General features: G+C 48.7%; 1 protein-coding gene across 1 annotated transcript; it reads left to right on the forward strand.

Moving 5' to 3' along the window:
* The first annotated feature begins 8,980 nt into the window (after positions 1–8,980).
* On the forward strand, positions 8,981–60,159 carry ANKS6 (ankyrin repeat and sterile alpha motif domain containing 6). The gene is made up of 15 exons (XM_066367577.1): positions 8,981–9,525; positions 17,548–18,050; positions 22,651–22,695; positions 23,371–23,575; positions 24,591–24,697; positions 27,885–28,033; positions 29,320–29,518; positions 30,638–30,687; positions 34,359–34,562; positions 35,673–35,766; positions 37,625–37,794; positions 44,478–44,661; positions 50,319–50,386; positions 52,680–52,796; positions 59,769–60,159. Exons 1-15 carry the CDS (start codon positions 9,173–9,175, stop codon positions 59,871–59,873), a joined length of 2,553 nt encoding a protein of 850 aa, XP_066223674.1. The 5' UTR covers positions 8,981–9,172; the 3' UTR covers positions 59,874–60,159.
* Positions 60,160–71,019: the final 10,860 nt, after the last annotated feature.

Below are 71,019 nucleotides of genomic sequence, written 5' to 3' on the forward strand. Positions count from 1 at the left end.
TAGAGGTTGGTCAAGGGGAGACTCTTTGTCACAAGACAGGTATTTTTGACATCATGGTGCCTAGAGTATAATGAAATAGGCGGACGTTAAAAAGATAACTTACTAGAGTTGTGGTGTTTTGAAGAATTACAAGGTGCTAAAAGTGCTTATTATAATAGAACTTGGTCTAGTTAGGGGTATACGAAGGCTTCTCTGGGGAAGTAATGTTTACACAGATACCTGAAAATTACAGTGGTATCAGAGATTTGCAATCATAGTTTAGGAGGTTAATCTGGAACTTCCTCTGCTGGTGCCCAGTGCAGGGTGGGGGTGGGGGGAGATGTTTTTATATCTCCTGTAGGATAGAGTATATAAGTTCTGTATGTGTGTTTTAATGCTTTTTGTCAAATATTCTCTAATCTCAAGGGGACCAGAGCCAAAAAACGTTAAGAAGCACAAATTCGGTCTGATTCTCTCATTGTACAGATGGGGAGCCTGAGTCCCAGAGCAGGCAGAGGGTCTCACACAAGTCAGTGGCTCAGGTAGAGTCAGGATCTAACCTGCCATGCTCGTGAACTCACAGCCTCTGGTTACTGAGCCCCCTGGAGGAAAGGAGCCTCCCGTGAGCATCTCCCCCAGGCTCTCAGAGGGAGATATGGTTTGGGGTGAACCATGCAAAGCAGCTTCCACGTAAGACAACCTGCTACCAGACGGGTAAGAGATGACTCCGCCCATAAAACACAGTCCGCTAATTGGTGCCAGACAGCAGGAATGATAGGAAAGACCTGGAGCCGTGCGTTTTGGCCTCTGTCCAGACACCCAATACATTTAAGATCTGTGGTCAGATTAGAAAACAGACAAAGATTACAACTCATAGTGTCTTAGATCAGCTTACCAAACTGGAATACTTCCTGATAGAGGCTTAGTTGCAGAGAAAAGAGTGATGGCATTAGGCTTTATAAGACCTAAATTCAAGTCCCAGGTAATGGATAAATGTTGTCAGTTTTTTGAGTACCTGTATGTGGCATAAACTGCTAGACTTTTTCACATACCATTTTATTTCATCCTCATAGCAACCTTGCAAGGTAAACAGGTAAGAAAACTGGCTCCTCGAGAGTGAAGTGACTTACCCAAGGTCACTCAACATGCAAGGGGCAGAGCAAGGATTTGAGTCCAGGTCTCCTGACGTGTGGTTCAGGATGCCTCACCACACAAGTCTCTAACAGGCTGCTGTGACACCAAAAGACAGCTTAGCTTAGGGGGTGAGAGCACAGCCTTAGAACCCACTTGCCTGAGCTCAAAGCCCAGTCCCATCACTGATTGCTGTGTGGTCTTAGGAAAGTTACTTAACCTCTCTCAACTCAATTTGCTCATCTTTAAAATGGTGGTGACAATAATAGTACCTCTCAAGCAGGGGTTTTTGGGAGGTTTAAGTGATGTTGTCCAGACTGACAGCTTCCTTGGGCATTAAGCGAGGTGGAAAGAGTTTCTGGAAGGGCAAATGGAAGATGTCCAACACCTTGCTGCTCGAAGTGTGGATCTTGGACCAAGCAGCATTGGTACCACCTGTGAGCAATTAGACATAAACAACTTATTAATAGAGGTAGAACACTAAGAGTGGTTCCTGCCCATGTTGCGCACTATACAAATGTTAATGATGCCAGCTGTCATCCATAGAGGACAAAGCTAGCTGGAACTTAAATTCTTTTCATACCTTTCCCCAAATTGCATACCTTGTCCCTCCTTTGAGTTTGTTATTAGTTTGGTGGGGTGGCTTATTTGTTCTTTGACCACATGATCTCATCTGATTTCATCAGCAGCTTGATGAACAAATAGATTTCTCTAGAAAACACTTATAATTTGTTGTATTAGCTCCCTTCATTGGCACCATTACATTCCTTTTAGAGGTTAAGATGATAAATGGTAGATGCTGTATTTCAAACATGAATGGGGAAAATGTGATTGGGGCAACCTGATAACCATTTGGAAAAAATAAAGTTAAATCCCAACCTCTCACAAAATAAATTCCAAATGTCAAAAATCCAATGATGGCCTGGCCGGTTGGCTCAGTGGTAGAGCATCGGGCTGGCATGCAGGAGTCCCGGGTTCGGTTCCCGGCCAGGGCACACAGGAGAAGCGCCCATCTGCTTCTCCACCCCTCCCCCTCTCCTTCCTCTCTGTCTCTCTCTTCCCCTCTTGCAGCCAAGGCTCCATTGGAGCAAAGATGGCCCGGGTGCTGAGGATGGCTCTATGGCCTCTGCCGCAGGCGCTAGAATGGCTCTGGTTGCAACAGAGTAACGATGGGCAGAGCATCGCCCCCTGGTGGATCCCGGTCGGGCGCATGCGGGAGTCTGTCTGCCTCCCAGTTTCCAACTTCAGAAAAATACAAAAAATAAAATAAAAATCCAATGATGAAAGCACTAGATGAAAAAACCTAATGACCATTATGGAAAAGATATATAAGTTTGACTACTAAATTTATAAATTAAAATTTTTTTTTTTAATTTTCTAAGGCCCAAAATAATATAAATTCAAAAGACAAGAGAAATCAGAGAGAGAGACATTGCAGATGACATTTACCAGTATGTGAATTAACAGGGAAATACAAAGAACAAACAGAAATAAAAATGGCCAGAGGATTTGAATAGACAGTCCCCCCCAAAAAAAGAGATAATAAAAATCTCTATTTAAAATGCATGCAAATTATACTTACTCCAAAATATTGTTTTACCTATCAGATTGACAAAGATTAAAAAGGTCATTAATTCCAGTGTTGGCAAAGATGTGAATAAACAGCCTCTTTCTTGTACACTGTTGGTAGGAATGCAAACTGGTATAACCTTTTGGAAAGCAATTAGGCAACATTTATTAGAAATATTAATATTCATATCCTTTTGATCCTGTAATCCCACAGCTAGGAATTTATCCAACAGAAAAAGGTTCACAAGTGTTCATGAGATGATTATACAGGAAACTTACTGCAGTATTGTTTTGAAAAGCAAAAAGTTGGAAGCAACCCAATTGTCTATTAACAGAATATAAAATAAAGTATTGCACATCCATACACTAATACACCACAGTGTTATTTAACAAGAATTACAGTAATTGTAGGAGTTTAACATACAAATCTGCTTGAGATGCAGTGTTAAGAAAAGCAAGGTGAGGAGTTGTATGGATGATATGATCCTATTTTGGTGAAATATGTTAACATACACACAAGAAAAAACTATAGGAATATTCACCAAATCATTAACTGTATTATACTTACCTCTGAAAAGTGAGATTCAGTGACCCTTTCATTTTCATTCAATTTATTCATTTTTTTCAACCAATATTTATTGGTCACTTACCACTTGTCAGGGAGTATGTTAGATTCTAGGGATATGGTCATAAACACCCAAAGACATTAATCTTAAGGAGTTGATATTCTGTATTTTCACAATACTGGAGTTCTTTTTTATTTCTTTTTATTTTTTTAAATTTTATATATTCATTTTTATTGGTGAGAGAAAGAGAGAGCAGGGGGAGAGCAGGAAGCATCAACTCCTGTATGTGCCTTGACCAGGCAAGCCCAGGGTTTCGAACTGGTAACCTCAGAGTTCCAGGTCAACGCTTTATCCACTACGCCACCACAGGTCAGGCAATACTGGAGTTCTTTATACAAAACACTATTATATTATTAGGAAAGAAGTTAGACATTTAAAAGTAAATAAAAGATTACTCCTAGCAAACCCTCCTTACCTTCTTTCTAATGCACTGTACCAGTCTCTAGTATCTCTATCTGCCAGTTCTCTCTTTCCAGTCTGTTTCCTCTCCTTTTCTACAACTATCTGGACTCCACTCAATCTTTGGGCCCAAAGCGTGGCCAAGTTCTCCCATGAAGCCATCAGCAATAGCCCACCAAACTGTGGTATCTTCCTTTGAATTGACAACGAAAGTGCACAGATCACCCTGTTCTGCAACCATGTGTGATCCCTAGGAGCCAAGGGCTGTGACCCTATCATCCAACATACATAATGCCTAGCATAAAGAAGACACTCAATGAACGTTGGTTGAATGGGGACTGTGCTGGCAATGGAGACGCACGGCTTAGATCGCCCTTCAAGAGTACCTGCTGGGGAGCACAGTTGACTGAGCGCCTCCAGTGACTCTGCCTTCAGATCCCCTCTGGAATTCTTGCTGAGCCTCTACTTCCCCTGGTTTCTCCTGGTCAGTGACTGAGCATGGTGGGGATACCAGAACCCACCATTTCTGTCTGAGGCAGTATGCATTAGCAGTCCACCTTCTCTCGGTGTCACCCCACCAACATGGCTGCACAGCGGAACTGCATGACAGTCTAAAACTCTTCCTACCCAAGCCTCCTCCCTTACAACTTTCCTTTCCCGGTTGTCAGACCTGCATCATGTCCTGAAGGCTCTCCATCTCTTTTCCTCCTCCTTCCCCTTTTACCCTACTCAACCATTTCTCCCAGAAAAAAATGTCATCTTGGCATTTCTCAGAGGACCCAAACCAACATAGGAATCAATGAAAAACAAATACTGGAAGATAGGCCCTGGACAGTTGGCTCAGCAGTAGAGCATTGGCCTGGCATGTGGAAGTCCTAGGTTTGATTCCCGGTCAGGGCACACAGAAGAAGTGACCATCTGCTTCTCCACCCCTCTCCTTTTTCTTTCTTTCTTTCTTTCTTTCTTTCTTTCTTTCTTTCCTTCTCTTTCTCTCTCCCCACCTCCAGCAGCCAGGGCTCTAATGGGTCAAGCAAGCTGGCCCCAGGTGCTGCAGATGGCTCCATGGCCTTGCCTCAGGCACTAAAATAGCTTGATTGCCGAGCAATGGAGCAGTGACCCCAGATGGGCAGAACATCACTAGGTAGGGGATTTGTCAGGTGGATCCTGGTTGGGGCATATACGAGTCTGTCTGTCTGCCTCCCTGCCTCTCACTTAAGTTTAAAAAAATACTGGAAGATAGTTCATAAATAATTTATGTAGAAAATTTTTGCTGCATTTGTGCTTCAGAAACTACATGAACGTGAATCACCTGGGGATTGGGTTGAAATGCGGATTCTGGTTCAGTAGGTCTGGAGTAGACCCAAGATGTAATGTTCTAAGAAACTCCGAGGTGGTACCAATGCAGCTGGTCTAAGAACCCCACTTTGAACAGGAAATGCTGGAATCTATATTTCCCTACGAAGTCTCTCTCCTCCCTGCTCTGCATTTCTTTTTTTTTTTTTTTTAATTTATTCATTTTAGAGAGGAGAGGGAGAGAGAGAGAGAGAGAGAGAGAGAGAGAGAGGAGAGAGAAGAGCTGGAAGCATCAGCTCCCATATGTGCCTTGACCAGGCAAGCCCAGGGTTTTGAACCGGCGACCTCAGCATTTCCAGGTCGACGCTTTATCCACTGCACCATCACAGGTCAGGCTCCTCCCTGCTCTGAACCCTGGGAGGCCCACTGTGAGGACTCTGTCAGCAGGCTTTGAACTTCTGGTTAAAAGTTGGGTTTGGGTAAAGAAGAGCATGGGCTAGGAGAAGGGTGAAGTCAGAGGTTTTTATTCCTCTGGGGATCACTCCCTACTGGGCTGCTGTGGGCTGGCTGTGGCCCTCTACCAAAAGCCATGGCTCCTATCAGATAGATCTCTCCAGTTTTCTCTCTTGCAGAATTCCAGTAACTGCTCTCTCCCTTTCCCCTTTTGGCCTGGGGTGGCAATATCTCCCTACTGTTGCTAGCCTTGTAGTACCGAACCAACCCTCTGGCTCTTAGTAAACCTGGCCCACACTTCTGGAATTAGTCCTTCAGTAAATGTTCCTCATTTCCTCAGCCAAGTGTGCCATCTGTCTCCTGCTGGGACCTTAACTGCTACAAGCATTGTTCAATGCAGGATTATATATATCTGCATTGATTTATTATTTTTATATATATAATAGCAAAAACTGGAAACAAGCTAATTGTGCATCATTAAAAATAATTAAAATATGGTACATTTGCTTAATGGTGTTATATGCAACCATTAAAAATGATGTTGTAGATCTATATTTACCTACATGGAAAGATGCTCAAACTATTTGTTAAACGAAGACAAAAACAAAATACCCCTAAGATTCAGGACAGCATGCATAGTATGAACACATTCAGTTAAAGAGTAAAATATACCTGGCCAGGTGGGTCTGTTGGTTGGAATATTGTCCCTAGGTGCTAGGGATGCTGGTTAGATCCTGGTCAGGCACATGCAAGAATTAACCAGTGAGTGCATAGGTGGGTGGAGCAACAAGTCCATGTTTCTTTCTCCCTCTCTGCTCTTCTCTCTCTAAAATCAATAGTAATAAAAAGTAAAATATACATTTGTTAAGGCTTGGGTTGCAAGTGACTGATGATGACCCTGCTCAAAACAAAGCTACCAAAAAAAAAAAAAAAGAGGGGAGGTGGAATTTCTGACTTCGTCATCTCTTCTTATCTTGCCTCTCTGGTTTATCGTGTGGTGGCCTCACTCTAGGGCAGGCTGTCTTCAAGTGGTGGCAGAGCGAGCACGAGCTTGGCTTACAACCTCCCAACATTCTGACATCCTGACAGCAGACAACCTCAGCAGAGAGGGCCTCATATCCAGTTGCTTTAACAAAAAATCCTGGGCTGAAGCAATCAGCATGGGCTTGGACATATGCTAACCACTGAACCACATGGACTGAGAGTGTGGACGGAAGCTCCCCCAAAAAAGAGGGGACAAAGAGAGGCAAGGCAGGTATAAGCAACAGATGTCCGCTCTAGAAGGGGTGTTTGTAGTGGACATTTGTTATTCTTTTTGACTGCTCAGCATCTGAACCCCTGTCCCATACTGGAGAGTCTCCTACCTTCTGGGGCAATTATACTGGAGCCTACCTCCCCCTACAGATGCTGAAAATGGCACACACTTTCCCAGCCTCCTTTTCTGCCAGGAAAAACATATGACCCAAGACATCAGACACTTTGATCTCAGGTCTGACTCTAAAGCTGGTGAGACCAAAAAAAAAAAAGAAGCGCCTGTGCAGATGCCATCCTAGTATAGGTTACAGCTGTGGCATGATTTGGGACATTATTTCTGGTTGCAAAACCTCTGAGACTGGTTCTCTGGCACTCATGGGATCTGTGAGGTACAAAGAAACCTTATATTAAATCCCCTTTTCAGTGCAATATATAGATGTTGCATTGTAGAACTGTGTACCTGAAACCTGTGTAATCTTATTAACCAATGTTACCCTAATAAATTCAATAATAAAAAATTTTAAAATCCCCTTTCTGCTTAAACTCTTCAGAGGGTTAATTTCTGCTACTTGCAATCAGGAAGCTTGATTAATGCCTACATGAATGTGTGCATTTTTGGAAAGATAAATTAAATGTAAATATTGGGCTACTTATGCAGAGTAGAACTGAGAGGATGGGAGAGGAGGAAAAGGGGCTTTTGTTTTTGTTTTATGCCCTTTGTACTGGCTAAAAATTTTTTTACCACATACATGACTTTTATAATGGGACAACTAATTAGCAAAAATATAAGAAAAGACAGTGAATAAATAGAATAAGACAAGGATGCAATTGCTTATGATTTTCATGGAAACAAAAGTCTTTATTAGACCTTCAAAGGGAAATCTTCCTTGCCTTTATTATGGTGAATGGATCCAAATCTGGAAATGAGCGACAGTGTATCTCCTTGGACTCAGGGCCTGATTTGCTCTATCCTTGTAACTCACCCGCTCACACACTTTCCAAGGCTCCCCATTACATACGGAATAAATCTGCTCTTTATCCTGACACTGACATGTTTTGCAGCATGAGTCCTGTGTACTTTTGAGACTTTTCCTTGTCTTTATGCTTTGCCTAGACCTTTTCTTCCAGCCCTAGGGGCCCAGAGCCTAAGGGCATTACCATCTTCTTTGATCTGCTAACGCCATAATTCTTATTCCTTCTTCACACCCTCATCAAATTTTGTTCTGTATTATAACTCTACACATATGAGACTCAGTCATTTAACAGTCATGTACTGAGCACCTACTGTATGCCTGGCTTTTTGCTAGGCTTTGGGGACACAGCTCACAATCTATGCAAACCACTTACCCCCTATCAGAATATTAACGTTATCACCACGAACAGATGGCATCAGCAATTTGCAGGCAGGTCTGCTCTTATTAGAATCTTTCTCTCTCCCTCTGCCTGGATTGCACTCTCCCCAAATGTCAACATGGCTCGAGTTCTCAGTTCCTTCAGATCTCTGTGCAAATATCACAGGCTCAGTGACACCTTCTCTACTCACCCTATTATAAACGCACATCCCATCCTCTGTCCTTTTGACTTGGGTGTATGTTCTATTTGTTGTTTGAATAGCAGTCTTCACTCATACCTGTTCCTTATTTATAGCCTCTCTTTCCATCCTCAGGCCCGGGAAGGCAGGGAGTTAATTTTGTTCTCTTCAGCTTTTCCAGTACCTAGAACAGTATCTCCCTTGTACGTAGTAGGTATTGGGTTGAGAATAAAAGGAGAACTTGACTTGGTGTCAGAAGACCCGGGTTCTAGTCACAGTTCTCCGACGAGAGAGGATCTTAAATTTTAGCGTGCATCAGAATCACCTCAAGGGCTCGATAAAACACTGGTGGGGTGGGCTCCACACACAGTTTTTAGTTCAGTAGGTCTGGGGTAAAATGTCCCCGATGGTTGCTGATTCTAGAACCACTAAAGAGAAAGGGACAGGAGGCACATGTCGCCCTAACGGCCCGGCCCCGCTAAGGACTGGCACTAAGGACCCTGCAGGATTTTCTGTGGAGAGGGAGGACCCATCCGTTCTCTAATTCAGTCAACAACTCTAGGCAGCGCCTCCGCCCGACCGACGCGGTAGTGGACTCAGACCCGGGCCAGCGGGCGGGCGCTCGCAGGGTCAGGAAGGCGAGGCAGCCGCCGCGACCTCCGCGCCGGGCAGGAAGTCCCCGGAGCCGCGGGGAGGGCCGCGAGCGGCGCGGAGAAGGCACAGGGGCACCGGAGAGCCAGGGCCGCCGTCGCCGCCCGGAGCTTCCCGGAACCCGCGGTCCGCCGGCCGGCCGCGGACATGGAGACTCGCCCTCGCCCCCGCGCGCGCCCGGCACACAGTAGGCGCGCAGGCGGGCGGAAGGGGGCGCCAGCGCGCGGTATCCGGGGGCGGAGCCGGCGCGGCCGGCGGGGCAGACGGGCGCGGGCCGCGGGCCGCGATGGGCGAAGGCGGGCTGCCCCCAGCCTTCCAGCTGCTATTGCGCGCCTGTGACCAAGGCGACACGGAGACGGCGCGGCGGCTGCTGGAGCCGGGGGCGGCGGAACCCGCGGAACGCGGCGCAGAGCCCGAGGCAGGCGCGGAGCCGGCGGGGGCCGAGGCGGCCGGGCCCGGGGCGGCGGCAGTGGCCGGAGCGCCGGTGCCCGTGGACTGCTCGGACGAGGCTGGCAATACGGCGCTGCAGTTCGCCGCGGCCGGGGGCCACGAGCCGCTAGTGCGCTTCCTGCTGCGCCGCGGCGCCTCGGTCAACAGCCGCAACCACTACGGCTGGAGCGCGCTCATGCAGGCGGCCAGGTGAGGGGCCGGGGCGCCGGGGGTGGGGTCCAGCCGTCCCCCCTTGTCGGGCGGCCAGACCTTCCCGAGGATCCCCGCGGACGCCACGGGAGGTAAAGAGTCAAGGACTCGTTCGAGAGAGTTGGAATGGTAAACTTTGAGCAGCTTTGAGATGCGACAAGAAGTGGAAGCGCTTTTTAATTACATAAAATCAGAGTCTTAGAAACGTTGGCCTTTCAAAACAGAGTCTGGACACTGCAAGTGGAATCCTACAGACTCAATCTGAGAGGTGTTCATTCATTCCTTCTGGCAAGAAGGGTTTTAAGAACCTCCCTGCCGACTCTAGCTTGGTGATGGGGATGCTGCGGCTACCCAGGTAAAGTCCCCACTGGGAGCAGCTCATGTGCCATTGGGTAGGCCAGACAAGGATGTATATATTCAAATGGAGACCCGAGGATGCTAAGAATTAACCACGACAGAAGTGGGAGGTGGGAAATGGGTGATCGGAGACTCATGCAAAGGTCTGGAAGTATAAGTGAAGGTGGAGCGTTGGTAGGAGTGTTAGAAAGATATGGCTGGGAGGGGGCTAAGAGTAATAAGAGTTGAGCTCTCCCTGGAGAGACCAAAATGGATGCCAAGTGGCAGGGCTGAGAAAGGTTAGCTATCCTCAGTGCATTGGGGAGTACTGGGAGTGAGTGACAGAATCAGATTGTTTTGGCAAATCACTTACACAGCAGTGTGAGGACCGATTGGAAGGGTGGGCTGGAATCAGAAAGGCTGGTTGGAAGGGTGTTGCAGTGGCTAAGGAGATGATGGTGGCTTGGACCAAGCAGAGACAGCAGTGGGGGAGCAGAGCGATGAGTTTGAGATGTACTCAGGAAAGCAGGATGAACAGGACTTGAAACTGATGTAAAGAAACTCTGGTATATAGTCTCTTACCCTTGTCCGCTATCGACTTAGGTGCCACCCACCCCTCAGTTTCTGGCAGAAATTCCCCGAGGAGGGAGTGCAGGTCCTTGGTAATTTTGGTGGATATTGCCAGATTGCTTCCCCTACAGGTGTATTAGTTTCCTGTGGCTGCTGTAACAAGTTTCCACAAAGTCAGCAGTTTCTGTCCTCTGTCCTCACATCTGACTGACTCGTTTGCCACCCCTCTTCCACATTTAAAGAATCCTTGTGATTCCACTGGTCCCAGCTAGGTAATCGCAGATACTCCCCCATCTGAAGATGAGCTGATTTGCAGCCTCAGTGATGAATAAATCTTCCTGTTACCTTAATTTCCCTTTTGCCGTGAAACCTAACACAGGTTCTGAGGCTTAGGCTGTGAGCGTCTTTGGAAGCCTATTCTGGCGGCCTCAGCAGTTGCACCAGTTTACCTTCCCGGCAGCAGTGTGAGCACTTGTTTTTCTGCAGCCAACTGTATGTTAGCAAACTTTTGGATTTTTCTGTCTGATGGATGAAACATCTTATCTCAGTGTTACTGTGGTTTGTTTACATTTGTTAAATTATGAGTAAAGTAAGGCATCGTTCCATATGCATGAGCCATTTGTCTTTCTAAAAGGCATTGAAAACACATTGTTCTTAGTAATAATGGTGATGATATATTTTTTCTCTTGAGTTCTTATCCAAGTGTTATCCAGTTATAATTAATTTGTATTGCTGGAAAATTTTTATTCTGCATTATTTTCAAATACATCGTTTTCAACCTGCAGTGTGATATTCCATCTGTGGGACAGTCCTGTGCTTTGTTTACCCATTCCCCAGCCCTTGGGCATTTCAGTGACTCTATAATCACACTTTGGAGACACATCCCAGTTAGGGAATGCATGCCTGTCTGCATGGACAGTGTAGTGTTTTATGCTCGTACCTGTGTGTTGGAACCCTTTATCTTAAGACACCTAATCTCTTACCCAGAGCCGTCTGGGGTGACCATAAAGCCTTTGGGACTATCCACCTTTCTTCTGGGTTCCCTGTCTCTCTTAGGGCCATCCACTCTTCCAGGCTTTAGAGCACCAGGTATATCGTGGGCCCTGGTACCTGTCTGTGCTGTGGCCATGTCTGCTTATCTGTCTCTGCCGTACCCGCTCTCCTTCCCCTCTGCCTTAGTCCAGGCCACACCTTTGTAGTGGTCTTCCGCTGCTCTCCCTCCAGGTGTGCCCTCTCTAAGCCATCCTAGAGCTTCCAGATCTTTCTGAAATGGTTATGTTGTGCCTCTCCTGTGCTTGTTCCCCTCATGTGAGACCTCCGCATGGCATTTGACACCCTCCCCTTTAGACCCCTTCCCAAATTCTCTCTTCTGCTTTTCCCGTGGCTTCCTGAACTAAGCTTGGTTTAGGACCGGAACTAAACTTCCTAAACTAAACCTAAGCACAGACCAAGATACAGACCAAGATGATTTCTTGTCTGTGTGTGTGTTTGGGGGGGTGTTGTTAACATTTATCAAGCATTTACTATGTGCCAAGAATATTATCTCCACTTGACAGATGAGAATCTGAGATTATAAAATTTGCTCATGAACATATAACTAGTCAGCAGATTTAGGAAATCTGACTACAGAGCCCTTACCATAACCGCATACAGGAAGCCCCTTCCGACCTCTGAGATGCCCCCCTCTTCCTCCCTGCTTAGCTTTCACTGGGAAGCCTGCCATGGTTTCCCCCATTATCTGGTCTGTCAGCACTGGGCCCTACGTTGGTACTCACCATCCCATGTTATAGTTGGTCCCCTTCCCCAGTGGTACCCAAACTTGCCACACACTAGAATCACTGGGATGCTTTTCCAAGTCAGATTCCTGAGTTCCCTTTCTGGGGATTGTGATTCAGAAGACTCTGTGTGAGAAGTGGTTCCCCAGGGATTCTGTCACACGGTAGGTTTGGGATCCACTGATGTATGCCTCATCTCAGAACTCCCGCCCAGCACAGAGGGGGCCCTTAGTGAGCCCCTGGATACCTTGCTGAGAGAGGTTTGTGACCGCAGCCCCTGGTGTGCTGCAGGGTGTCTCAGAGGCCTCTGATCGCCAGTTTTTGCTATTAACCAAGTTCTGCACGATGGTCAGAGTCATCTGGCTTATTTCATCTAATTAATTTCTGTTAATCTTGGTAAAGCAGGAGACTCAGCCGAATTAACCTAAACTTTGTTAATTAACAATTTACCATTTTTAGAGAACTTTTCTTCTTCTTTACAGTGTGGCACTGTTTGCTGGAATTTGCGGTCCAAGTGTCCTGATTTTATCAATTGCAAATCAAAAGGCTCTGGATTAATTACATTCTTCTTTATTCCTTCATTTTATCTAACTGGTGCTGCTTTGAGAGTGATAGCTGTGACATACTCTCTTATTTACACCTATTAGAATATGGTAAAATATGACAATCCTACGAAAGGGTTTGGCTTGACCTAGACAGGGCTGGGTTCTTTAAAATGTGTTGCTCCTCAGTTGACAATACTGACCTGTACTCAGGTATCACCTCTGTCTAGGTTGAGTTGTGCTCTCGCTTTCTGCTGCCTACTCCGTACATTGAGGAATAATACAGTGTGTCTGTAAAGTCATGGTGCACTTTTGACCGGTCACAGGAAAGCAACAAAAGACGATAGAAATGTGAAATCTGCACCAAATAAAAGGAAAACTCTCCCAGTTTCATACCTAGTCAGTGCAGTTCAATGTGGGCTCACGCACAGATTTTTTAGGGCTCTTTAGGTAGCTATCCCGTATAGCAGGGGTCCCCAAACTACGGCCCGTGGGCCACGTGCGGCCCCCTGAGGCCATTTATCCGGCCCCCGCCGTACTTCCAGAAGGGGCACCTCTTTCATTGGTGGTCAGTGAGAGGAGCATAGTTCCCATTGAAATACTGGTCAGTTTGTTGATTTAAATTTACTTGTTCTCTATTTTAAATATTGTATTTGTTCCCGTTTTGTTTTTTTACTTTAAAATAAGATATGTGCAGTGTGCATAGGGATTTGTTCATAGTTTTTTTTTTATAGTCCGGCCCTCCAACGGTCTGAGGGACAGTGAACTGGCCCCGTGTGTAAAAAGTTTGGGGACCCCTGCCGTATAGCCTGTATAGCAGGGGTCCCCAAACTATGGCCCGCGGGCCGCATATGGCCCCCTGAGGCCATTTATCTGGCCCCCGCCGTACTTCCAGAAGGGGCACCTCTTTCATTGGTGGTCAGTGAGAGGGGCATAGTTCCCATTGAAATACTGGTCAGTCTATTGATTTAAATTTACTTGTTCTTTATTTTAAATATTGTATTTGTTCCCGTTTTGTTTTTTTACTTTAAGTTATATGCAGTGTGCATAGGGATTTGTTCATTGTTTTTTTTTATAGTCCGGCCTTCCAACAGTCTGAGGGACAGTGAACTGGCCCTCTGTGTAAAAAGTTTGGGGACCCCTGCTCTATAGACTCGTCACTGACTGATGGCCTACCACGGGGTTTCTCCACCAAACTGCCGGTTTCCTTCAACTGCTTATCCCACCGAGTAATGTTATTCCTATGTGGTGGCTCTTCATTATAAACGCGCCGATATTCACGTTGCACTTTGGTCACGGATTCGAATTTAGCGAGCCACAGAACACACTGAACTTTCCTCTGTACTGTCCACATCCCGACTGGCATGGCCGTGGGCTGCTCTACTGTATACACGGTGTTACGTCATCATCTGCGCATGTGCACATGCTGCCACATCATCCTACAGAAACTGGGAGGGTTTTCCTTTTATTTGGTGCAGATTTCACATTTCTATCGTCTTTTGTTGCTTTCCTGTGACTGGTCAAAAGTGCACCATGACTTTACGGACACAATGAATATGGGAGACCTTCTGAAGGATATATGGTCTCCCTGTCCCTCAGATCAGGATGGGCAAATACATAGCTGTATACCAGCATGTTCCGGTCTGTGGTCTTCCTCCCTGAATCTAGATACATCTCGGAGAGCCTTGAGACAGTGTTCCCCGCAGCCACCACTTCCGGTGGAAGAGAGAATCTGTTTATCGTCCTCACTCTTTATGTTCCAAAGCTCATCACTGGATCAGGCCAGGCAATCAGAGGCGCTGTGCTTGGACTGCGGTTTGGTCTCTCAGGGATGCTTTGATATCAGAAACAGTGCCATTCAGACCTGACTGGATAGCTCGGTTGGTTAGAGCATCATCCCAAAGTGCGGAGGCTACCGGTCCGATCCCTGATCAGAGCACATATAGGAACAGATGTTCCTGTCTCTTTCCCTTCCCTTCTCTAAAATCAATAAAATAAACATTAAAATAAATGGTGACATTCATGTTTTTTTCTTCCTATTCTTAGAATAACTTTTATTAAGCACTTACATTTTGTCGAGAACTGTGCTACGTGCTTTAAATGAATTGAATTAATTCATTCAATCCACACAAAACTGCAGGAACCAGACAGATGCTGTCATCATCCCCAGTTTACACATGAGGAGTTGAGGCTCATAGAAGTTGAGTAACTTGCCCAAGACAACACAGCTAGTAAGTGGCAGAGTCTGATCATACCCAGGCAAGTGCTGTAGCCTTCACTCTCAGCCATGAATCCTATACCTGATTGTTTTCTTGCTGTTGGCCACAGGAAGCTACTCACCAAATTTGCCTGGTGCTAAAGGGGCAGGTTGGCCTCTTCCCTCTCCTTTTCCTGCCCTTCATATTTCTCCTGCCAGTGTGGCAGAGCTGGACTCTCCACCCAGTGCTTTAAGCAGTGGGAGCATGTGCCAGGTCTTTAAACACAGGTGTTAATTGCAGAAATTAATTGGTAATTGTAGCAGCTGTTGAGAAAGCCCCAGCTTCCCTATCTTCGGTAATTGCCTATTAGAAATTTAGCATCCACAAAATTATCTCAGCCTTTGTTGAATACTTTTATATTCTCAGCCTAATGACCTCTTGGGCTACACTATGAGTTCAGAAAGCATTCCAAATGTCAGCATTGCTGCTGAAATTCAGCCTTCTTCTTCCTCTGTGATAATTTATTATACCAGAAGAGCAAGTTTCGCAATTTTAAGGTCTAAGGTCAAGTTTTGACTGTATCACTTTTAAATTTATGGATTATTGCTTTCTATTCTAATCTTGATTTCCTCATCTGGGAAATGGGCAGTTTATCTCAGGGTTTATAAAGATCAAATGAGTTAGAAAATGTGACAGTACCTTGTAATCTGCTGTTAGGAATTATATGAACTTTTATCTCATTCTTGATAACTAAACAGTGTAATCTTTTAAACTCTCTACTCCAATGGAGGATATACCAGTTCTTTAGTTATTTCCCTTGCCTGTCTCTGGCCCGTCCTCTATGTGGTTATGCCAATCATTCGGTCATTCGCTCATTTATTTGACAAAACTGACTGAGTTCCCCTGAGTCAGCCACCCAGGCCTGTCTTTGGAGAGCCTAGAATACAGATGGGCACGGCCAGAGGGTACCCTGTGGGAGTTGGGCCGAGATGAGGTTGACAAAGTCGGCTGGCCTTTGGGCAGTGGGAGGCGGCTATCAGATTTAGGACTTGGGGATATTTTAGGCTTTGGGTGTATCATGGAGGATGGACAGGAAGGAAGAACACTGGAAGCAGGGAGAAAGGTTGGGATCGCAGCTTTCTGCCTTTGAGTTTATTCCTGCCTGACTTGCCCTCTCTCTGCGCTGGGAGAAAAGGTGGCCAGGCCCAGTCCCCCGGTAGCTGGAGGAGCCAGTTCGCCAAGCTGTCCCCTGGGCAGTGCTCTGTAGGCTGAGGTGGCCTGGTGCTGTTAAGGTTCACGTCCCAGGAGGTATTTGCAAGTTCAAAGCAGAGTTCAGCCTTGGCTCTGACTCTACAGGGAGGAGGGAGGCCCTGGGTTTAGTTGAGCTACCAAACTGCTTCCAGAAGGAAGAGTGCTCAAGAAGAGATTCGGAGAGCTGTCTTGCGGATACAGACGTTGCCTAGACATCACGGCTGTATGGCAAAGCCGGCCCCTCTCTTTCTGTCATTCTCTCCCTCTGTCATTCTCTCCCTGTTAGTCCCGGCTTCTCCCAGCTCTGACACACACACGGCTCTGAGCCCAGAAACAATGTGCCCAGCACAATCTCTGTAAAACAGACTTTTCTGCCCTCTGGCGGCAAAAGAAGGAAGAGATTTTGCTAGAAAGAGGCATCTATTTTCCTCTTCCTGGTGCTAGAGAGTTGGTGGGTGCTTGTTCCTTCTCTCCAGTATCCCAGCAGGGCCTCAGCTCCAGCTTCACCACGGTGGGTCTGGCCCTGGCCCAAGGCCCAAATCACATCCTCTGGCAGTGGACATTCCTACCAGCAGGTGGCAGCAGGCCTCTGGAGAGACGTTGGAGCCTGTTTGTGCTGACCAAGAACCTTGCCACACCTCTTGGCATGGGGTCCAGTGCCTCTGGTCTAGAAGGACCTTCTCTCTGTGTGTTCATTTGGGGAGGAAAAGGGTAGATATGAGTCAGATGTGGGCCCTGCCCATGAGGAGATCAACATAGGCAGGGAGACATTACCAGCCTGCAAAACAGAATAAAATGACCTTTCCAAGATGTGGGAGGCAGCGTGGTGTAGGGGAAAGACGGAGGGCCCAGGATTCAGACAGGCCTGGGTTCGGACCCTGACGTCGCTCCTTACCAGCTGGGTGACCGTGGCATGTTGCCTAATGTGAGATGCTGCCAGTGATAATAGGTAACATTTCTGTGGTGCTTCCTTTGGCCAAGCCCTGTTCTAGGTGCTTTAATAATTACAAATTTAGTATATATTTAGGTATATTCACTCAATCCTCAACACCCCTTTGAATTCGGTACAGTTGCATCCCTTTTCACAGATGAGGACATGAAGGCACGGAGAAGTTAGAGTTCTTTCTCCAGGTCATGCGGCTGGTGGGCGGCAGAGCCGGACTGACACTCGGCAGGGCCCTTGCTCGCCTTCGTGGTGTTGCAGATACGGGGGCAGCACCGGAAGCGCCTGGCAGGAGAAGGCCTTTTATTATGAGCAGCTCTGATGACTGAGTGACAGATGAGCACTAAGGAGGTGTTTCTTTACAGTGCTCCATGCTTAGTGTCATCTCTCCTCCTTCTTCCTGGCAGATCTGGGCACGTGAGCGTGGCACACCTCCTTTTGGACCACGGGGCTGATGTCAATGCCCAGAACCGGCTGGGGGCCAGCGTGCTCACGGTGGCCTCTCGGGGGGGCCACCTGGGTGTGGTGAAACTGCTCCTGGAGGCTGGCGCCTTCGTGGACCATCATAACCCCCCAGGCGAGCAGCCGGGGTCAGGGGACAGCACGGATGAGCTGCTGGACGTCACGGCCCTGATGGCTGCCGTCCAGCACGGGCACGAGGCCATGGTGCGTCTGCTGCTGGAGTGGGGTGCAGACCCCAACCACGCGGCCCAGACTGTGGGCTGGAGTCCGCTGATGCTGGCAGCGCTCATCGGAAGGCTTGGCGTGGCCCAGCAGCTGATGGAGAAAGGGGCCAACCCTGACCACCTCAGCGTGCTGGAGAAGACTGCTTTCGAGGTCGCCCTTGACCGCAAGCACAGGGACCTTGCAGATTTCCTGGACCCGCTGACCACCGTCAGGCCCAAGACAGGTCAGACTGCTTCTCCTCACCCCTACCCCCTACCACGGCTTCACAGAGGACCCCGAATTGTGTTTAAATGGCGCAAGCCAAGGATTGCCTAACCAAAGGGAATGCAGAAATCAGAGTCCAGCCTGCAGAGCAGTGGGGTTTAGATGTACTGTGTGTAAAATTCAGTTGGGAGTGCCTGTTACATGCACCATTCCTGGCCCATCACCGAGAGAGAGAGATTTGTTACCGCTGGGAAGAGCCCAAAATCTACATAGCAACTAGGTGACTGCTGTAGGTGGTTCTGGGGTCCTTTAAAACAGGACCAGCAAACATTTTCTCTAAAGGACCAGATAATAAACATTTTAGACCTTGTGGGCCAAATGGTCTCTGTTGTAACCACTCAATTCTGCTAGCATGGAAGCAGCCGTAGTGATATGTAAGGGTGGGTGTGGCTATGCTCCAATGAAACGGTAATTACAAGGACAGGCAGCAGGTCAGATTTGGCCCATGGACTATAGTTTGTCAATCCTGCTCTAGAACAGTGTGTTTGGCCTCATCTGTAATCAATCCCCAAAGACTAATTCACATAAAATTCAGCCCACTTTTGAGGTTTTTCAACACCCAGGAATGTGTCCTGTTTCTATCTTTTTTTTTTTTTTGCCACCTTTCTGGCATTTATAGGGCTGTTTGAGCCATCCCTAGCAAATCTGCCACAAAGCACATTGCATTTCAAAACTTCTAGTTCGTTATGTGCAGTAGGACCATAAGATGCAATGTCACACGCAGCCTCAGGACCCTCTTTTCTGTGGTGGGTCTGATTCCGGTGACAGGCAGCCCAGGCTGTAATGATGGTCTGTGTGTGTAAGCTCTAGGACTGAAGGTGAAAATCTGAAGGAAAGGCCAGCCAAGGGATCTTGGACAGGTTGCCTGAATTCACCAAGCTTCTGTTTTGTTGTCCGTAAATGAGGAACAAGAAACTGCTTCACAGGACTGCTGTGAGGATGAGGTGAGGTCACCTGGCCCAGAGGGAGTTCTTGAGCGGTTTTGGCCGCTGCCCTTATCCCTGTTACTGTTACTCTTCTTTTTTTTTTTTTTTTTTTTTTTTCATTTTTCTGAAGCTGGAAACAGGGAGAGACAGTCAGACAGACTCCCGAATGCGCCCAACTGGGATCCACCCGGCACGCCCACCATGGGGCGACGCTCTGCCCACCAGGGGGCGATGCTCTGCCCATCCTGGGCGTCGCCATGTTGCGACCAGAGCCACTCTAGCGCCTGAGGCAGAGGCCACAGAGCCATCCCCAGCGCCCGGGCCATCTTTGCTCCAATGGAGCCTTAGCTGCGGGAGGGGAAGAGAGAGATAGAGAGGAAAGTGCGGCGGAGGGGTGGAGAAGCAGATGGGCGCCTCTCCTATGTGCCCTGGCCGGGAATCGAACCCGGGTCCTCCGCACGCTAGGCCGACGCTCCACCGCTGAGCCAACCGGCCAGGGCTACTTTTACTCTTCTGTTTGACACGAATGGGTCATGGCTATGCGGACAGACTTCCCCGTCGAGCAGACCTGGGTTTGAGACTCGTTCTTCACCTTGTGGCTGGGTGGCCTTGGGTGTGTTTATTGTCCCATCAAGACTTCAGGGTCCTCTTTCACAAAACAGTCATAATAAATGCACTTAACCTTGTAAGGTCCGGTGAGCAATAGTAAGATTGTGCCAGTATAATGTGTATCCGGCGTCTGGCACATAGCTAGCACTCAGTAAATGGAAGCTATTATAAGAAGAGGTCTTTATTGACCATTCGTTCATTTAGTTATTCCACAGATGTGGATCGAGTGCCTGCAACGCCTCGTGCACTGCCCTCAGTGCGAGGGATATGTCAGTGAGCAAATCCGATCCAGCCCCTGCCCTGGAGAACCTTGGCAGTAAACAGGAAATAGACTCTTAAATAAAATGAGTTACTTAGCACAGTAGGTGGGAAGTGCCCTGGGGGGCTGCGTGGAGGGTTTGGAGTGGCAGAGGGGCTGAGGCAGGCTGGAGGTCAAGCAGCTTCCTTGAAGAGGTCAGATCTAAGCTGCCTCTCAGGAGCTGAGGGAGTGTGCCATGTGGGCTCCCAGGAAAGTGTTCAGGTAGGACAGCAGCGAGGACCAAGCTGTGTTATTAATAATGACAGGCTATTAAGTAAATAATAATAGTTACTACCTCTTTTTTTTTTTTTTTGCATTTTTCCGAAGCTGGAAACGGGGAGGCAGTCAGACAGACTCCCTCATGCACCCGACCAGGATCCACCCGGCATGCCCACCAGGGGGCGATGCTCTGCCCCTCTGGGGCATCACTCTGTTGCATCCAGAGCCATTCTAGCGCCTGAGGCAGAGGCCACAGAGCCATCCTCAGCGCCCGGGCCATCTCTGCTCCAGTGGAGCCCTGGCTGCGGGAGGGAAAGAGAGAGACAGAGAGAAAGGAGAGAGGGAGGGGTGTCGAAGCAGATGTGTGCTTCTCCTGTGTGCCCTGGCCGGGAATCGAACCCGGGACTCCTGCACGCCAGGCTGACACTCTACTACTGAGCCAACTGGCCAGGGCCAAGCCACTACCTCTTTTTTTTGTGAGATGCCAGGAAATTCACTCCACCTAGGTCTCTCCCTCTAATTAGCTGTAACAGGCTACGCAGAAAGTTGGAACTGTCATTGTGGCACCCTCTCCACCCCCACTGTGGTTGCTTCTTGGGCTTGGGAAGGGCCCCCAGACTGCTCTGATATCAGTGCAAAAACTGGAGCCCAGATCGAGGAAGAGACCAGCTCAGAGTCACTTGACATCAGGGGCACAGCTGCCCCAGCCTCCTGGGGTCGGGCTAGACTGCCAGTGGGTCATTTGTACCAGATGGTTGCTTAGCAACCCACACTAAGCCTAGGTGACATGCTTTTTTCTGTCAAAGGGTCTTGGCATGAGAGGGCTCCAGCCCACAGCAAATTATATTCTGAAACACTTAAAGGAACATGACATATTTATTAAAATTAAGATGCAGCCTGACCAGGTGGTGGCGCAGTGGATAGAGCGTCGGACTGGGATACAGAGGACCCAGGTTCAAGACCCCGAGGTCGCCAGCTTGAGCGCAGGCTCATCTGGCTTGAGCAAAAAGCTCACCAGCTTAGACTCAAGGTCGCTGGCTCGAGTGGTTACTTGGTCTGCTGAAGGCCCACGGTCAAGACACATATGAGAAAGCAATCAATGGACAACTAAGGTGTCACAATGTGCAACAAAAAACTAATGATTGATGCTTCTCATCTCTCTCCGTTCCTGTCTGTCTGTCCCTATCTATCCCTCTCTCTGACTCTCTCTGTCCCTGTAAAAAAATAAAAAAAGATGCGGATTGATTTCATAATAGTATTTTATAGACAGAATCAGACACTTGGTTCTGTGTCTGTACTTCCTTTAATAATCCCAGACTTAAGTAGTTACCCTTCTGGAATGGGTGCTGGTGACTAGTAAAGATGACAAAAATTACTCTTTGAATAGGACCTAAGCATTTTTGAAGCATTTTCCATCTGTTTTATTGATCCCTGTAACTACCACGTAGCCCCCACATTAACATGTTATCCCCACTTTAGCAATGAGGAGAGACATTACTCTAGAAACATATACTTATTCTGGCATTCTGACTCTAGACTCAGCTCTCCCTGTGTGGTGTTGCCATTTCCTCCCCGCTGCCCTGGGGGCTGATCTGGACCAGAGATGTGGCCCAGAGATGCAGATTTCCTCCTGCAGCTGCTCCATACCGGAAGCTAGGCAGAGGCAGCAGGAAGTCCCGCCTCTTACCACCAACGATGGGACTGGTCATGACAGTGTCTGCTCTCTGACAGGAGCAGGGTCCCCACTAGTCACGCTTAGAGGAAGGTGACAGATAAGCAGATGAGGGAGGGGCTGGCATTGGGTGGGTACAGCGAGGCCCAGCTTTGGGGGTCGGCAGCGGGATCAGGGAGGGGCCCTGCATCAGCCAAGCAGCCGGGCTTCGGGGACCAGCATGAACACGTCAGGCGGACAGTCGCCCGCGGGGGGCTGTGTCTGCAGGTCTGGGGGCAGGGATGACCTTCACAATCATATGGAGATTGCCTCTTATTTGGGAAGTAAGCAAAAGTTAACATTGTCTCTTCTGGTGGTCATGTCCGTGACCTTCCCCTGGGCTTAGCTGCTTAGCGTCTCGGGGCCTCTGCTCTGGAATGATCTCACCGTTGTCCATTTTGGTTTAGGACAAAAGAATCATTGTTTCTTTTTAAAATTTTCATAGGAATTGAGATTTTTTCCCAAGACTCTGTTTTTCTGTCAGATCTGAGACAGCCATCCCAAAATTTGGAATGCCTAAAAACTTTATGGGTGCGGGATCAGGAAATAGTCTGCTGCTCATTCATGCCATTTTGGCCGAACAATCTCTCAAGATCTGTCTCTGAAGCATTTTCAGACAATCTTTGATAATAACCCTTCCAGAGGGCTGCTCGATTCGTCCATTACTTAGATCTCCGACTAGATTGCTTTTGAAAAGTACATCAGTTTAAAAGCTAGGCTGTGTCATTACACCCTTGTGAATTTTCATTATATTAAACCTTTTGGTGCTTAACTTTCAAAATCTTTGTTTACCTAGATGAGGAGAAAAGGCGACCTGATATTTTCCATGCGTTGAAAATGGGTAAGCACTTTATATACTTAAATATTCAGTGCCACCTCTCGCAGCCTCACGTTTGTAGTCCTCTTCAAGGCCACCCAGAGTATTTGAGAAACAAATAGGCATTTTGTTGTTCCCCGACTTCTGCAGTTTCACACAGGAAGGTTCAGAGGCTGGTCGTTACTATGGGGCTTTACGAGCAGATTCCAGCCTGCCCTCCCAGGCTCCTCCCCTCTCCAGACACATGCTGTGGTTAGGTCCTGGCTTTTCCCTACCTCCGAAACGCCTGGCTGCTCACCACCCACTTCAGTCTCTTTATAATGAAGGACTGTTTAGCCTAAAATTTCCTCTTCTGATTCAGACCCCCATCTTTAGAAAGCTCCCTCTGATCCTTAATCCCTAGCCAGACATGAATTCTCCTTCTGCATGGGCCTTGCCCTCCCTCTCTCCTTCCTCTGTCCTCTTAAAACACCGGCACTTCTCTCATTTAGTAGAGTCTTTTGTGTGTTGCCTTTGGCTTTCATAGACCGAGGGATTTGAGAGTGGGATTATCTCCCGACTCACCTTTGGAGCCCCTGTGGCGCCCAGGAACCCAGTGCAGAGGCAGACTCAGCAAATATTTGTTAAATGAACCCACTGGATACATAAGCCTGTGGTGTCAGGCCCGTGGATCATTAAGACCCCTGCTTCTGTTTGTAGGAAACTTCCAGCTGGTCAAAGAGATTGCTGACGAAGACCCCAACCACGTGAACCTGGTCAACGGGGACGGGGCCACGCCCCTGATGCTGGCAGCCGTCACGGGGCAGCTGCCTCTGGTGCAGCTCCTGGTGGAGAGGCATGCCGAAGTGGACAAGCAGGACAGCGTGCATGGCTGGACAGCCCTCATGCAGGCCACTTACCACGGGTCGGTGCCAGCCCCGCTCCCTCAGCAGCAAGGCCGATAGGGTGCTCAGGCTGAGCTAGGCTTCCTGATGAGGCTTCCTGGTCCCGAGACCCACAGATAAACCCCAGGGCCGTGAAGACATTGAGGTGTGCAAAGAAGACTAAAGAAGTGCAGGCTCGTCTTTTTCCTGTGTCCCTGCCCTTCTATGTCCAGATTTTCTGTGACTTTGTCCCAGAACTTCACCAGTGGCTCTGAAAAACCAGGCGGCAGAAACATTTTATGAAGAAAGAGAAGTTTCTGTTGGTTGATTTCCGTTGAGCAGGGTGATTGGTTCAGTTGGGGCTTTCGCATCTATGTAGAGTGGCCTCCTTACATTGTCCCTACTGCAAATGGACGTGGGTGGTTCACACCATTGGCTTCTCAGAGACATCCGATGGTGACCCTGGTTCTAACCTGAATGAATGAGTGTCAGCATGGACCCGTTCTTTGGAATTTCTTTTCCTCCATCCTGTGGCGCCCCCGGGAGGCCTGTCCCTAAGGGAAGCTAACAGAGGCAGGGGTCTGCACACAGTCATGCAGATGCTAGTGGTCTGATTGTAGACCAGGGGCCCCTTCCTGGCCCTGGTTCAGGTGATCATAGCATTCCCCTGCATCTCCTCCATGTGTTGTCTTATTTGCTGAGCCTCAGACTTCCACCTCACACGCGGGGGCCTGTGGGAGGCTTCCACCGCGCAGGGGCCTGGTCTCCGTGGGGGGAGTAGGGCCTACGTGTCCTCTCGGTGGCCAGGTGGTTTTGGGGCGGAGCCGCTGCGGGTCATTTTGTTCACTGAAGGATCACTTAGGCTCTGATTTACATCATGTTCGTGTCTGACCTGCCCAAGGGGCTGGGAGGGAGGCCCGTGGGCCGGCGTGCAGTCTCCGTGCCCATCTGTCAAAGTCGGGGCGCCGTAGTGAGGACCGTGTGTTGTTGCTCAGGAGCCAGAGCCATGCATTTGTTTTCAGTGGGACTAACTCTGGCTTTTTCTGTCCTCCCCAGGAATAAGGAAATTGTCAAATATCTGCTAAACCAAGGAGCTGATGTCACTCTTCGAGCCAAAAATGGGTACACGGCCTTTGACCTGGTGATGCTGCTGAGCGATCCTGGTGGGTTGTTTCAGGAGAAGGGCTGTAAACGTGCCTCGCCTTTCTCGGCTGGCAGTCCAGATAAGCCCCTGTGAAGTTTTTTTTTTTTTTTAATTTAGAAAATTAAATTTAACAGGGTGACATTGATCTACTAGGGTACATAGATTTCAGATGAACATCTCCACATTATTTGAACAGTCGATTATGTTGTATACCCATCACCCAAAGTCAGATCATTTTCTATCACCTTATATTTGTCCCTCTTTACTCCCTCTCCAAACCCCCAACCTTCCCCCCCGTAACCACTGCATTCTTTCTTATCTATGTCCATGAGTCTCAGTTTTGTATCCCACCTATGTGTGAAATCATACAGTTTTTAGCTTTTTCTGATTTACTTATTTTACTCAGTATAATGTTCTCAAGGTCCATCCATGTTGTTGTAAATGTCACTGTCATAATTTCTTATGTCTGAGTAGTATTCCATAGTGTGTATGTCCCACACCTTCTTTATCCAATCCTCTATCGAGGAGCACTTTGGTTGTTTCCATGTCTTGGACACTGTGAACAATGCTGCAATGAACATGGGGGTGTATGTGTCTTTATGTACCAATGTTTTCGAGTTTTGGGGGTATATACCCAGTAGAGGGATTGCTGGGTCATATGGTAGTTCTATTTTCAGTTTTTTGAGGAACCACCATACTTTCTTCCATAATGGTTGTACTACTTTACATTCCCACCAACAGTGAATGAGGGTTCCTTTTTCTCCACAGCCTCTCCAACACTTGTTATTACCTGTCTTGTTGATAACAGCCAATCTAACAGGTGTGAGGTGGTATCTCGTAGCCAGTGATTTGAGCATTTCTCGAATAGCTAGTGAAGATGAGCATTTTTTCATATATCTGTTGGCCATTTGTATTTCTTCTTGGAAGAAGTGTCTGTTTTTGATTGGATTGCTTGTTTTTTGCTGAGCTTTGTGAGTTCTTTATATAGTTTGGATATTAACCCCTTATTGAAGCTATTGTTTGAAATATCATCTCCCATTTAGTTGGCTATTTGTTTTGTTGTCAGTTTCTTTTGCTGTGTAGAAGCTTTTTAGTTTGATATAGTCCTATTTATTTATTTTTGCCTTCACTTCCCTTGCCTTTGGGGTCAAATTTGTAAATTTTTCTCTACAGCCAAGGTCATGAGTTTAGTACCTATGTTTCCTTCTATGTAATTTATTGTTTAAAATCTTTTACTATATTTAGGTATTTGATTCATTTTGAATTAATTTTTGTGCAGAGGGACAAAGTATAGTCGTTTCATTTTTTTGCATGTGGTTTTCCAATTTTCCAAGCACCATTTATTGAAGAGGCACCAGGTTTGTATGGAACTATAAAAAACTCCAAATAGTCAAAGCAATCCTGAGAAAAAGGAATGAAGTCAGAGTTATTACAATACCTGACTTCAAATTATACTATAGAGCCACGATAATCAAAATAGCATGGTATTGGCAGAAAAATAGACACTCAGACCAATGGAGCAGAATTGAGAGCTCAGAAATAAAACCACATATATATGGACAAATCATCTTCAACAAAGGAGCCAAAACCCCCCTGTGTTTTAAGCCCTTGCTCATTCAAGGGGGAAGCCACTGTCAAGCCCCAAGAGCTCACCACATGGCTTTAGGCAGGTTACTCCCTTCCCAGCAAGGGCTGGCTGGAACCAGCTGGTCCCTGAGGCCTCTCCCCGCACCAGCCTCTGAGAGTCTCAAGGAGGGAAGGCCAGTGAGGGGTGTGTCTACCTTAGCAGTCCACACAAGTCCTAGAATGGTATGTGTGCCTCGCAGCCAGAAATCCTGAGTGACGCAGGAGGAAGCAGAAAGGCCCTCTGACAAGCAGAATCGGACGGAGCAAGGGCTGCTCAGTGACTCTGTGTAGGTGGAGGCTGTCTGGTCAAGGGCACTGTGCTGGAGGTCACCCTCACCAGCCCCACCTTTCCTGGTTTACAGCTGGCACCGCTGTTCCCCGTGGCCCCTCCCCAAGTGTGACAGGCCTTCCTTTGTGACCTGGGCCTTCCAGTTAGCCAGCTCCAAGGGCAGGGTGTCTCAGTTTATAATCCACCTGAGTTTCTGCCCAGAGAGCGGGAGGCAGAGAGGCTCCCCTGACCCACAGGCTTTGAGTCCTGGGCCAGACCCCAAGCTGCTGGCCGTGGGGAGAGGACAGTCCCAAGTGGGCTTGCTCCTGCTGCTGCTCTTGGCTACAGGGGCGGCAAGCGGAACATCCTTCCTCATCACCAGCACTGCCACCACCATCCCCATTCTTCCCCACGCATCATACACGTGCTCGGTCCCATTTCGTCCTCCTGGAGTGGGAGGGAGGACACCACCTTGTGGAGGGCAAGTGACTGAGACCGGCGAAGTGACCCCTGGAAAGGCGGGGCCCTCTGCCCAAGTCCACTCATCTCGCTCACCGGAACCGGAACCGGTCACTCGGAACCAGTCTCTGCATCCCGAGGCCGCGTGGTGCAGGCTTCTACGTCACCTCTCTCACTCCCACCCACTTCCCCCTCCCTTTCCGGATAAAGCAGTCTTTCCCTAGCGAATTTTATTTTTCCGCGGTGGGATTTTTAAATGAAGTTTTTGCCTGAAATTTTCAAAGAAACGCATGTTTATTATTGAGTACTTGGAGAGAGAGAAAAAAAGAAACAGTCGAGAGAAGTACTATTAGTAGTTTGTAGTAGTTTCTTCTTGTTCGTTAATTTTTTAAAGAAAATATTGAGTTGATAATAACTAATAATACTTAACATTTCTTGCGTATATACTTATTGTATGTCAAGAATTTCCTCAAATCCTTCTGACTTTTTTATGTGGGGGAGCACTGCAGTCACCCCTTTGACACAGGCACAGAGAGGTTTCTTAATTTACCTGTGCTTACACAGCCAGAGAGGGCCAGAGGCAGGATTTGGACCTCTGCCATCTGGCTGCAGAGCCTGTGTTTTAAACACAGGACACCTCGCCTTCCTCTGGGAAGGGAGCTTCTGTTTTTCCTTTCTGGTTAAGTGGGCTCTGGGCTGCTGGCCTTTTTGTCATCTTGGCACCTCGATCCTGGAATAACACAAACTCTGGAGCTACGGCGCCGAGTTCTGCGGCTGACGGGTTGTCATGGGCCCAGTCTCCATAGCCCGCCAGACTTATTTGCAGGTAAAACACTACCTTTTGTGCCCGTAGACACGGAACTTGTTCGACTGCTGGCATCTGTCTGCATGCAGGTGAATAAAGACAAAGGCCGGCCCAGCCACCCGCCACCCCCGCCCTGCTCGAAGGTCCGACAGCCCTGGAGTGTCCCGGTACTGCCCGATGACAAAGGCGGGCTGAAGGTTTGCCTCTTCCTGTTTTAAAGGGCTTCAGAGAGCCAGGTCCGTGGGGTGGGGAATGCCTGCTACTTCCTGTTAGCCCCAGGCTGGGATAGGCTGGGGGGGGGGGGGCTGGCAGGGGTGGAGAGTGCGATGGGGATGACAGTGGGGCTGGGGGCTGGGGTGATCCTAACCACTTAGTGGCATCAGTGGCTGCTTTGCAAGAACGTGGGTCCACGTTGCCAGATCCCCCCCTTTTTTTTCCGGAAGAAACTAGAAATCCAGACTTTAATGAGGAAACTCAATTTATAAGTGTAGAGAATTTTTGAAATTTCTACAGGATGTAGTACTGAGCTGGTCAAACTGCGTACACTGCTCCCACCCAGGCCATCTGCCCGCGGCCTCTGTTTAGTGTGGAGAACGTTTGCTGACTGCGCCGTTTGGGGATCTCACTGTGGTCCACGGGCCCCATCAGCTGTTTCCTGGAATCTGACACTGTGCTCCAGTTGTTTATTTCTAACTGCAAGCCTCGTCTTTTTCTTTGAATTTCTCATCCTCCCCATCTGCTCTACTTGTTTGCAATCAAACTTGTTTCCCCCCATCCTGTCTGAAGTTCTAGCACTTGCTCAGATCCGCAGACTCAGCATTCCTTTCGTGCTGGCGGCTCACGCAGGGCCGTGGATCCTTCCTCACGGTGCTGCTTGCATAGGTCTCTTTGCCCTGTCCTCACTGCCGTCTCCACGAGTCCAGTCCTCACAGCCTTCCTTTGGGCTGTGCCGCTAACCTCTGAGCTGTCACAGGGTTATGAGGACACCCTGAGAGGTGGCACCTGTCTTCTTTCTAGGTGGGGAGGCATCAGCTTCAGTAGCAGATGGCCAGGCCTTGGTATGGACACCCTGACACCTCTCCCGTTGTAATTGGGGATGGTGGGGGTGGGGAGAGGTTACGCAGTGATAGATGTTGAGGTGCGTGGTGTTGCTTCTGTGTCCTGCTCTCTGTTCTTTACTCGCCGTCAGACTCTGAGCAAGGAGCACCCCTGTCTGGGCCTCTGGTTCTCCGTCTGTGCAGTGAGGTGACTGATTAGATGGCAGTGAGGGTTCACTGCCACCTCCAGCCTCTTGGAAGTCGCTCCTGAGGTCAGGGTCGGGGAGGATTTAGAGAAGCAGGGTTTACTGGGAAAGGACGCGGTCTGTGGTCAGTTGGTAGTCCTGCTATAGGCTGGGGGGGTGGGGAGCAGGTGTGAAGTGCGGTCACTGTGCCTGGGCTGGGTGTTCTGGGTTCCTGACCTCTGCTCTGCAATCCCTTGGCAGTCCTGGTGGAGCCGAATGTCCAACCGGTTTCGGAAGCTCAAACTGATGCAGACTCTGCCCCGCGGGCTCTCCAGCAACCAGCCGCTGCCTTTCTGTGACGAGCCGGAGCCCGCACTGGACTCCACGATGCGGGCGGCACCCCAGGACAAGACGGGCCGCTCCGCGCTCCCTGATGCAGCCCCCACAGGGAAAGACAATGGTAAGAAGAAGCTTCAGGTGTGGAAGAATTTTCTAGAATGGTCAGACCCAAATCCTCTGCCCTGTGTCCTACCGCCTAGGCTGATGTCAAAGGTGAGGTGATGCTGGAATGGGACAGTGGAGCAGAGTGACTGGTCTGGCAAAGAAGAGACTTAGGCAGGGACACATGTGCCAACGTGCTTGAGTGGGGAGCTAGTGGCAAGAGTCCTGGGTTCCTGTCCCACACACCCTGCCGAGGGACCTGAGACCTATCTGATGCGATGGATCTCTACACTGAAAGTGGTTTGTTTGTTTTTTTTTTGTATTTTTCTGAAGCTAGAAACGGGGAGAGACAGTCAGACAGACTCCCGCATGCGCCCAACCGGGATCCACCCGGCACGCCCACCAGGGGGCGACGCTCTGCCCCTCCGGGGCGTCACTCTGTTGTGACCAGAGCCACTCTAGCGCTTGGGGCAGAGGCCAAGGAGCCATCCCCAGCGCCCGGGCCATCTTTGCTCCAATGGAGCCTCGCTGCGGGAGGGGAAGAGAGAGACAGAGAGGAAGGAGAGGGGGAGGGGTGGAGAAGCAGATGGGCGCTTCTCCTGTGTGCCCTGGCCGGGAATCGAACCCGGGACTTCTGCACGCCGGGCCGACGCTCTACCACTGAGCCAACCGGCCAGGGCCACTGAAAGTGTTTTGAAATAGAACCAGTTACCTGGGGAGGAGGAAGGGTAGTGAGCTCCCCCATACTGGAGGTATTCAACAGATTGAACGACTTTGCTAGGTGCTGAAGGAGACGCTCATCCTGATGGGGAACTTGGTTAGATCACATCCCTCTAACCAGACCCCCCCACCCAGACTAGCTCCCGTGGCACCACTGTCTGAGACGGACTATTGAGTTGGGTACACCGCCGTCTGGCCCAGCACGGCAGTGGTTTATGAGAAAGCTGAGAACACGCTCTGAGATTCATTTCTAATGCTTTCCTTCTATTCAGATATTGAATACCAATTATTATTAAATATTTAATCTCCCAGGAGAGTTGGTTTACCGGGATGAAGGCCAATGTGGTCACTCATCCTCATGCCACGAACTCGTTGATATGTGGGGGGTCATTTCAGGAAACTTCCATTTGTCTCTCAGGTCCCGGGAGCACGCGAGGAGAAAAGGAAGATGTGTTGTTGACAACCATGGTGAGTGTGGGGCTTTTCTAAAGGCATTTCAGGTCTCTACCAATCATTAGAGATTGATTTACAAGGGGGATGTGGGCGTTTTTTGTGGTGGTCACAGATGGGCTTGCTTTCAGGATGTGTAACAATGGGTACAGGTCTGGCACCGAGGAGCCGGGACAGGTGCCAGCCTGAAGCTGTGGGTAAGGCTGTGCTGGTGCTTAGTGGCCAGATGTCAGCCCTGAGCGTGTTCTCGGGGGCAGTCCTGAGGACAGGACACTGCTGGGGTCAGAGTGGACATTGGGTTATGGAGGGCTGGGCAGAGAGGACTCCCAGGAGATTTTCCAGTCTGAGAGAGGCCTCCATTCCTACTTCTAGGAATATTTCAGGATTAGGTTCAGCTGTAAGTACTAGAAAGTCTCCAAATAACAGTGGTCAAAATAAGATAACAGCTTATTGCTCTCGAGGAGGTGCAGTTCAGGACTGGTACACTGTTCCACGGTGTGGGATATAGGTTCCTTCTATCTGTGGATCTTCTCGGCGTGGCTTCTGTTACCAAGGTCACTTCTTAATCCAAGGCGGCTTCCAGAGCTCTGCGCAGTACTATCTTATTCCAGCCGGCAGGAAGGAAGAGGCAGACATGGGTACATGCCAGGGGTCTTTCAGGAATTTTCCTGGAAACTCACACATCACTTCTGTTTACATCTGATTGGCCAGAATTTAGTCACATGACCACCTCACACTGCACAGGAGGTTGGAAAGTGAGGTCTTTTGTTCCAGGTGCTTGTGTGCCCAGCTAAGTCTCAGGGGTGTCTGCTAAGGAGGATGTAGAAGATGGATGCCGGGGCCGGCTCGCAGTCTCTGACTTAAGGATGCTGTCTCTCGTGGCTGAGGTTTTTAAGTGAGAGCATCCACCAGAAGATCTTAGCACAGCCCCTGGCCGCAGTGAACTGTTACCTCCTGTGTGGCCTTGGACACGTTACGTCGCCTCTCTGGGTTTCCTGTTCCTCTGCTCTGAAATGAGCGCCTCCTGGTTGCAGTGGGGCTCTTGTCCATATAGCTCTGAGGCCCTGATCCGGAGGCCGGCCAGGAGGGGGCACTGTTGGAGAGGAGACGGGATTGGAGGCGCTTCCCGAGAGGGCGTGAGCTGCCTCCAGACCTGCCCAGCAGGGACAGGCTCTGACCTCGATCTGCCTGCTCCCGCCCACCACGCAATAAGTGTAAACTGGTGTCTCTGCACACTGACAGTGGGCACTTCTACTACCTGACATTCGGTAATATTAAATAGCAATAATAACTTTCAATGTGATGACAGAAAGGTTGTTACTAGAATTTTGGAAGAGGCAGTAAAATATAAAGAAGAAAAATGAAATCTCCCTTGGTCACGTGTATAATCATGATTGACATTTTGTGGTTCATATTGTTTGAGCATTTCCCAGTCATTTGTAGCCTCTGTGAATGTGATGCAGTGCTGTATGTGTATGATGATAGCAGATACTTAACACAGCACTTACTCAGTACCCGCCGCTGCTCACCGCACTTTCCATACATTCACTCATCTCCATACATTCACTCATGTCACCTCTGCGACAACCGTGCAGAGGACACACTGTTAACTTTCCCAGGTTGTGCTGAGTCTGATGTATCAACAGTTTTTTATGACCATCTATTTTATGTCACTGAACACTGTCTGTCTACATAGCATCTAGTGTCTGTGTGACACAACATTCCGTCATGGGCATGTGCCTGAGTCTGACCTTCGGACTGTGGGGTTTTTCTAGTTTGTTTTTTTTTTTCATTTTTCCGAAGTTGGAAACGGGGAGGCAGTCAGACAGACTCCCGCATGCGCCCAACCAGGATCCACCCGGCATGCCCACCAGGGGGCGATGCTCTGCCCCTCTGGGGCGTCGCTCTGTTGCATCCAGAGCCATTTTAGCGCCTGAGGCAGAGGCCACAGAGCCATCCTCAGCGCCTGGGCCATCTTTGCTCCAGTGGAGCCTTGGCTGCGGGAGGGGAAGAGAGACAGAGGAAGGAGAGGGGGAGGGGTGGAGAAGCAGATGGGCGCTTCTCCTGTGTGCCCTGGCCTGTGCCCTGGCCAAGAATCAAACCCGGGACTCCTGCACACTAGGCCGACGCTCTACCACTAAGCCAACCGGCCAGGGCCTGGTTTCTAGTTTTTTTGTTGTTTTAACAGCTCTGATGAATATCCTTATGCCTCAGTTTCCCCCACTAGCCTGATTAGCTCCTCAGGGTAACTGTCTACAAATGGAATTCCTGGGTCAAAGGGTATGAATGTCATTGTCTTCCAGAAAGTGTGCAACAGTTTAGACTCACCGGAAGGAGTGAAAATGTCCATCTGTAGTGCATTTGCAGCTGTGCATGTCCTTAGTCATCTTCCAGTACAATTCCTCACTTTCTGGATGACATTGCTGAGGTCCAGAGGGGGCAGCACGTGTTCACAGACTCAGAAAAGCTCAGAGCAGCCAGGGTGGGGACCCAGGATGCCCATCCCTCTGCCTTGGAGCTCTGCTGTCCCGCCTCCTCATGTCCTGTAGAGGGCAGCAGTGTGCCCGCCTGCCCCTTGGCAGATGGAAGCTGGCCACGGAGCCCTGCTGAGGGGGCGTTTGCAGCCATCCTTGCAGAGATGCCCGGCTCGGAGGCAGGTTTAGCTGTGGGATGCCCTTCCCTGCAAAGCACCATCTGGCACGAAGTTCACTGCCTTTTCTTAATTAAAGTTAGTGTGGACTGTGTGAATGCTTTTCTTTGACAGTCCACCAGTCCTCATCGTTTGGATTTCATACTGACCCCAAATCACATGTTCAAAATTTAGAATTCAGTTACAGTTAAAAATGCCAGCAGTGGGAGGTGTGGCTGGAGAGTGGGATGGCTGAGGTAGGGTGGGGGAGGGAGTGTCTGCTGGGCTCCCGGGAGCAGGCCGGTGCCTCCCAGTGCCCTCCACCCGCCCCTTCCTCCTGAGATCCCAGCTGTGCGCACGCCAGTCTCCTCGCAGTTCTGCACATGCGTCCTGCTTCTCTCCAGGCCCTCCCACAGCCTGATGCTCCATCTGCAGTGTCCTTTCCCCGTCCTCCCTGGGCCAGCTTGCATTGGCCTGTGGGCTCAGCTCAGGTGCCCTCCCCCCAAGTTGCCCTCTCTGCCAGCAGCCAGGAGGGCCTTCTGTGTGCTTTTCCAGCTCCCTGGGCCCTCACAGCACACACGCCCAGCATCACTGGACTTTTCCAGCTCCCTGGGCCCCTCACAGCACACACGCCCAGCATCACTGGACTTTTCCAGCTCCCTGAGCCCTCACAGCACACACGCCCAGCATCACTGGACTTTTCCAGCTCCCTGGGCCCCTCACAGCCCACACGCCCAGCATCACTGGACTTTTCCAGCTCCCTGGGCCCTCACAGCACACACGTCCAGCATCACTGACTTCTCCTCGGCGTCCATCCCTCGGCCCCTGTTCTAATCTTGCTGCTGAGGATGGATCCAGGAGAAGCCAGGAGCTGGAGCAGAGCAGGCGTGGGTATTGCTCAGTTGCGGGGAGGAGAGCTGAGGACACCATGTGGGTTTCTGGCTGGGGTGGAGGGGTAGATGGTGCCGTCCTCTGAGGAGCAGAAAAAAATCTGGAGTCTTCCTCTCAGAGCTGGGAGCCCTCCGGGGCCTTTGTCTAACTCACAGCCTGTCTTTTCCAGCTTCGAAATGGAGCCCCCTTCACCAGACTCCCGAGTGACAAGCTGAAGGCAGTCATCCCCCCTTTCTTACCCCCTTCCAGCTTTGAGCTGTGGAGCTCGGACCGGTCCCGGACATGTCACAACGGGAAGGCAGACCCCACGAAGACTGTGCGGGCCCAGAGAGCCAGCAGGGGCCACCCCGTGGGAATCGGGAGCACAGATACCGTAAGTGCCTAGCCAGCACGCTTTGGTGCGTCGCTCACTGCTCACTGGAACCGTGGTGTGTTGTAGGCAGAAGGTCCTCAGACCCACCAGTCCAGAAGGTTAAAGCTGTTTATTTTATTTGTTTAACTCAATGATACCTTTGTCTAATGAAATCCTGTAAGGAACTTACTATGTACAGGGAATACGGTGTCAGAGTGAAGGGAAGGGAAGCAGGGCCCCCTCTTCTCTGTCCTCTCTCTGGAACCCAGGAGCTCCAAGGAACACAGATTGGAGATCTGAGCTAGTTCAGTCTTCCCTTTAGTGCATGAGGACTGGGGCACCCAGAGAGGGGAAGTAATTTGGTGAAGATCACCCAGGTGGAGTAAGCCTGCAACCATCAGATTCTTGGCTTTTAATCAAGCTCCACACTACATTATTGCTCAGGTCCATGACCAAGAGCAAACACTAGGAGGCTGGTGTTTTCTTGCATTGGGAAGAAGTGTCTCTTCTGTCCCCTGGACCACAGTGGTTTCCGTCCTTGTGGCTCTTGGTGTCTCTGTAACGTACTGTCACTTGAGGTGGGAGGTGGTCTCTGTATAGGAAGACGGTCTACACCATGGATACAGTAAAGGCACAGACCCAGACCAGGGATTTCAGGCCTGACTTGCCGCTCAGGGATCAAGAAGCTCAGGGCCCCCATCTCTGATGTAAAATGGGGTTGACTCCTGTGCATGCTGCTGCCTGCCTGCCTCCCTGGGCCACTGTAATATCAAATCTCTCCAGGGAGACCAAATGCCGGTCCCTGGAGATGCTCAGAATGGGAAGGGTGGGTTTGCATTTGGTCCATGATATGGGAGGAGTTGAGTGATTCTGAAAGCAGAGTAGCGAGTGGGAATTGATGTCACAGGGGCTCAGCCTGAGCTAGTGGTCAGGTTGTCAGCAGCTAGAAGTAAACCCCCATCCCTTAGGGGACTCCTAGCAGGCTGAGCACCGGTCAGCAGAGATGCGCAGGGCGGATGCAGGCATCAGCTGCGGTGGACCAGCCTCGGTCCGGGCCCCGCTGCTATGATTCTGGGTGTGCAGAGGAGGGAACAGCAAACCCTGACCATAACACCTGCCTTGTTCCCGCAGACTCCTGTCAGGCCCGTGAAATTCCCATCTCTCTCCAGAAGCCCAGCCTCTCCTGCTAATTCTGGAAACTTCAACCACTCGCCTCATTCCTCAGGTGGCTCCAGTGGGGTAGGGGGCGTGAGCAGGCATGTGGGAGGGGGCTGCATAACCGTTCAGACTGGTGCCCAGTCCGGGGGAGGTGGGAACCCCCCTTGGGGCTGTGGGTGTGAACCTCCCCCTGGGCTTAACTCTGCAGACTGTCCTAGAATCAGCTGCCCACACCTTGTCTTCTTGATGTGGCCAAGGAATTTTTTTTTTTTTTTTTTTAGTGAATTCACAATTCTGAGTTTCTTCTCTGCATTTTCTTGGGGTCAGGAGTGGAGACAGTAGATATAAAGTCTATAATGCTTTATTTTCTTGGAAAACTTTACAAGAAATTAGGAGAAATACATAGTGTTTTCAGAATGTTTAAAATCCTTGAAGGTAAAATCTTAGCTTCTCATCTTGCCTTTTCATAGAACAGATGAGGAAACTGAAGCTCAGAGTGGGCAAGAGATTTACCCAGGGACGTACAGCAAGTCAGTGGTAGTTAGGACTCTGGCCGGAGTTCCCCACGGTTGTTCTGCCTTGCAGCATACTTTCTTGTCCTCTCCCAGGACATTCAGGATTAACCAAAGCCGGTTTTGCAGGAAGGGCACCCTGCTTTATGCCATTACATAAGGAATGCATGTGTCTTGTAGAAAAGATTTAAGACCAGATGAACCAAAGGATAACAATAATAGGTGTAATCTCATCCACTAGAGAGCTTCATTAATGCTTTGGTATATGTCTTTGCAAAGTTCTTTTATGCATATTGCATTTCTGAAAGCAGAACAATTTATAGAGCACTTAGTATGTGTCAGGCATAGTATCAAACCCTTTAAATGGTTAACCTCCTTCAGTCCCTCGACAACCTGTAAGGGTATATGCATTTTACAGATGAGGGAATCAGGGCTCAGGAAAGTTAAATAACTCAGCCAAGGTCACACAGTTGTGAAGAGGCAGAGCCCTGGCCTGAGCCCAGCAGGCTGACTTGAGTATAGACTGCTCTGCAACCTTTTCCCTCTTTGCACACATTGCACACCTTTTTATGTCCATACACCTGTATCTACGGCATCTTTTTAACAACCAGAGAGCAGTCCAGTCATATGGGCATTAGCTTTTATATAACCAGTTCCCTCCTGTTGAACACTGAGGCCGTTCTAGATTTTTGCTCTTGTAGATAATAATCACACTAAGTTATGCCTTTATACTTCCATATCTGCGTACTCGGTCAGTGGTTTGCTTAATATAAGTTCCCTGGAACCGGGTTGGTGGGGTCTGTGGGTTTGCCTACTTTCAAGGCTTTTGATACATTTTTGCCTTCCAGAATGGCTGTGTTCATACACATAAAACGCTGACCGCAGTGCTCGGCACCTAGTAAATGCCCTGTAAATGTTAGCCATCAGTGTTCTCCCTCTGGCACCCTCCCTAGCCCTGGGTACTATAGCTCTTCTTTTTTCTTTCATAATAACTCAAGGTTGCTAGTAGATTTGGGGAAGCTGGGAGAGGGAATGTGGCACTCGGGGCTCAATTGGAGAAGCTGACCTCTCCGACTCAGGGATTCAGGGCGGGCGGGCGGGTAGGCGCCTGCCTGCTGGAGGCCGGCCGAGCGGGCTGTGCTGCTGGGCAAAGCGAGGACAAGCCGACCTTGCCAGCACGGCGTCTTTCCCCACCTCTTACCGGGATGCCTTCCTCCTATGATGGCCGCTGCCGCCCAGCCACCCTCGGTTCTCAGGCAGAGTCCTCTCGGGGTCAGCGCTGGCCCAGCATCACCTGGGGAGGGGTCCTGGGGACTGTGGTGCTGGCTCATCCGAGCCAGCATGGGAAGCCCATCACACCTGTGCTGCAGTCCTCTGGCCCCGGGGCAGTCATTCTCGTTCCTCTCTCCGCAGGTGGCAGTGTAGACAGTGTCCTGTCCCAGATCGCTGCCCAGAGGAAAAAGAGAGCTGGCCTATCTGAGCAGAAGCCCCACCATCGGTCAAGTCCCGTTGGACCAGCACTCGGGTCCAGCCCATCTGAGCACCTGGCCTCCCCTGTTGCTGGTGGTGGTCCTGGTGGCAAGGTGCTTGTTCTGTTTCTGTCTCTTTCTGCTACACTCATAGATTCTGTCCTAACACGGCCCACATGCCGGGGAACGTGGGCGGGGCCACAGTCCTGGGAAAGGGCTATAGACAGACCCTTCCCAGCAGCCGCTCCTGGGTTTTCTGAGAAGGGCTGGATCGTGCGGGCGGTCGCCAAGATCACACCCTGTGCCCTTGGTCCTCTGCACACACGGTCACCTCCTGCCCGATCTCCAGGGCACCGGCAGGTGCCGCATGCAGCCTCACATTGCACACATTTGTTCACTGTTGAGAACAAGATGTCCAGAGTGTGGGTTCAGGAACAGACTGCCAGGGTTCACGTCTCAGCCCCACACCTGAGCACTTAGGATGGGGCCTGGCCCCTGGTAAGCCTGCGTGAGCGTCAGCTGTGTGGACATGGTTAGCGCTGCCGTATTCATTCATTGTACTCGTCTTTGGAGCTTGTGTTCTGTTCCTGGGCCTGCCAGCAGTGAGGATCTGGCAGAGAACTGGGGTTTCGTGACCACTCTCGGGGTACCACTACACAGAAAAGCAATCTCACCTCGGTGTGGCAGGGGCTGTTGTGGAGAAAGGAGGATGCCCTCCCAGGGTTCATAGGGTCAGTGACATCTAAATGGGGCCTGAAGGTTGAGGAGCCAGATGGAAGGAGCAGCGAGTAAGAGTGTTTGGGGCGAGGGATAGCATTTGCCGCACTCCAGAGGCCAGAGCGTGGCAGAGGGGAGGAGCTGAAGGACGGTGGGTGGGCAGGACAGAGCCACGGCCTCACCTCCCTGGTTTGAGAGTGTTCCTTTAGTCATGCAGCCCGAGGGCCGTCACCCCACTGTTTGTATCTGTGGAGTTGGCTGTGGACGAGAAACCCTAAGTGCCTCTCTGGAATGGAAAGTCTTTTAGTGTCTTCATAGTGCCCTCTCCACCTCCCGCGCCCCTCCTCCTGGGCTGATAATAGAGGGAGCCCCCAGAGTGTGAGTTCTTGATTGTGAGTGTGAACTGGCTCCTCCCCCAGGTGACCCTCTCTGTGTGTCCCTCCCCTCAGCGATGCAGTGAAGTCCATGTCCTCCTAGGAGGAACCCAGATCCAGGCACAACCCCAGTCTTCATCATGTTTTCTAGATCTTAAGCTCTTTCCCCGAGAAAAGTTAGATCACCTGGGACCCTCGCCCTTGGACCTTCGCCCAGAAGCGCCTCCAGAGATTGATGTTTGAATGGGTGAATGAGAAGTGGTCTTTTCTTTATTTTCTGTCCAGCCGCGGTTACACAACTTTTTGTTATTCAAAGTCCCTTTTGCAATTAGACCTACATAATTAGGTTCTCTTTACAATGTAGCTCCAGTAAAAGTTTCTCTCTCCCTGCGCATTAGCATATTTTTCATTATGTTGAAAATTACTTGTGTAATAGAATCTATGTAATTACGTTCCTCTTAGAATTTGGCTCTAGGAAAGAAATGTCTTGACTGATAGTTGGATACATTTTCTTTCCTCAAATAGTAAGAATTATGGAATTATTTCTCTTTTTGCCTTTGCTGCTGGGAAACTCAGAGCTACTCATCAAAGTAAGTTTCCTAGTCTGGGCTTTGATATAGTTGTCCTCTGTCGCCTAAAATTTTCTGTTTCCATTTTGATGATCTTACTACATGTGTTAGATATTATTAGCTTCCTTTAATTAGTGTTGGAAATAGGTAGACATCTAAGTTATAGATTATATTAACTATTATCTCACTTGAATGCATCTGTTATATATAATGTATATGTAAGTATATTCTGATGAAAGAAAATTTTGTCAAAAGATGCATTCAGGAAGCAGTAAACGGGAATGATTCAGTTCAGTGATGGCCTGATATTCTTAACCTAATAATATGCTGTAACCTTCAGGTTTCTGGGCTCCACCCAGCATGACTGAATGAAACTCCCGAGATGGTCTGGGACTATTTTTCTCCCGGAGAGTGTTACAGCCAGCCCAGCTCAGGGCTCTTAGAAACCACTACCCTAAATCAAAGGACAACAGGAATGGGCTTTCTGTCAATGGCTCCAGCAGCAAAATGGAGACATGAAGTGCTTTTCAAAGACTCCCTGAGGAAGAATTAGAAATTAGTATTCAAAATATGAGCCTCCTGAATCTGGTTTTTGTACTTTGCTTAAAACAAGTTTGGCTATTCTAGTGGAACATTCACAGGGCAGGGCTTCTAGCATGTTTGTGAATCAGCATGAAGTGAGCCTTAGGAGGCACAGAATGGAGGGGGCAGAGCATTTTTCCACACTTCCAAGATATCTGAAAGCCTACAGGCCTCCTGGGTATGTCAGCCCTCTGTTCCCACCCTAAAGCTTGGTGGTTTAAAATGAAAAGCATTTCTTTAGCTCATGAATCTGTGGGTCAACAATGTAGTCTGGACTATCTAGGCAGTTCTTCTGGTCTGAGGGGATCACTTGCGTGCCTGGACTGAGGGGATGACCAGGATCATTGGACCATGAGTGTCCACAAGCTTGGGCATGTCCTCATGGCAGTGGGTGAAGCCACGAGTTGAAAACCTATCTAGTTGTTTAAGCCAAGCAGCACACCCAGTGCAGGAGAGCACGCAGAGTTACGTAGCAGAGGCTATGAACCCAGGGGGCGTGGAAATGAGGCCATTGGCACAGTCTTCCACATTGAGGACAGCACACCCAGTGCAGGAGAGCACGCAGAGTTACGTAGCAGAGGCTATGAACCCAGGGGGCGTGGAAATGAGGCCATTGGCACAGTCTTCCACATTGAGGACATAGAAGATAGTTCAGATATTTCAGAGAACCCCAAATCTTTTTAAGATTTTTATTTATTCATTTTAGAGAGAGGAGAGAGAGAGAAAGGAAGGGGGAGGAGCAAGAAGCATCAGCTCACTGTAGTTGCTTCTCATACGTGCCTTGACCGAGCAAGCGTAGGGTCTCAAACCAGCAACCTCAACATTCCAGATTGATGCTTTATCCACTGCACCCCCACAGGTCAGGCCAGAGCACCCCAAGTCTTATTATGTACCTTCCCTCTTCCCAATAATGCTGCCACAGGTCCAGAGTATTTTGTGTGTTTGCTTTGGTTGTGGTAGATCTGTTTTATAGGAATAGACTAATTATCTCCTGCTTAATACAAACCTTTATTTTTGAATGTCTTGATAGAAAAAGATGAGAGAAGACTTTATTAGTAATATAGGCAGCTAATTAACACAGTCCTTTACAACCTAAGAAAGGGACTTCTTTTTCCATTCTGGGATGTAGTTAGTTAGAAAGGATTTAGCAGAAGTGCGCCCATTTCCAGGCATAAAATCCTAGTTTCTACTGTCACACCTTTAAGATGTTCAATTTTTGGCAAAAATGACAAGATGTAGCCCTGTCTAGGTAGTTCAGTGGATGGGAGTGTTGCCCCGCTACACCAAGGTTACTGTTATATACCTGGTCTGGGCACACGAAAAAGTCAACCAATGAATGCATGAGTGGGTGGAGCAACAAATCAATGTCGTGCTCCTCCTCTAAAACTCAATAAATAATAATAAATTTTTAAAAATTACTAGATAAATGAAAAGGCAAAAGAGCTACACACTCCCAAGAAACAAAGTAATCATCAGCAGACTTTTATTTATATATGATTCAGGTGTTGGAATTATCTGACAGGGAATCGAACCCTCAGCCTTGGCATATTGGGAGAAACTGTAACCACCTGAGCTACCCGACCAGAATTCTGACAGGGAATTGTTGAAAACTACCATTAATATATAAAAGGCTGTAATGGGAAATTTGAACAACATGCCAAATCATATGAGTATTTCAGCAGAGAGATGGAAACTGTAAGAAAGTCAGGTGAAAATGCTAGCATCAAAGATATTAAAAAGAGATGAGGAATGCCTTTGATGGGCTCCTCAGTCGACTTGATATACAGGCAAAGAGAGATCCAGTGAACTCAAATGCCAGTGGTGCAGCCACCTTGGAAAAGTTTGGCTGTTTCTTATAAAACTAAATATATACTTCACATATGAGGTGGCTCTCTCACTCCTAGGTATTTACTCAAGTGATTTTTTTAAAGGACTGTTTGTATAAAAATCTGTTGGTGAATGTTTATAGTAGTTTTTTTCATAATCACCCCAAAATGGAAATGTTATCAATATGTGAATGAATAAACTAATGGTGGGACATCCATGTGTGAAATACTCCTCAGCAGTGGAAAGGAACACAGTATTGATAACAGGCAATAACATGAATGGATTTTAAAAGGCATTTTGTTGAACCAGCTGCAAAAGTCTACATATTGTGCCATTTTAGTTACCATATATGACATTCTGGAAAAGATAAAACTATAGGGATGTAAACAGGTTATTTCCATGGGCTGGGATGTGGGAGGGATTGACTAGACAGGGACAGCACAGGAAATTTGGGGGATGATGAAAACCTGTTCTGTATGGTTCTTTGTTGGTGGGTACACAACTCTGTGCATTTGAGAAAACTCAACTGTATACAACAGAGATCTGTTTTATAGGAATATACTAATTATCTCCTGCTTAATCCAAAAAGAAGTGAATGTGGCCATGTATGTATATATGGGCTAGTATAATTCATGTAGTTTCATGTTCTGTCTACTGAGAGGACCTAGAAGCAGTGATGTTCCAGTAGCAGTGAACAATCTAGTACCCAGATTTTGGTCTCTAAATACCATTTTTTAATAAAAAGGACCAGGGCCCTGGATAAGTGGTTTATTCCATTAGCAGGTTAGTGAAAATACAGGATGAGCCTGAAGCATTTTGTGGTGTCAGAAAGTAAAGAAAATGTTTTTAGAATGAGAGAAAAAAAAGGTGGCCTTGTCAAAAGGACATAGGAGCCAACTTGAAAATCTCAGTGGCCAAAGCTTGAACATTTGAGTAACTGTAACTATAAATAATGACAGTATTGGATTACAGCCCAGAGAATAAATAAATAAATATACTTGAGCCCATACTGATATGAGTAAAGAACTGAATACATGGGTGAGAAGAAACAACTGTTCCGTACAGAAAAATTCCAAATAATAAATGTGGAAAGAATAAGGGAAACAGCACATCACCGTTAGAACATCACATTAGTAATTGCTCCATATAAGATCCACCAAGAGCCTGACCAGGCGGTGGCGCAGTGAATAGAGAGTTGCACTGGGATGTGGAGGACCCAGGTTCAAAACCCTGAGGTCACTAGCTTGAGCACAGGCTCATCTGGTTTGAGCAAAGCTCAACAACTTGAGCCCCAGGTCGCTGGCTTGAGCAAGGGGTCACTCAGTCTGCTGTAGCCCCCCGGTGAAGGCACATATGAGAAAGCAATCAATGAATAACTAAGGTGCCGCAACAAAGAATTGATGCTTCTCGTCTCTCTCCTTTCCTGTCTATCCCTATCTGTCTGTCTCTCTGTCTCTGTCACAAAGAAAAAAAAATCCACCAAGAAAATGCTAAAATTAGTGGGTTAAATTTTAAGGAAAAACAAGATATTTAGCTCAAAACATCTTTCCCCAAATATTTTCTTATCATAAAGGGTGCCATAGTAACGTCACAACGGAGAAACCCAACCTTAACTAGGTGTTGGAGGTTAAGATCATGAGTGACAGAAGCTGATGCTTTGGGCCTCCTGGTCTGATGTGCTAGGAATGGCACATCACCTCTAATTAAGAGAAAACATAAGAAAAGCCCAAGGTGGGGGACAGTCTACAAATATTGGGCCAGGACTCTTCAAAAGTGTCGAGGTCATGAAAGACAAGGCAAAATTGAGGAGCTGTCTGTCACAGACAGAAGGAGACAAAGATGTGACAAGTCAGTGCCAAGTGGGGACTTGGACCGGACCCTGGGTCAGAGTAAGGGTGTCAGTGGAACAACCTGTGAAATCTGAGTTAAGTCTGTAGTCGAGCTGACAGTGAGTCCCAATGTTAATTTCTTGGTTTTGACCATTGTACTGGGGTTATGTGAGGTGTTAATATCAGGGGAAGCTGGCAGAGGGATACACAGGCACTCTCTGTTCTTTGTAAGTGTAAAAGTATTTCCAAATAAGTCTTTTTAAAACCGAATGAAGCCCTAGCCAGGTGGTACAGTGGATAGAGCGTCGTCCTAGTGCGCTGAGATGGGTTCGATCCCTGGTCAGGGCACATATGAGAAGCAACCAGTGAGTGCACAACTAAGTGAAACAATGAGCTAATGCTTCTTTCTCTCTGTCCCTTCCCCCTGTTCTCAAATCAATGGCAAAAAAACAAAAACAAAAAAACCCCTAAATCTCACACACACACACAAACAGAGGGAGACAATATGCCCTTGGTGAAAGGGTGGAAGCAACTGGTTTGGGTGAAGGAACACCAGGAGCAGAAAGGGACTTTCTCTATATACCAGCCACACTTCCATCTGAGAGCTGGGTTAACTGAGAGGAAGGGGACTTTGCCAAGGACACAACGCTGGGTGGGGGGCAGGACTAGTCCCGGCATTTTCTGGCTTCATGGGTCCCCTTTTCCACCCCAACCCCTGCTCAGCTCCGGGGGAGGACTCTCCTGTAACTCTTCTGATAATGCTGTTTCTTCTTTGCATGTGTTTTGGTTTCGTTTTTTTAAATAAATTTCCTAGTCCTGGTTAGATGCCCTGTTGTGGGTATCTGTTTTAATCATCTCTCCAGTCCAGGTGATGGCCATGTGTTTGTTCTTTCGTTTAGAAACTGGAGACGAGCAAAAGGCCTCCATCTGGAACTTCCACTACCTCCAAAAGCACCTCGCCCACCCTCACACCCTCCCCTTCTCCTAAGGGCCACGCGGCCGAGTCCACGGTGTCTTCCTCCTCGTCCCACCCGCAGTCCAAGAGCAGCGGGGGCTCCAGCAGCGGCACCATCACCGATGAGGGTGAGTCCCCTGAGGTTCTGAAACCCGCCCTTTCTCAGCCCTGGTGGCCTGACAGGTGCCTCTAATTGCTGTGATTGCTGTGGCCATCCTAGGTCAGGTGTACTCATCACAAACAAACAGCAGTATCTGCCCTCCCCCTCCCCCTCCCCTGAGTCTGCCTTGTACATTTGTCTTCACTGTGCTTAGGGCATGGTAAGCTCCCTCAAGTCGGTTTTGAATGTAGGTGAGTTTTGTTTATATACCCAAACACACACCTGGGGAAATGTTTCTCCAACAGCAGCTAGGAACAATTCCCTGAACCTTGTACAATTCTGAATTCTTTCCATTGCAAGTGATGGAATCTCCACTCAAACTGGTTTAGGCAAAAGCAAGAACAAAACCACCTGATAATTTGTGTGTTCCTATAATGGGCGTGTCTAGGGTGTGCTTCAGGCCTGTCTGCATCCGGGTGCTTTGGGAGGACATCTCAGGCAGGCTCTCTCTGAGTGGCAGCAAGGATGGCCCCTAGCAGCTTTAGACTTGCTTCTTCTTCCTACTAACTCAGCAACCCCAGCAGAAAGAGTGCTGATTTCTCTCAATAGGCCCAGCAAAATCACAGGGGTAAAAAGGTCACTGGCCTGTCTTGGCTACATTTCTAACAGGCTGGGTCACTTGGCCATCCTCGGCTATCTCTGTGCCCATGAGGGTGGAATGTGCTGATTGGCCGGACCCAGGTCATGTGTCTGCCTTTGGAGCCAGGGTTGGGCTCTGTCCTGCCGGCACAGTGTGGGTTGGAAGGGAGAGAGAAGTGGCTCCTCACAGGGAAATGGAAGTGCTGTGTCGAGGAGGAGGAGGAGGAGGAGGAGGAGGGGCAGGGATGCTAGGCGAGCAAAAGCCGTAGGTGTCCACCACAGCCAGAGAGCGTGGGAACCTGCGAGTGTGAATCCAGGCCTTTCCTGTGGGGATGACGAGGAAAGGAAGGTGGAGTGGCTGGCAGGGCAGGAGAGGGGACCCTGCAGGGAGGCCTCGGGGAGGTAAAGGGAGGTAAAGAGAAGGTCATCTTTTAAAACTGCCCTCTGGTGGCTCCTAGGCACGTGGATGGGGGACAGGGAGCGGAGCTTCCGTGAGAGATGGGCCCAGACAGGTGCAAGTCAAGGAGCGTAAAACAAAGAAAGGGGGAGACTCTCCTTGTGCATCTGGGCCTCGCCAGCGCGCTTGCAGGGGCCTCACGGCGCTGCGCCGGGTCGGCCCAGCGAGGAGAAGATGAACCAACTGCACGGGCTCTGGTCCGTCCTGAGTTGAAAGATGCGTGCTGCCCTTGGCACCCTCTTTAGATAGAAAAGCTCCAGAGATTCTCTAGCAACCCCTTTCCTCTCAGTGTTTTCTGTGTAGACTTTTAAGTTCTCCACTCATGAATTCTCCCAACTCAGGGCCTTTCAGGAGTGAAACCCATAGGGCTCGGTTAGGTATCTGTACCCCCACGTCTTTCCAAAAGAGAATTGAGGCCGTGGACATCTGTCTGCATTGTCTGTGTCCACTCTTTCCTTCTCATCCATTTAAAAGGTTTGCAGAGCCCTGGTTGGGATGTAAAAAGAGGAGTCTGGCAGCGAATTCTTTTTAGATTAATCTCTCTTGCTTAGAAAACTCAGTTTCTCCTTCCAGTGTTTATAGGTCCTGAGGCAGTGAGACCCTTGTCCTGCAGGCATTAGATTATTGTGGAACAGAGGCTGTAATCCATCCCAAACAGATAGTTATTATATTTTTGTGGGAAATCTGTGGCCCCAGTCAAGAGCGTTCTTGCCAGTCTTTGCCCTGCCCATTTCATCCACCTGCATCCTCCCCCTCTCCCCCTTCCCCTCTCCTTCTCCCCCTCTGTCCCTCTCCCCTCCTCTCCCTCTCCCTCTCTCCTTCTCCCCCTCTCCCCCTCTTCCCCTCTCTCCTTTTCTTTCTGTCCCTCTCCCCTCCTCTCCCTCTCTCCCTCTCCCCTTCTTCCCCTCTCTCCTTCTCCCCCTCTGTCCCTCTCTCCTCCTCTCCCCCTCTCCCTCTCCCCTTCTTCCCCTCTCCTTCTCCCCCTCTGTCCCTCTCCCCTCCTCTCCCCCTCTCCCTCTCTCCTTCTCCCCCTCTCCCCCTCTTCCCCTCTCTCCTTTTCTCTTTCTGTCCCTCTCTCCTCCTCTCCCTCTCCCTTTTTCCCTCTCCCCATCTCTCCCCCTCCCCCTCCTCCCTCTCCTCCCCCTCCTCCCTCTCCTCCCTCTCCTCCCTCTCTCTCTCCCCCCCTCCTCCCTGGACTCCTACTGGAAGCAGTGAGGCCTAAATGAGGTCACCTTCTCAGCTTCACGTTCGCCCCATGAAGGCTTCTGGGGCAGGCACTAAGTACCATCACCTGTGCCAGGTGGTAGGATAGCTCACAGTCAGACTGGGGAGGCAGAGGCCTTCAACAGAATCACACGAAGTGATTGTGACACAAGTTGTGATCAGCAAAGGACAGGGTGTCATGGCCGACTTCCCAGGAGCGGGCGTTTGGGCCAGGCCACGGGGGCCGAGGAGATGTGAGGCAGCGGCAGGCTGAGCTGAGTGTTAAATTTACAGGAAATGTATGAGCTGGTGATTACACACAGCTATGGAAAGTCAAATTACAACAACAACATATATATAAAAGAAGACAAAAGAGGAAAAACAAAAACCAAATTAAATTTATATGCTTAATTATATTAACTATAAAATATGTAGTATATAAGACAAAATTCTTTGCTTTTTAAATGTATTTTGTTAATATCTATACTCTTGAGATTATTTACTTCTCTTTTAGCTATGGGGGGAATGCTATATAACGATGCATTTGTTACTCCTGTGCCTCTTCCCAGGAACATGCCATTGGTAGGTTGCAATCGGCTGTGAGGCGGGTATTTTACACCGTGGAAATGAGCAAACACCACCAGTCAGGGCTTGATTTATTGTTTTATAGGCCATCTAGACCAGTGGTAGTCAACCTTTTTATACCTACAGCCCACTTTTGTATCTCTGTTAGTAGTAAAATTTTCTAACCGACCACCAGTTCCACAGTAATGGTGATTTATAAAGTAGGGAAGTAACTTTACTTTATAAAATTTATAAAGCAGAGTTACAGCAAGTTAAGTATATAATAATAATTACTTACCAAGTACTTTAAGTTATATTTTTGCTAAGTTTGGCAGAATAAATCTTTATAAACAACTTACTATAGTTAAATCTATCTTTTTATTTATACTTTGGTTACTCCGCTACCGCCCACCATGAAAGCTGGAGCGCCCACTAGTGGGCGGTAGCGGAGCAGGTTGACTACCACTGCTCCAGACAAAATCTAGAAAATGGTGGAGACAATGTGAATTATGCAGGTTAAACTTAAAAGTGGCATGTTTGATGCTGTTATCTTGTGAATTGCACAAAAAAAATGGAGACAGTATTCTTCCAGAGTTTGAAAACTTATCTAATTCAGCAGAGTTGCTCACATGAAGTTCCAGCATACGTCCGCATTGTTTCATTTGGTCCCACACGATCACATAAAAGGAGCAGTCAGCCAGCCTTCAGGTTGGAGCTACACTCCTTAGCTCTAGGGACACGAGCCGGGCAAACACCGATGAAAGGAAGCAGAGAGGTGCCCAGAATGCAATGAAAATGTTTGCTACATGGAATTTGTAATAAAGAGTATTACATTATTTATTATATGCAAATTGTGCATTGCATGTTTTTATATCAGTGCAATCTTCAGTAAGCTTATGTACCTACATACATGAATACACTTCCCCCTGAGAGCCAGCTGGTATCCATTAATCAGTGCACCCATGAAACTACAGTGGATTGTGTCTGGGTTGGGACTCAGTCATCTCCTACATCCCAGCTCAGCAGCAACTCTTCTGTGAAGGCCTCCCAGACCCTTCGGCTGGGTCATCTGTCCTCTCTGACCCCACAGCCCCTTGTTTGTGCCCTTCACTCACCACCCATGGGAGAAGTGACAGAGTGGGATGTGTAGTCCAGGCCTGGTAGCTAGGCCGCAGGTTTGAATCCCTGCTGTGCTGTGCTGTGGACTAGCAATATGACCCTCACAGGATAGGACACCCAGCCTTTCTGTGTCTCACTTTCTCATCTGCGAATGGGGACGGTAATAGAGTCTACCTCACGGGGTTGCCGTCAAGAGCAAATGGGTCATCCATGTACAGGGTGCCTGATGGGGAGCAGTGTGCATCAATTGTCACCTCTTTGTTGTATCATCTCCCCAGTCACACTGAACTCCTTCACAGCAGGAACCTTTCCATGCCGGCATTCCCAGCATAGAGTAGGCGCATTGGTAGCCACTGTTGAATGTGTGAATAAAAGAACGAACTCAGGCTTTCTGATCTCTAGTCTAGTCTTCTGTGAACTGCTCCCACTGCCCCAGGACCTTTGCACTTAACTGTTCCCTCTGCCTGTTCTTTTCCCCTTGATATCTGTACATCTTGGTCCTTCATTAGTGCTCAAGTGACACCTTGTAAAAGAAGCCTTCCTGACCACCCTGTCAACCAGCACCCTCCCCTCCCCCACAGCTCCCCCATGCTGCTCTTTTCTTTCTCTATCAGACTGCGTAGTGTCTACCTGGGTCCCTATTGAGTTCTCAGTGCCCAGTCCAGTGAATACTTGTTGAATGTGAGAATACATATTTCTTCAAGACCCCAGATGCTGGTCTTGTTTTCTTTTTTTACTCTCCCTACTCTGTTATTTTGAAACCCAAAGTATTCTGTTTTCCTCTGGCCCCTGCCCCTCTGGCTCTGCCGCTCCTCTGAGATGTGGCCCTCCTTCTGGAAGCCCGCAGCCTGCGCATACTTGAGCCAAACCCTGACTCAAGTGCACCTTCCTGTTCTCTTAAGTTATTTCTCTGACTAGCTGAGGACTTGCTGGCATTAGCATTGACTGCAGGGGCAGAGACCTGCAGTCAAGAAGTCATGATTAGGCCCTGGCTGGTTGGCTCAGTGGTAGAGCATCAGCCTGGCGTGCAGGAGTCCCTGGTTCGATTCCCGGCCAGGGCACACAGGAGAAGCGCCCATCTGCTTCTCCACCCCTCCCCCTCTCCTTCCTCTCTATCTCTCTCTTCCCCTCCCGCAGCCAAGGCTCTATTGGAGCAAAGTTGGCCCAGGCACTGAGAATGGCTCTCTATGGCCTCTGCCTCAGGTGCTAGAATGGCTCTGGTTGCAACAGAGCAACGGCCCATATGGGCAGAGCATCGCCCCCTGGTGGGCATGTCGGGTGGATCCCAGTGGGGCGCATGTGGGAGTCTGACTGCCTCCTCATTTCCAACTTCAGAAAAATACAACAACAAAAAAAGTCATGATTAAAAACCGTTCTTGGACAGAAGACTGAGTTTTAGTCCCAGCAGCCAGAACTTCAAGAACTTGATGGTCGCCTAGCCATGAACATCCCTGTCCTTTCTCTTCGCAGCCCGCTCTGGGACTTTGGTCAATGCCCAAGGCCTGCCCTGAGGGTAGGAGTGTGGCTTCCCCCTTCACACCCAGGCGCACAGCTTAGACCTGTTTCTGTGATGGGCTTTCTTACAGCGTTTCATTTGAAAAGAGATTACTGCTGCTTAATGAAAGTTTGAAGATCACTCATTTGATACATTTAATCAAATTCTAAAATGTTTTTTTTCTCCCCACATCTTTTTTCTCTTGTAGATGAATTGACTGGAATCCTTAAGAAATTGTCACTTGAGAAATATCAGCCCATTTTTGAGGAGCAAGAGGTAAGGATGTTCTTTTTGAATGTCAATTTAAATCTTGCCGTTAAAAAAAAGTTGTCTAAATATGTGGGTTCTCATTCTTCCAGCCTAGATTGATCTTTTTCACTGAGACAGCTGAGGAAATAGAATTCGTGTTCAGCACATTTAGTTCAGTTCATTACAGCGGAATCCCGGGGACCTTATGGCTTGTTGTGTTATAATAGAATTTTGTAATTTTGAGCACTGCTCTCATAAAGTTTGTGTCTGTCCTGCACGCACTTGTCACAGGACTGACTGATAGGCTTTTAGATATAAAGCAGGTCAAAAGCAAATCCTAATGAATCTGTGTTAAGTGTCTGTGTGTTGAGTCTATGTTAATCCGAGAGAGAGAGTTCCTATTTGCTTAAAAGCACTCACAGCCACATATTTTACAAATTACTGTTCTGCAGTTTGGCAGTTTCTCCTACTGCTAAGTGTGGACTTACTGTAGGACCCAGCAACCCCACTCCTAGGTATACATCCAAGAGAAATGAAGACGCACGTCCACACTCACACTCACACACAAACGTCCATACCAGCATTATTACTCACAGTCGCCAAAAGGTGGGAAGGACCCAAATGCTGGCTAATTGATGAATGGATAAACAGAGTATGTTATCTCCACACAATGGAATATAACTCGGTCATAAAAAGGAATGCAGCCCTGACACATACTACAACACGGGTGAACCCGGAAAGCATGGGCTGAGTGACAGGAGCCAGTCACACAAGGCCATATGGTGTGTGATTCCATTTATATGAAATGTCCAGATAGGGAGATCCACAGAGAGAGAAAGATCAGTGGTTGCCAGGGACTACGGGGAGGAGAGAATGGGGAGTGATTTCTAATGGGGCTGAAAATGTTCTAAAATGGAATGTAGTGATGGTTACACAACTCTGTACTAAAAATATTTGAATTGTATACTGAAAAGGAGAGAATTGTATGATAGGCGAATTGTATCTCAATAAGCTATTAAAAATTTTCCCATTTTGGCCAAATAGAAGCCCTCTGCAGGCCCACAAGCCACCAGGGTATAATCACTAGTTTAGAACATTCTGGTACCCATTTTGGTACATAAAACTGTCATAAGTACAACAGCAATCCCGAGAATCCGTCCTTGCCCGCCACAAGCTTGAGATGCAATGGAGGAGTTTGTATTTTGTTTCAAGACACAGACTGGGGCGCTGTGGCTTTCTTCCTCAGTCTGCTTTCCTGCCTTGTCTGGTCTGTCCTTCCTGCCTCCTTGGAGTTTTAAATTTGAGCAGTGATTTTTCTCATCATCAAGAAAATCTCTCCTGTTTGCTGATGGCTGTCTATTTTTGTTGTATTTATTCCGTGCCTTCTGAAGAGCTGGCCATGGGGACTGGATGTGGGGTCTCTGCCACAGGTCTGGGAGGCGGGGCTGCATCCTGTAGGGCCAGAGGCCAGGCGGTTTCCACCAAAACCACGTCACTCTTTTGTTCAGCCCCTGAGCACCTGTGAGCTGGACAGCCCCAGAGGCGCTGCTAATTGTTGTCAGAGAGGTGGGAGACGCCTGCGTCTCAGAGAGCGCTTGGGGTTGGGGGATGGGACAGACCCTTTCCCACTGACTCACAACCGGTTTGAGATGATTTTTTTAACCCAGGAAAGTAAAGTGACTGTTGGAAAAGAGAGAAGGAAAAATGGGGGAAGGCATTTCTCCTGGACCCAAGGCTCAGGCAGGGATGGCAGAACACTAGGATTTCTCCTGTAGGTACCAAGAAGGTTGTCCGGCTCGGAGACGCCCTGATTCCGAGCCCTTCTGCATCTCCATTCTCTGCGGCCCTGCCTTCCTTACCGCTTCCGCTTGTTCATTCTCTCACTCTGTCTTTCCGCAGTCTGCATCTCTCTTGTCCTCTGGGGGCAAACGTGGTGAGTACCCACCTTTTCGGTGCCGTAGCCAATATTTTTAAAAGTCTGGCACAACCGGAATTCACTTTCTAAAAGCAGGACTGGGACATGTGCCATTCCAGCCACCCGGGTTCCCGCCTGGGAGGTCCTTCTGACTTGCTCCATTCTCAGGGTCTGTCCCAAGAGCACTGTCCTGAGGATCCCAGGGCTAGAGCTGAGGAGAAGTTAGTTCTTAACTGATCCTTTCAACTAAACTTTCAGCGTCAAGTCAGGAGTTGGAAATAGTAATCGTAATTAATTCACTACTAGTAAGCACGAATAGCTCATAACCCTGATATTCCCGTTGTGGCGGGGACAGAGAGGCATGGCACCGAGCAGACGGTAGCGGGTCTCCCTTCCTCTCCCCAGGTGGATATGGAGGCGTTCCTCACCCTCACCGACGGCGACTTGAAGGAGCTGGGAATTAAGACAGACGGATCCAGGCAGCAGATTCTGGCAGCAATTTCTGAACTGAACGCAGGCAAGGTATTGTTCTTGATCTTTTAAACTTTTTTTTTCCTGTTTCAAACAGCTCAGAGCTTTACAAGGATTCTAGGCCCTCTGTTCCCAAGGACCTTTGGAGTCTAATTTTATCTCCAGCATATCTGGCAGGGGCCGCCCCTGCTTGCATGCTTCTCATGACCGTGTGCTCACTGCCTCCCAGTGTGGCCTGTTTCTGTTCCAGGTCTGTGTTCCCATCAGGTTATTTCTCCTTACATTCAGCTAAAATATTCCCTCCAGTCATTTCATCCCAGGGGGCTGAAATGTTCTCCAGAACATAGTGGAAGCAGAGACATTGCTTAAGATATGCCCTGGGGTTAGGCCAACCTGCCTTGGAATCACAGCCCCTCCACGTACTCCCTGTGTTACCCTGGGCAAGTCAGGGACCTCTCGGAGCCAGGCTTTCCTTGTCTGTATGGCAGGGGTGTGTGTGTGTGTGTGTGTGTGTAAGAGAGAGAGAGAGAGAGAGAGAGAGAGAGATGGCATTGTTTCCAGGACTAAAGTGCTTCACAGGGCCCCTGGCACACACAGACCCTTCAATCATTGTTGATGTTATTGGCATCCTGCATTATTGTCTAATGTTACATTTCTACTTTTTTTTTTACCAGCTTTAAAGCTAAAGATCAGCAGTGCCTCCCACCCACCCAAAGGCACACGTGCAAAACACAAACAGGCAAATAAAAAAACCCCAAAACATGAAAGGCAAGTCACACTTTGCAAACATGAGCCATTCAGTCACGTTTCAGTGGCTCTCGTGGTCTGTTTTCACCCCTTTGCCTCCTGCTTTTTTCCCTGGTGTGGTGTCGGTTCTGACTCAGGCCAACAGCAGTGTATAATTCTTGCTTATCAGTTGCTTTTTCACTCTTTGTTCCACAGCTCCCCCTTTGGTGAACTGGAGGTAGTGCCTTGTCTGGGATTTTGCCATTGTAGATACTATTGTCATGGACATCTTTGCCCCTTTCCTTTCCCTTCTGTGGTTTTGTTCCTCGGGCTCTGTTCCACAATACGAGTCATGTCAGAGAGCATGACCGGCTTGTAGCACTTTATTATTCATAAGCCACTTTATATACATATCCCCAGTTAATTTGGTTCAGTTACCCTGTGGCTTAGGAATTTTAGGACCCATCCTCCTCTAGCCTTCAGAGGCCAGATAGGTGAGCCAAGGAGAGGATGGCAGTGGAGAAACCCATGCTTAGGTCAGGCAAGGAAGGAGAGCAGAAAAAGTTTTAGATGTAGAGCCAGTGAGGACCATGGGAGCATCTCGGGAGGATAGGGAGGAGCTGGGTGTCCCTAGGGGTCGGGAACCTTTTTGGCTGAGAGAGCCATGAACGCCACATATTTTAAAATGTAATTCCATGAGAGCCATACAACGACCCATGTACGTTATGCATTATCCAATAAAAATTTGGTGTTGTCCCAGAGGACAGCTGTGATTGGCTCCAGCCACCCACAACCATGAACATGAGCGGTAGGAAATGAATGGATTGTAATACATGAGAATGTTTTATATTTTTAACGTTATTATTTTTTATTAAAGATTTGTCTGCAAGCCAGATGCAGCCATCAAAAGAGCCACATCTGGCTCGTGAGCCATAAGTTCCCGACCTGTGCCCTAGAGCCTGGGCTTGGTAGATGATAACCACCAGTTCTTCCAGAACCTTCCCTCTGCCCTCAGTGGCCATGTCTGCATGGCCTAGAATCACATAAAGAAGATAGACTGGGCTGGTTTGAAGATCTTCGGAGCTTAACTGGCTTCCTTAGAATACAGATGTGACACTGTTAAGTCACTTCTACGGAGAATATTTTTTTTAAAGTTTGTGCAGACTAGAACCTTTTTATCCTTTCAAGTTCATCATCTTTGTACTCTATTTCTGCAATAGTCTGCATCCTATACTAAACAGGACCCCATCTAGAAATGCAGAAATGACTGCTATTGGTGTTGTCTTAGTTTGGGCTGCATCACAAAGTACCATAGACTGGTGGCTTGTAAACAGCAGAAATTTATTTCTCACAGTATGGAGGCTGGAGGTCAAGGTCAGGTTGGCAGCATGGTGAGTTCTGGGGTGGGTCCTGTTTTTCAAGCTGCAGACTGCCAACTTCTCATGTAGCCTCACTTGGTGGAGACCAGAGAGAAAAAAGCTCTCTCCTGTCTCTTCTTTTATTTATTTATTGATTTTACAGGGGCTGTGAGAGAGGGTGCCAAGAAGCATCACCTCATAATTGCTTTACTTTAGTTGTTCTTTGATTGCTTGTCGTATGTGCCTTGACCAGGCAAGCCCAGGGTTTCAAGCTGGTGACCTCAGCATTATAGGTCGATGTTTTATCCACCACAGGTCAGGCATCTCCTATCTCTTCTCATAGGGGCATGGATCCCATCATGGGAGCCTTACCCTTTCAGTCCATACCAGGTATCTTCCTTGGGGGCCTCAGCTGACCAGCTCCCAGCTGAGGGGTCAAGTGCTGCTGACATGCCAGGCCACAGGGACCGCTTAACTCCACCTGTGTCCTTCCTACTGGCCGCATCCACCCTACAAATCAGGTGATTGTGCATGAAAATAGGCTCAAGGGGAAGGGGAAGATCTGAACTAATTACTGGAGAGAGAAAGGCCCTTTTATTCTGGGGGAAATAGTACCAAAGTCATGGAAGTGAGGACTGTGTATCATAGAGTGTCATAGAGCAAAGCTATGATTAGGAGAAGTTTAATATTCCGAAAGCAAGTTTATCTTCACTTCCCTAAGTTCCCATTGCAGCTCTATCCTGGCTCCTTAGAAAGAGGCCCTCAGGCCAAGGGTGGCTTCCAAAAGGCCTTTGGGTGGCCCGGGTCTCACTGTTCTCAGCTGGACCTGCCTAACCCGACTTCAGGGGCTCCGGCCTGCTTGTCGATGGCTACAGGGCATGAGCTTCCCCGTCTAACCTTTATACTTGTTCTTTTGCAACCAGCCTTGGTCAGGAGTGTACCAGGGTGGATCAGGTGTTCTTACGCATTTGTGTACCCGGGCCACGACATGTGAGAGAAGCGGGGCCCAGCCTCCTGGACCACCCTTGTCTTTCTAGCTGTGGTCCCCGGTGTGCTGGAGGGTTGCAGAACCAACTTAGTGGTCATAGCAGCATTAAAAAACAGAGCAGAAATGAAAATATCAACATTCTTTGCAGGTAGAAAGGGTAAAATTTGTTTCAGTCGTGTATATTGACATGTAACAGGGTTGTGATATAAAATATATTTCTTACACAGTCAAAAATTTTTTTGAACATTTTAGCCTGAATTAAAAAGAAATGAATATTAACTAAAAACCTAGATCAAAGCACTGTGGTCCCTCAGTCTGTGTAAACCCACTCTGGGGTGCCGGGTTTGATATGTATGCAAGTCTGCTTATCAGTTTGTTAGATTCAAATAGTTTATATATTGAGAAGGTTACCCAGAAATGATGATCTGAGTTTCACCGTTAGTCGGTCCTAAGCCATTGATTGCTTTTTCTCTTCATTCCCATTTCTGATGATGATCAAAACAGTACATATTAATTCTACTAAATTTGCACAGTACCAAAAAGGTGAATTTTTAAAGAAATCACAATCCATCCACCCAGAGGCCAATCGTGTTCACATTGAGGAATATCACACTGTAGGGTTGGGTTTTGTGCCAAATGTTTTTATTTATGTGGCTGGGATATATTTGGCTGTATAATTTTACAGTCTACTTTCTTCATTTAACATTAAATATATGCAGTTGCCCATATCATTAGGAAATCTTTTTTTTCTCTCTCTTTTTTTTTTTTTTTTTTTTCATTTTTCTGAAGCTGGAAACAGGGAGAGACAGTCAGACAGACTCCCGCATGCGCCCGACCGGGATCCACCCGGCACGTCCACCATGGGGCGATGCTCTGCCCACCAGGGGGCGATGCTCTGCCCATCCTGGGCGTCGCCATGTTGCGACCAGAGCCACTCTAGCGCCTGAGGCAGAGGCCACAGAGCCATCCCCAGCGCCCGGGCCATCTCTGCTCCAGTGGAGCCTCGGCTGCGGGAGGGGAAGAGAGAGACAGAAAGGAAAGTGCGGCGGAGGGGTGGAGAAGCAAATGGGCGCTTCTCCTGTGTGCCCTGGCCGGGAATCGAACCCGGGTCCTCCGCACGCTAGGCCGACGCTCTACCGCTGAGCCAACCGGCCAGGGCGGAAATCTTTTTAATATAATAAATTTCCATGGATGTACTAAAATTATTTTTAATTCCTACTTGTTGGATATGTAGATATCCAAACTTTCTCTAGAGATAGTGTTGCAGTGGGCAACTTTGTGAATAAGGCCTTCTAATTATCTGCTCAGAATAGATGTCTAAAAGTGGAATTATAGAGTCAAATTCAAGGTATACGTTACCTTTTCTTGAATTACTTTGCAGAAAGAGCCAGTGAATATCCCCACCAGCTGTGGGTATGAGAGTTTGGTATGTTTTTTAATTTTTATTAATTTGATAGGCAAAAAAAAAAAAAAAAAAAAAAAAAAAGCCTTGTTTTAATTTGCATTTCTTCACTGGATCAAATGCTTTTTTCCCCCCTCTACTTTTAATGGCTATTTGCTTTTTTACTTTGGAGAATTATCAGGCAGGCCCTTTGAAACGCAGGGGTTTTTAAAGGGCAGTTATCATTATCATCTTTAATCAGTTGTGGATGCAGGAGCGATTATGGCTTTCATCATCCACGGCTCCCTCCTGAGGTCAGGAGGCAGAGAGTGCTGGAGCCCTGTCTCGCCCTGACCTCATTTCTCAGGCAATTAAGGATAAGGTGGTGTTTAATAATGACTTCGCTGTCACCCCTCCTGTTTATTTTTTTGCCCTCTGCAGTTTGCCCAGTGTCATCCCATTCATTATCTCAGGTGGAGCCTCATCACAGCCCCAGCGTGTGACATTATCCCATTTTACGGGCATGGACACTCAGCTATCGTGCCTAGGATGTGAGTGGGGACTCGGGGTCCTCTGACCTCCCAGCCTCTTCTCTGTCCTCTGCCCTGCAGCCTTCAGGTGTGTGTCGATGGAATCCTGACAGCATTTTCCCAGCTCGTTCAAAATGACCTGGAAGGACTGACTGAAGCGAGATTCGCACTGTGCCCTCAGCTGTCTGTCAGGGAGGCCACGTTTGCACTAGAGCAGTGGTCCCCAACCTTTTTGGGGCCACCGCCTGGTTTAATGTCAGAAAATATTTTCACAGACCGGCCTTTAGGGTGGGATGGATAAATGTATCACATGACCGAGACAAGCGTCAAGAGTGAGTCTTAGACGGATGTAACAGAGGGAATCTGGTCATTTTTAAAAAATAAAACATCATTCAGACTTAAATATAAATAAAACAGAAATAATGTAAGTTATTTATTCTTTCTCTGTGGACTGGTACCAAATGGCCCACGGCCCGGGGGTTGGGGACCACTGCCCTAGAGGGCTCTGCCTGTGGTCTGGAGAGGGGCCTCTGAGGGTGCGGGAGTTCATGAAGTGAAAGAAGAGAAAGTTTGAAGTCGGGGCGGATTCATTGGATGGTTTTTCCTTTTATTCTTAGCAGAGGACAATCTGCTGGAGATTATACATGTTTAAATTTGCTTTACATTTTGACACATTTATTTGTTAGTTTTAACAGTGTACATACGTTTAAGCTACTCTGCTGCCTTTTGAGAACAGGAACTGTAGGCCTTGTGCTGCTTACATAGGTTCTGATGTCAGCAACAGCCATTTGAGGTACTATTGAATATTATCATACTCATTTTATAAATGAGGAGACCAAGGCCCAGAGAGACTAAGTACTTTGTTCAAGGTCAGTGCAGCTAGTAAGTGGAGAGATAGGATTTGAAGCCAAGCTGTTTGATTCCTGTCTCTAGTCTTTCTTATTTTTTTTAATTTTTTTTTAAAAAAATTTATTTATTCATTTTAGAGAGGAGGAAGGGAGAGAGAGAAGGGGGAAGGAGCAGGAAGCATCAACTCCCATATGTGCCTTGACCAGGCAAGCCTGGGTGGGGTTTTGAACTGGCGACCTCAGCATTCCAGGTCGATACTTTATCCACTGCGCCACCACACGCCATTCCCCATCTCTAGTCTTAACCTTTGTGTATCACTACATCTTGGCCAGGTGCTCAGTGAAAATGTTCTCTAGGCTTAAAGAAACATTCATATCCCCCCTCTTTTTTCTTCTTTTCTTTCCTTTCTTTTTTTTTTTTTTTTTTGAGAGAGAGAGGAAGAGAGAGAAGCATTAACTCATTGTTCCACTTAGTTGTGCCATTGATTGCCTCTCATATGTGCCCTGACCAGGGCTCAAACTGGTGGCCTCAGTATTGAGCTGGTGCCCTCAAGATTGCGCTGGAGACCCTGGGATCGAGACGGCAACCCTGGGTTCAAACTGGCAATGTTGAGGCTCCAGGTCAATGCTCTATCCACTGCACCAGTGGGCAGGGCCTCTCTCCTCTTTTTCTATCTCAAAATGTGTGTGCAAGGGGACAGGACAGGGAGATCTTGCAGGGATGGTATGAGAACTGAATCAGTGTGAAGAGGAATCTGACACCGTTAGGGCAAGGAGGAGTAACTCTCACACTGTAGGCAGAAAGAAGCTGGCTCCCACTGAATTCCCTGGAAATTTGAGGGCCAGCAGGGCGCACAGAGCAGGGGAGGAGACCTCCCTTCCACGCTGTGTGATCTGGGGCAGGTCAGTCATGCTTCCTGGGCTCTGCTGTCCATTCTCGTCTGGGGGGTTGGACTCCTGTCTCTCGGGGCCTCTGCAGTCTTTGGCATGCTGTGATTGTGGGTGCTGGGAGAGTCTGGCTCAGAGTGTTTTTATTCAACCTGGTACTCTGTCAATTAGGTAATTTATTTCCCCCAGGACACCCATGGGTTTCTCAAGTAAGAGTTGGGCATTAACAACACTGTGTCAGTTGAATTAATGGTTAAAAGATTTAACAAGACTTTCTTGTGTCTGTTTTCAATTTTCTCCACAGGGACGTGAGAGACAAATTTTACAGGAAACCATTCACAACTTCCACTCGTCCTTTGAGAGCAGTGCCAGCAACACCAGGGCCCCTGGAAACAACCCCTGTACGTGATCCTCCTTCCCACGGTCATCAACGTGGGCTTCCTGAGTCTCAGTACTGCTCCACATGGCCGGTGCTCCAGCCTCACTGGGCTCCTCCTGCTCCCCGAAACACACTGTGCTTCGTCACACCACCGTGCCTTGGTCACAGTGTTCCCTCTGCCCGGAACACCCATCTTCCCTTCTCTGCTCTAGAAGTTGGTGATGCTTGCTGCTGTAACAAACTCCCAACACGTTAGAGACTTATTCTCACATAAAGGATGGCTGCTTCTGCTTGCCAGTGGTTTCATACAGTGATCGTCCCTTCATTTGTGGCTCTGCCATTCCCAGGGGCCTCAGAGTCTTGCCTTCTGGCTGGTAGAAGGGGAAAGGGATAGGCAAGAAGGCACAGCTATTTCTTGTTTCTTACTGCCTTGCTCTTACTGCTCACATTCCATTGGCTCTTCCTGCTCCCATTCACCAGTATTCATTGTAGTCACATGGCCACACCTGGGTGCAAAGGACACTGGGAAGTGTAGTCCTTGTTCAGGTAGTTGCTTTGCAGCAAGAACTCTAGCCTTAAATGAGGAAGTGCACGTTTTGGCAGAAGCTTATCCTTTTCTGTCACATTTGTTTAAAAACTAACTTGTCCTTCACAGTCTGGGTCATCTATCAAAGGAAGGCTTTTCTTGACTCCCTCACACAGAACTAACCCCTCCGGCCACTAACCGCTGGGATCCCTCACTGTTTTGTACAGAAGTGTGCTCTAGCACATCACTGTACTGCCTGCATACAACACGCAACAGGATGTGTTATGTTGAATGCATTTCTCTTTATTGCAAAGGCAGCCTTTTCCATAGAACGAAGGAGGAGTCTCATGGTGTAAGCTTGCAGGACCCCGTCTCCTTTCCGGCCTTCGGTTTCGTCGTCTGCGATCGGGCAGGATGATGCTCTGATAGCCACACCACTCACTCACTTCATCTCCCTCTGCACTTCAAGTGGGAGCCGAAGATCCAAATACATTACATTGTGGAAGGACTTTGGTGCTCACATTTTCTAGGCAAAGAAACAATTCAGTTTTTTCTAGACTGTTAGAGCTGCATTTCTCCAAAGGGCGTCAGCCCGTGTGGTTTTCTACCATGTTATATTATATTAGAAGGGCTCTAACTTTTAAATCCAGTAGCTTTCTGGAGTGTTTTTAAGTGAATAATTCATTTGGCCAACGCTTGCCGCATTTCTTTCATATGCTAGTTGCTAGGGGTACAGCGACCAGCCAGTTCCCGCCCTTGAGATCTCAGTAGGTGAGAGATGTGAATGGATGATCCAATCCCAGCCTTTAGGGCAGGGGTCGGGAACCTTTTTGGCTGAGAGAGCCATGAACGCCACATACTTTAAAATGTAATTCCGTGAGAGCCACACAACGACCCATGTACATTATGTATTATCCAATAAAAATTTGGTGGTGTCCCGGAGGACAGCTGTGATTGGCTCCAGCCACCCGCAACCATGAACATGAGCAGTAGGAAATGAATGGATTGTAATACAAGAGAATGTTTTATATTTTTAACATTTTTTTAATTAAAGATTTGTCTGCAAGCCAGATGCAGCCATCAAAAGAGCCACATCTGGCTCACGAGCCATAGGTTCCCGACCCCTGCTTTAGGGGCAGCATGGTGGAATGGAACGAGCTTGTGCTCTGGACTAAGGCTCAGAGTTCAGATCCAGCCCTACAGGTGGCCAGCTGTGCAGCCAGCGATGGGTTGCTAAGCCTCTTAATCAGAGCTTAGAGCTGAAGTGCATAAAGTACTTGGTCTGTGGGATGTACCCAATGGATGACAGCCATCACAGAATTCTGATCTTTCCCATGCGCTCTGCAGGCCACATGCTGGCTCCTTGAGAGGTCTCTCGTCTCCCTCCCCAGCCATGCATGCCCATTTCTGCACCACTGGCTTTCAGAGGTGGTCATTACCACATCACCCAGAGCCTGATCATGTTCTCTCTCTGCATGTCAATTTAGTGGGTGCTGTTTCTTCTTCATCCTCCCATCCTCCCACCTGATGAAGCCAACTTTCCACATGACTAGAGAGAAAAGGTTTTATTTTAGCCATCACTGACAGACATCTTTATAATTGTTCCTCACACCCCAGCCTTCTTTAAGTAGACATGGTTACTGGGCACCTATGCATGTAGCAGCTTGACCTAAGTGTCACCCATCCCCACTGCTACCCTGTAGTTTAACCCCATCCTGCACAGTGGGGAAACAGACAAGGAGGAGAGAAGCTGCGTGCTTATTACCCACCCAGAAGGAGCAGGCTGGCTTAGAGCCGAACTGGTGGGCTTCCCAGCCTGTGCTTTTTCATGGACTCCCTCAGGCTCCTGGAGCTAGAAGCACCTGGGATCCTTGCTCACATCTCAGAGGACATGGACAGGCCCAGGGCTGTTTGCCCATAAAATCCATGGCCTCTGAGTTATGTGTCTTGAGGCTCTTTGCCAGCTTGTCACTGTTGTCCTGTTCTTTTCATAAGCCCATTATGTGTGCAGCTTCTACTCAGGTAAGTTTGATTGAACACCCACAATGCACAAGAGCTATGCTTTCCACAAATGCAAACCTTCACAATCTTGTCTGATGACCCTGGCCGGAGCAGGGTTGATATTCCCATTTTGCAGATGGGAAAACTAAGGCTTATTAGAATGGAGGCTTCTCTTGCCTTTTTCACTGGACTCAGTTGATTCTAAGGCTTTTTCCTCTGAGAAAGTTTGTGTGCTTGTTGGTGAGAGATGCCTGGTACCCCTTATGAGCCATGACCCCTTTTCTGATGACCCTTCTTATGCCCCATGTCCCTTCCCTCAAGAGGCTGTTCCCTTCCACAGTGTTTCTCTTGCTTGGTGACTTTCACCAGCATTGCCCCAAGTGTATTCCCTGGAAGCCTAGTTTCACAGGATGTTAGTAGGTTTTTCATAAAGAAAAACAGAGAGGGTGCATGTGTGAAAATGGAATGAGGCTCTGTGATCAAAAAGATGGCAGACACAGTCACAGCCCAGTTACATGATTATCTTTGCTGTAGGACATTCCTGAACCTTCAGTACACCAGTGTTCGTTGAGCCTCTTGAAAGGGGCCAGGTAGCTTGTACCATTTCCCACACATTGATCACAGAATGCTCCTTCATGGTGCTCTTGCAAGATGGGGGTTCCTTGGACACAGCCGGGAGACCCTGCTATGACTGGGACAGTGGCAGCCATGAAGCCCCACAGATCCTAGGAGTAGGCTGAGGGGCCATTCAGAGGCTTCAGTTGGTTTTGGTAATGGCCTCTTCTCCCCAGCAGCTCTCTGCAAAGGTGGCCTGCTTGGCACGGAGACATTAAGGTGAAGGTGTCCTCAGCTTTGAGATGGCCAGGGCCCTGCTCAGAAAGCTCTCCATCCTGTAGGGAGAGGGCACCGTTTCCCAGCCGCTGTGCAGTGTCCTGCCTGGTGAGTGCTGAGTGTTTAAGCCCTGCCTCCTGATGGCTGGGGGAACACTCCCACCTTGGTTTAATGCCAGACCATTACATGGAGGCTGGGTAGTTGTGCCGGGAAGGTTTACTTTTTCATTCAGTGAACATTTACCGAGCATCTACCCTGTGCCCACCCCATGCTCGTGCTTTGGCTCCAGAGATGAAAACACTCATCTCTGCCCTCGGGGAACCCACGGTAGCTTAGAGGAGACGAGCCCATAAATAAAACATTGCAGTGCCCTGTGAGGAGTCCTGTCATCAAGATGTGTGTGTGTGCCAGGTCCACAGCTTGGAGGATGTCGTGAGTGACAGCTCAGGTTCAGCCGGGATAGGAGAGGCCAGAGCTGGAGCCATTCTGAAGGAGGGAGACTGCACAGCGGGCACGTGGGGAAGAGAAAACACACCCCAGATGTGGGGGACATTGTATTCAAAGGCAGGCAGCAATCATGTATGGGTTAAATATTGTTAGGGGGTAAGTTAGATTCCTATTTTTTGTTTTTAAATATCTGATTCATTTCTTTGAAATGCATAGAAGCCATTTATAACCCTGGAAAGAGCGCTGATTCTAGAGTCCACCCTGCCATGGGTTTTTGACTCAGCCACTTTTTATTGGCATGTTTCTTTTGCTACTAGAGCCTCAGTTTCTCTTTACCTTGGGGATAGCACTCCCTAAGGTGCCAAGGATCTGATGAAGGTGAGAAAGCCCTTTGCATACTGAAATGGTGCAGGTGTGAGAAATCTCTACACTGGTTGTCTATTAGAAATCCCGTCCGCCATGGGTGTAGCCACGGCTGGGTGGGTAAGGCCAGAAGCAGCCTCCAGTCAGAGGTAGAAGCAGCTTAGGTGGCTCTCCTGGCATTGGAGCCCTAAGATGCCTGAGGCAGTGGCGGATTTCTGGCCTCCGCTTGTGCCTGACTCTGGGTGTTTGTGTCAATGGGGCTCTAGCAGGGTGGACCGAAAGAAGCAGGAAGGCTTTCCAGCCAATCATAGGAGCTGACTGAGGAGGCACAGAGGAAGAAGGAAAGCCTTCCAGTTTGCTCTTGCTTTAGAGCTGCCCAAGACACTTCTGTGCAGGCCTGGCCAAGGCTAGCCAGCTGTGACATCCGTGCTGACCCGTGCTGCCTGGGAAGATTCTACAGCTCAGACTGGAGGTGTTGCTCAGCACCATCCATCCCATCTGTCCCTGTCCATTTCAAGCAAGATAATCACATCTTCTTAGCCAATAGATCCTGTTAAACATGTAAGGCGAATGCTGATGCTTCCCCTGATAAAGTTGTTACCAGACTCTTCCAGGACCAGCCTGGGACGGTGCATCTGCTCCCTGGGGAGGTGGGTGGTGAGTCCTCTCCCCTGGGGTGGGGAGGTGGGCTTCTCTGAATAGTTCTGGAGGGCTTGCCAGGCTCCCTGATGACTTGAGGGGGTTCTTCTCTCTTGTAACATTTAGCCTGGAGGGGATTAGACCCTTGCCTTAAATTTCATTCCCTCAACTGGGAAGCCACTCTCTGTGGACAGTGAGACCCCAAAGCTCGGGGATGTCAGGAAATAAACAGAGTCACCAGTATTGGGAAAGAGCAGAAAGCCCAGTTGGCTTGTCTTCAGCTTTCTCCCAAAGCGGATACTACATCTCCCTGCCACCCAGGGCTCCCTCCTCAGGGTCTTGCCCAGTGGGTGAACCACCTCCCACTAGTGTTCCAAATTCTTGTTGGAGCTGCCTCCCCAGGGCTCACAGACACAGGGCACGCTGTCTTCTTCAAGGAGACCTTATCCCCATCCTGAAGTAGGGTTTGGCTTTACCCTACAGCTCCAGCAGGGACACTGTATCCTTTGATAAGAGATCAGGATGCCATTTTGTTTCAGCTGTGCAGAATGGGTTCCATGTTCCTTACACCACACTTTAACATTTTTATTTCCATATAAGGAATTGATTCTTTAAAGGATTTTTTGTTTGCCAAATACATGTTAAATAATGGTGAATTTGTCTTCTCACATATTTTGTTCACTGAAGGCATAAAACGCTGCTCAGATTCCTTCCAGTGATAATTGTTATGGTGTGCAGGGTGCTTCTATAAGTGGCCTGGCCTCCATAATAACCCCATAAGACCTTAAAATTCCCTTTCTACCAGTTTGGTGACTGTGGCATACATATGCTAATGAACCTCACCCAAATCACCCAATTAGCAAGGGACAATCAGTTTGAATGAAGGTCTCACTTTTCCTCATGAGGAGGTCACACTTTCTCCATGCTGTCTTGCTGTCACCCAGCACACAGGAATGTTGAATTGGTATAAGCTCAGCCAATAACGATGATAACATAAAAAAGCCTTATTAGTCTGTACAGCTTGTTGACAGTTTCTTTTTTGATGGCAAAGAGGCACTATAAATAGCTTGAAGATTCTCTGTTTCATCTATGAATTTTTACGTCAGGGGAATGCCTCATCTGTGGAATGAGATTTCACGTTGGCATGCTCAGCCCTATAGAGTATTCAGGAAACAGGGTGGGTCCCAGTCCTGAAGAAGGAATGCAGCCAAGGTCTGTGGGGAGAACCTGGGATCAGGGTCAGCTCTCCATGAGGAAGAACATTCCAGGGACCAGGATTACTTGGAAGGGGGCCCATCCAGAGGTTGGTCAAGCCCAGTGCAGCTAGAAAGGGGAATTCAGACTTTGGATGAGGATTGGACCAGGCAGGTGCTTCCCAAATGACCCAATGGTGGAGGTGATAAATAAGAAAAACAAGTACAAGGCAATGAGTTTGCCTGATACTAAATATATTCATTTTATATAGGGTTAGCCTTGATCTTGACAAAGTCCCTACTATTTTGGGGGAAGGGGGTGGTGATATGGTACTTTTAGTTTTACTGATATGTGAAATCCAAAAGTCACTTTTGAGGTCCTTTCCAATCCAATGAATCTATGAACATCTAGAAAAAGAAGGGAGTGTGGTTCCCCAGGAAGTTAAAGAGAATTACTGGGCCCTGGCCAGTTGGCTCAGCGGTAGAGCGTCGGCCTGGCGTGCGGGGGACCCGGGTTCGATTCCCGGCCAGGGCACATAGGAGAAGCGCCCATTTGCTTCTCCACCCCCCCCCCCCCTTCCTCTCTGTCTCTCTCTTCCCCTCCCGCAGCCAAGGCTCCATTGGAGCAAAAATGGCCCGGGCGCTGGGGATGGCTCCTTGGCCTCTGCCCCAGGCGCTAGAGTGGCTCTGGTCACGGCAGAGCGACGCCCCGGAAGGGCAGAGCATCGTCCCCTGGTGGGCAGAGCCTCGCCCCTGGTAGGTGTGCCGGGTGGATACCGGTTGGGCGCATGCGGGAGTCTGTCTGACTGTCTCTCCCTGTTTCCAGCTTCAGAAAAATACAAAAAAAAAAAAAAAAAAGAATTACCGTATAACGCAGCAATTCTCCTAGGTATATGCCCAAATTAATAGGTAACCAGTCTGACCAGGTGGTGGCACAGTGGATAGAGCGTCGGACTGGGATGCAGAGGACCCGGTTCGAAACCCCTAGGTTGCTGGATTGAGTGCGGGCTCATCCAGTTTGAATGAGGGTTCACCAGCTTGAGTGTGTTGGTTTGAGCATGGGATCATAGACATTACCTCATGGTCGCTGGCTTGAGCCCACAGGTCATTCACTGGCTTGAAGCCCACGGTCATTGGCTTGAAGCCCAAGGTCGCTGGCTTGAGCCCAAAGTCACTAGCTTGAATAAGGGGTCACTTGCTTTGCTGTAGCCCCCTGGTCAAGGCACATATGAGAAAGCAATTGGTGTATAACCAAGGTGCTGCAACAAAGAATTGATGCTTCTCATCTCTCTCCCTTCCTGCCTGTCTGTTCCTATCTGTCTCTGTCACACACACACACAAATAGGTATTCAAACAAAAACGTATTCAAATATTCATAGCAGCCCTATTTACAGTAGCTAAAAGGTAGAAAACAATTTACATGATCATTAATGGATGAATGGGTAAAAAGATGTATATATCCACATAATGTAATGTTTTTCAGCCACAGAAAGGAATGAGGTACTGATCCGTGCTATAACATGGATGAACTTTGAAAACATTATACTAAATGGAAGAAACCAGACACAAAAGACCACATACTAGATCATCCCATTTATCTGAAATGTACAGAGTAGGCAACCATGTAGATACAGAAAGCCAGGGGAATGGGGACTTGGAGTAGCACTTGCTCACTGGGTAGATTTCCTCTTGGGATGATGAAAAAGTTCTAGAACTAGATCATGGTGATGGTTGTACCACATTGTGGATGTACTTAATGTCACTGAAGTGTACCCTTTAAAATGGTTCAAATAGTACGTTTCGTGTTTTATATATAAAAATCACAATTTTAAAAGAAGGAAAAAGGGAGCGTGTGACCTGGCTAGTCGTCCACCCTTCTGTCAGTCTTCATCTAATCTACCTTGTCCTTCAGTGTGAAAGACATGAGGCCACCCTTGTGTTCAGTGCCCGCCCCTCTCTTTCCCGCACACACAGGTACACACACCTTTCTTCCCCCTTCATCACAGGAGCCTACATGGGCTGAGGGTGCCGCCAGGGTCTCCAGGTCCCCCCCAGAAGTCGCTTGCTGGGCGAGGGGCGTCGCCCCGTCCTGCTCTGCAGAGGACGCCGCAGCCCGCGGGCGCGAAGCCCTGTGGCACGGGCACCGGAAGTCAGGTCCTCCTGCCGCTCCCCCGGCTCTCACTTCCTGTCCACGTGCCTCAGCCCCGCTCCTCCACTTCACCTGCCCTCCTGCTGCTCCCCCCCCACTTCCTGTCCACGTGCCTCAGCCCCGCTCCTCCACTTCGCCTGCCCTCCTGCCGCTCCCCCCCCACTTCCTGTCCATGTGCCTCAGCCCCGCTCCTCCACTTCACCAGCCCTCCTGCTGCTCCCCCCGCCACTTCCTGTCCACGTGCCACAGCCCCGCTCCTCCACTTCGCCTGCCCTCCTGCCGCTCCCCCGGCTCTCACTTCCTGTCCACGTGCCTCAGCCCCGCTCCTGCTCCTCCACTTCGCCTGTCCTCCTGCCGCTCCCCCCCCCACTTCCTGTCCACGTGCCACAGCCCGGCTCCTCCACTTCGCCTGTCCTCCTGCCGCTCCCCCCCACTTCCTGTCCACGTGCCACAGCCCGGCTCCTCCACTTCGCCTGTCCTCCTGCCGCTCCCCCCCCACTTCCTGTCCACGTGCCACAGCCCGGCTCCTCCACTTCGCCTGTCCTCCTGCCGCTCCCCCCCCACTTCCTGTCCACGTGCCACAGCCCGGCTCCTCCACTTCGCCTGTCCTCCTGCCGCTCCCCCCCACTTCCTGTCCACGTGCCTCAGCCCCGCTCCTGCTCCTCCACTTCGCCTGTCCTCCTGCCGCTCCCCCCCACTTCCTGTCCACGTGCCTCAGCCCCGCTCCTCCACTTCGCCTGCCCTCCTGCCGCTCCCCCCCCACTTCCTGTCCACGTGCCTCAGCCTGCTTGCGGCTCTTTCAGCAAAAACCATTGTCTCCACTTTCATCACAATAAAAAACACTCCCTTTGAGCTGCAGGTGAGTGTTTTCAGAAGCACTTCCGTGTGGGCACCTGCTGCCCCATGGACTCCCCTCAGCGCCCGCCAGCCTCCCTCTGCACAGTCCCCCGTCCCCAGCCCTGCCCCCCGGGTCCTCCCAGAGGCCCGCGCCTAAAGCACGTGCGTGCAGCAGACTGGGCCCCACTCACTGTTCCAGAACCCAGCCTGTGAACGGGGGCTTTCGAAAAGGTCAAGCTCTGCGTGTGTGGAGGGGAACTCCAGCCATAAGGAAGGATCTAGAACAGGAGACTGCACACCAGTGTTGCTACAGTTTCTGTAGAGTGGCTTCATCAGAGAGGTGGCCTCAGGGCAAACTGCTTTTACTAACTCCTCAGGAGGGACACTGTTCCAGAGCCTGAGTCACACAGTATCCTCTGAGGGAGTGTCAGCTGGGCCACGGGAACCGCGGGCTCGTGGGAGGCTGTGTGGCAGTGGTAGCTTCCTCAGGTAAGCAGACCTCTGTTTCCTCCTTGTCAGCAGGAGGGCTTGACACACCCATTCAGTAGATGCTGATGGGGCACCGTTGTAGGCTCTGGGGATGTACCAGGGAGCTATAACCCAACTGGGAGATGACAGTCCCCATTCACAGGGAACTGTAAGCATTAACTAAGAATTCAGGGCAAGCGCTCAGCACAGTGCTTGACACAGAGCAGGTGCTCATGGGCACAGCAGTTTAAAAAAAGAAAAGAAAAGCAGGGAAGCAGAGAGACAGATTCCCGAATACGTCCCAACTGGGATCCACCTGGCAAATCCCTCTACCTGGCGATGCTCTGCCCATCTGGGGCCACTAATCCATTGCTTGGCAACCAAGCTATTTTAATGCCTAAGGTGAGTCCATGGAGCCATCCTCAGTGCTGGGGTCAACTTGCTTAAACCAGTTGAGCCAGGGCTGCAGGAGGGGAAGAGAGAGAGCAAGAGAGAGCAGGGAGAGGGGAAGGGGTGGAGAAGTGGATGGTTGCTTCTCCTGTGTGCCCTGACCAGGAATTGAACTGGGGACTTCCACACACCAGGCTGCCACTGTACCATTGAGCCAACTGGACAAGGTGGGGCACAGCTGTTTTTAATAGCTCATTTTCTCTCCTCAGTCCTTGGGGGTCAGGGCCAAGCTTTTTGTCACAAGCCACAGTGAAGGGAGCCTTGTGCTGTGCCAGGTGCAAATCTGTGCAGTTCCATTAAAGAACTTGAGCTGGTAGCAGTCAGCAAAGCTGGGTTATGGACCTGCAGCCAAGGCAAGGATAACTTGGCCAAATGAATCGCAAGAATGAACGGAAAATATTTGTTTATTGCATAACAATAATGAACTTAACAAGCATAATTTCATTTACAACCTGCAATTATATATATAAAGAAAGAATAAAGAACCAAAAAAAAAAAAAATTAAACAGAGAAGCACAAGGTACAGACTGTGTTCTTTACACCCGTGTAATTGCTTTGATCCACTATGTGCTTGAACATAGATCACTTAGTATTCCTGGGTCACAGTGACTTTTTTATTTTAATTTAAAAAGTGTATTTTTATTTTTAAAGAATCGCGGAAGTCATTATCAGTGAGTATATTTTGATGTGACACATTGATATTTTTACATTCTCTGTTGAAAGCCCCAATATCAGGTTTAGCTTTGACCAGAGTTCTGTGGGGTTCCCCGGTGCCCAGAGCCTGGGGCAGGGGGTTTAAGGGGCCTTCTCCGGACAAACCTTTCCCACCGGGAAAGAAAAAAAAAAGCCTCAAATAGGCTCCCGTTGACACTCCCAGTGGGCTTTCTAAGCTTCTTGAGATTTTTGACCAAGCTTGTTGCTGGAGGACCATAGGCATGACCTTCTTCATAATTATTTGTTGATAACACTTGAATGTTTGTGTACAGTCTTGGGACTCAAAGTGTGGTTCATGGACCGGCAGCTTTGGCATCCCCTGGATGTTTGTAAGAAATCCAGGCATGCCCGCATGACTGAGCCACTGTCTACATCTTCCCAGCGTCCCCAGGGGATGTGTGCGCATGCTGCATTGCGAGCAAGGGTCTCTCCCAGGACCTTCCGTGCATTCATCTCATCCCTCACTACATCCATCTTAGCTCCACCGTGCTGTCACACGGGGAGAAACAGCCTGCGACAAACAGAATGGCCCACCCAAGCTCACAGAATGGTTGAAGT

Source organism: Saccopteryx leptura, chromosome 2 (assembly GCF_036850995.1).
Source record: "Saccopteryx leptura isolate mSacLep1 chromosome 2, mSacLep1_pri_phased_curated, whole genome shotgun sequence".
Taxonomy (NCBI): domain Eukaryota; kingdom Metazoa; phylum Chordata; class Mammalia; order Chiroptera; family Emballonuridae; genus Saccopteryx; species Saccopteryx leptura.

What these genes read in the sequence shown, in the direction of transcription:
- ANKS6 (XM_066367577.1), top strand. Translation starts at nt 9,173, where the DNA reads ATGGGCGAAGGCGGGCTGCCCCCAGCCTTCCAGCTGCTATTGCGCGCC. An exon ending in GATGCTGCTGAGCGATCCTG is followed by an intron (nt 24,698 to 27,884) that starts GTGGGTTGTTTC and finishes TTGTGCCCGTAG; the next exon opens with ACACGGAACTTGTTCGACTG. An exon ending in CCACTCGCCTCATTCCTCAG is followed by an intron (nt 35,767 to 37,624) that starts GTGGCTCCAGTG and finishes CTCTCTCCGCAG; the next exon opens with GTGGCAGTGTAGACAGTGTC.